At 56.3% G+C, this 65,976-nt stretch overlaps 6 protein-coding genes and 1 long non-coding RNA gene across 18 annotated transcripts; 5 read left to right on the forward strand and 2 right to left on the reverse strand.

Moving 5' to 3' along the window:
- Positions 1-16,871: 16,871 nt before the first annotated feature.
- On the reverse strand, positions 16,872-38,198 carry LOC122207137. 3 transcript variants are annotated; one of them, XR_006196670.1, is made up of 5 exons: positions 37,919-38,198; positions 35,914-35,994; positions 19,919-20,073; positions 18,383-18,943; positions 16,872-17,780 (listed from the first exon to the last, which is right to left on the reverse strand). It is a non-coding gene; the product is annotated as an uncharacterized LOC122207137 (long non-coding RNA). The 3 variants fall into 3 exon arrangements; XR_006196669.1 differs by lacking the exon at positions 16,872-17,780 and having other exon boundaries at positions 18,199-18,943; XR_006196671.1 differs by lacking the exons at positions 16,872-17,780; positions 19,919-20,073 and having other exon boundaries at positions 18,199-18,943.
- Positions 25,136-36,470, forward strand: LOC122207135 (polyunsaturated fatty acid lipoxygenase ALOX12). 3 transcript variants are annotated; one of them, XM_042916948.1, is made up of 14 exons: positions 25,136-25,401; positions 25,900-26,104; positions 27,164-27,245; positions 27,327-27,449; positions 27,548-27,651; positions 27,899-28,059; positions 28,846-28,989; positions 29,740-29,949; positions 32,161-32,247; positions 32,462-32,631; positions 33,445-33,530; positions 35,590-35,690; positions 35,811-35,981; positions 36,086-36,470. In XM_042916948.1, exons 1-14 carry the CDS (start codon positions 25,267-25,269, stop codon positions 36,263-36,265), a joined length of 1,959 nt encoding a protein of 652 aa, XP_042772882.1. In that variant the 5' UTR covers positions 25,136-25,266; the 3' UTR covers positions 36,266-36,470. The 3 variants fall into 3 exon arrangements, with proteins under 3 accessions (XP_042772882.1, XP_042772881.1, XP_042772884.1); XM_042916947.1 differs by having other exon boundaries at positions 25,138-25,401; positions 33,409-33,530; XM_042916950.1 differs by lacking the exon at positions 36,086-36,470 and having other exon boundaries at positions 25,141-25,401; positions 33,409-33,530; positions 35,590-35,721; positions 35,811-35,893.
- Positions 38,199-38,293: 95 nt separating the features above from the next.
- Positions 38,294-40,024, forward strand: RNASEK (ribonuclease K). The gene is made up of 3 exons (XM_042916951.1): positions 38,294-38,551; positions 39,213-39,289; positions 39,692-40,024. Exons 1-3 carry the CDS (start codon positions 38,309-38,311, stop codon positions 39,831-39,833), a joined length of 462 nt encoding a protein of 153 aa, XP_042772885.1. The 5' UTR covers positions 38,294-38,308; the 3' UTR covers positions 39,834-40,024.
- A 251-nt stretch (positions 40,025-40,275) lies between these two features.
- CE1H17orf49 (chromosome E1 C17orf49 homolog) lies at positions 40,276-42,894 on the forward strand. 3 transcript variants are annotated; one of them, XM_042915259.1, is made up of 6 exons: positions 40,276-40,407; positions 40,610-40,704; positions 41,145-41,246; positions 41,878-42,068; positions 42,271-42,375; positions 42,630-42,894. In XM_042915259.1, the coding sequence occupies exons 1-6, from the start codon at positions 40,387-40,389 to the stop codon at positions 42,692-42,694; spliced, it is 579 nt and encodes a 192-aa protein (XP_042771193.1). In that variant the 5' UTR covers positions 40,276-40,386; the 3' UTR covers positions 42,695-42,894. The 3 variants fall into 3 exon arrangements, with proteins under 3 accessions (XP_042771193.1, XP_042771194.1, XP_042771195.1); XM_042915260.1 differs by having other exon boundaries at positions 42,634-42,894; XM_042915261.1 differs by lacking the exon at positions 41,145-41,246.
- A 5,559-nt stretch (positions 42,895-48,453) lies between these two features.
- On the forward strand, positions 48,454-54,492 carry BCL6B (BCL6B transcription repressor). Of its 3 annotated transcripts, none has more exons than XM_042916918.1 (9): positions 48,454-48,490; positions 49,050-49,240; positions 49,443-49,664; positions 49,767-50,099; positions 50,351-50,475; positions 51,040-51,204; positions 51,293-51,423; positions 51,537-51,674; positions 52,076-54,492. In XM_042916918.1, exons 2-9 carry the CDS (start codon positions 49,062-49,064, stop codon positions 52,190-52,192), a joined length of 1,410 nt encoding a protein of 469 aa, XP_042772852.1. In that variant the 5' UTR covers positions 48,454-48,490; positions 49,050-49,061; the 3' UTR covers positions 52,193-54,492. The 3 variants fall into 3 exon arrangements, with proteins under 3 accessions (XP_042772852.1, XP_042772854.1, XP_042772853.1); XM_042916920.1 differs by lacking the exon at positions 48,454-48,490 and adding an exon at positions 48,626-48,654; XM_042916919.1 differs by lacking the exon at positions 48,454-48,490 and adding an exon at positions 48,635-48,689.
- A 2,530-nt stretch (positions 54,493-57,022) lies between these two features.
- On the forward strand, positions 57,023-60,496 carry SLC16A13 (solute carrier family 16 member 13). The gene is made up of 4 exons (XM_042915871.1): positions 57,023-57,409; positions 57,562-57,705; positions 58,320-59,057; positions 59,734-60,496. The coding sequence occupies exons 1-4, from the start codon at positions 57,211-57,213 to the stop codon at positions 59,931-59,933; spliced, it is 1,281 nt and encodes a 426-aa protein (XP_042771805.1). The 5' UTR covers positions 57,023-57,210; the 3' UTR covers positions 59,934-60,496.
- A 412-nt stretch (positions 60,497-60,908) lies between these two features.
- On the reverse strand, positions 60,909-63,309 carry SLC16A11 (solute carrier family 16 member 11). 4 transcript variants are annotated; one of them, XM_042915870.1, is made up of 5 exons: positions 63,137-63,309; positions 62,670-62,976; positions 62,222-62,365; positions 61,289-62,056; positions 60,909-61,178 (listed from the first exon to the last, which is right to left on the reverse strand). In XM_042915870.1, exons 2-5 carry the CDS (start codon positions 62,869-62,871, stop codon positions 60,940-60,942), a joined length of 1,353 nt encoding a protein of 450 aa, XP_042771804.1. In that variant the 5' UTR covers positions 62,872-62,976; positions 63,137-63,309; the 3' UTR covers positions 60,909-60,939. The 4 variants fall into 4 exon arrangements, with proteins under 4 accessions (XP_042771804.1, XP_042771801.1, XP_042771803.1 ...); XM_042915867.1 differs by having other exon boundaries at positions 61,289-62,365; XM_042915869.1 differs by having other exon boundaries at positions 61,289-62,365; positions 63,255-63,273.
- Between the last annotated feature and the right edge of the window lie 2,667 nt (positions 63,310-65,976).

Consider the following 65,976-nt stretch of genomic DNA (forward strand, 5'->3'; position numbering starts at 1 on the left):
CAGTCTTCAGGGCTCATGAGGAAGGAAACCGTGTTCTCGGAAAGTCATGAGGTGGGACTGTTCTGAGTCCCGGTAACAGAAGCCCACGGAAGGCACCTTACATTTTAAGGGAAAGCTCACTGCCAGGGCCCTGGCGTTTCTCACGGAGCCCAAGGGCAGGCTCGGAAGAGGCTGGGCCTGGGACACAGGAAGTCCCCTTCACGTCCTCAGCCTGAGCCAGCGTCTCAGCCTTCCTTCCCAATTCCTGGAAACGACTGGCCAAACGTCAGCCAGGTGCTTGTCTCTGGACCAGTCAACTGCAGCCGGGACGGGGCGTGAACCTGGCTCCTCTCCTGGCCCACCTGTGTGGATGAAGAGGCAGGGAGATGTCCAGAAACCCGGCGAGGAGGTCAAGGCGACAGATGATTCCTTTGGGTGACTCCGCCCCCAAGCCCCACAAAAATCAAACTCAGAGAAGGAAAAGTAAAAAAAGTGGGGGAATGGGCAGACTTCTTGATTTGGACACTCCCCCCGGGGTGGATGACGCCGGGTCACGCTCTGGGCGCGACAAGCATCCTATCTCTCTGTCTGGCAACCGGGCGCAGCCAGTGCCCCCAGGATTCTGTCTGGGGTCGTCTTCTCCTGGCACAGCCGTCCTTGCCGAGGCCCGTCTTTCCCCACGCCTTCCAACACCATCTGTGTGGGCAGCGGGCACCCATCTAGCAGGATGAAGGCCTGGGAGCCGCCACCTGGGAATCCCTTCTTGAGAACGGATCCAGCCCCAAGCATCCTGGATGGTTCAGATCGAAAGGCTTTGGAGATGAGGGGCGCCTGGGTCGCTCAGCCGGTTACACATCTGACCTCGGCTCGGGTCATGATCTCACGGCTCGCCGGTTCGAGCCCCGCGTCGGGCTCTGTGCGGACAACTCGGAGCCTGGAGCCCGCTTCGGATTCTGTGCCTCCCTGTCTCTCTCTGCCCCTCCCTCACTCGCACTCTGTCTCCTCTCTCGAAAATAAAAACGAACATTAAAGAAACTTAGAGTGGTAAATGGACTGCATGCAGGTTGCGGTGGGCGAAGGGGGTCCAATCGGGCGCCTGCAGCCGGCCCCGAGGCAGCTCCAACTGGGTGAGGACTGTGGGGGTGCAGAGAAGACGAAGGACTCAGGAGACCTTTAACAGATAAGATTAGCAGGGCTTCGCGAAGGCACGAGGCAAGAGTAACTTCCGGATTCTGGCTCGCACATCCGAATGTCCGATGGGCGGGATCCACGGAGTAGGACGCTGGAATATCATGAGCCCGGGTTGGACGTGGTGAGGGCGAGGTGCTTAATACTGGAGTGGATAGACAGCAGGCAGTTGCGTGCGGGCGTCCTCGGGGGAGAGGCTGGGCTGCAGGTGTACGTGTGACCTACCCTCCCCCCACCCCCAGCCTGTGCACTGCTCTTCCCCGACCGGAACTTGTGTCGCAGCCTCTTGACCGTGCGAAACTCCGGCCAAACTCCAGTGGCCTCCTCCAATCGGCTGGCCCGGCCACCGTAGGGAATGTTCCGAAATGGCACTCCCCAGGTTGAAACCTTTCACTGATTTCATGATGGAATTTCCCAGCAAGGCACACATACTGTGTTCCCCTGGCTACATCGGACTGTGGACACAACAGAGGGTCAGATAATAAATAGCCTGTCGCTGGCATAAGTGGGCAGGACTCAGTAGCACACAATCCTAAAATCTCTATTTTTTAAAAAAATTTTTGGATCTTTATTTTTGAGAGAGAGAGAGAGCAGGGGAGGAGCAGAGAGAGAGGGAGACACAGAATCCGAAGCAGGCTCTAGGCTCCGAGCTTTCAGCACAGAGCCCGACGTGGGGCTCGAACCCACGAACTGTGAGATCATGACTTGAGCTGAAGTCAATGCTTAACCGACTGAGCCACCCAGGAGCCCCTTAAAATCTCTATTTTTAATTCTCCACTGTCCTCAAACCTGTGCAAGATCTCCCTTCTGTATGTCTGAATTATATTACAATCTGCAGCTTTCTTATAAATTTTTACTGAAATTGAAGATGCATACAGAAAAGTGCACATATGTGTATACGCTCAGTGAATTTGCACAAACTGAAGAGATCTGCAGAATTAGCCTCTAAGATCTTATAGCTTCCTGTGTCACTTCGGCTGTCAGAACAATGATAATTTTAGATATTAAAAGGTCCAGTCTAAGGGCGCCTGGGTGACTTGGTCGGTTTATCATCTGACTTCAGCTCAGGTCACGATCTCATGGTTCGTGAGTTTGAGCCCCACATCAGGCTCTGTGCTGACGGCTCAGAGCCTGGAGCCTGCTTCGGAGTCTGTGTCTCCCTCTCTCTCTCTGCCCCTCCCCTGCTTGTTCTCTGTCTCTCTGTCTCTCTCTCTCTCTCTCTCTCAAAAATAAGTGAACGTAAAAAAAAATTTTTTTAAAGGTCAAGTGTAATCTGTGATCAAATGCCCATTTTTTTTTCATCCAATTCAAAGCTCTTTCCCTTCCCCCCCCCCCCAACTGAGGCCTGACTTAGACTCAGAAACATGGCAAAGGGGAAAATGCAGGGAGTGGTCTGTGTCTTTATACAGTTTCTTCCATGTCTCCCCCCGTCCCTCTCCCAGAAGCAGATGAGCCAGAGGATGACAGAGAAAAGAGCAAGGCTCGGGCAGGCACCCCTCTGCGTGCCCCCAATCCCCAGACAGCATCGCTCGAAGTGGCCCAAGAAGCTTCCACCGTGCTTCCTCCGCACCCCGTGAACAGCATGGCACAGACTCATTTCTGCTTCTCAAGCAGAGTGCAGCTGGGAAGGGAAGGAGAGGCTGGAGCCTCCGTCTGGAGACGCACCCCAGGTCTCTACAGATGATTCAATACCACCAACGCTTAGCTACACGGGGCCACCACCTCCTTTTTTGTTAAAATTTTTTTTTAACATTTATTCATTTTTGAGAGTGAGAGAGACAGAGCATGAGCAGGGGAGGGGCAGAGAGAGAAGGAGACACAGAATCGGAAGCAGGCTCCAGGCTCCGAGCCGTCAGCACAGAGCCCGACGCGGGGCTCGAACTCACAGACCGCGAGATCATGACCTGAGCCGAAGTCGGACGTTCAACCGACTGAGCCACCCAGGTGACACGGGGCCACCACCTCCTTAAAGAAATGACTGCACAGTCTCTTCCTGGTTGATCCTTCCCTTCTGTTAAATGTATATCAGAATAGAATAAAATCGATACGTGCAAAACAAACGACAGAACTAGAAAATCACCACTTTGTAATCCCTAATGAAGTTATAGCTCGAGCTGGTGGCCACGAACAGCTCGGAAAGTCACCAGGTGAGGGGCCGACGGGGCGCTCTCCGATGAAGGGATCCAGCTGAGACATGAACCCAGTGATGAATTTTAGCACCGCCAGAAGTGATTCAACCAAATACTACGTTCCTTCTGATGTGATGCGACAGGAAACCCACAGCCCTGTCTGTAAGTATTCTTATCAAAAGAGAAGAAAACAAAACTGGACCCAAATCTAATCAAACCTCTAGATCTCCTACCAGCTTACAGAAAGCAGGGGAAAGACAGAAACGTGCTAAGCCACATTGTGAGAACGCTGTCGGTCAAACCCAGCAGGTGACATAGTCTACAGAGCAAGTGACTCAATTTTCCAACAAATACACTGGCACAGAAGGTGTGACTTAAGAGGGACAGTGCTGCAGAGTTTTTGGTGGGGTGGGGGTGGGGTGAATAAATTGCTCTGTGTCCCGATTGAGGTATGAGTTACACGAATCTACACGAAGGTTAACATAGAATCGTAGGGGCGCCTGGGTGGCTCAGTCGGTTGAGCGTCTGACTCTTGATTTCGGCTCAGGTCATGATCCCAGGGACATGGGTTCGAGCCTGCTTGGGATCCTCTCTCTCCCTTACTCTCTGCCCTTCCCCTGCTCGCACTCTAAATAAATAAATAAATAAATAAATAGTTTAAAAAATGATCTAAAAAAATAGAATTGCACACCAAAAAGTGAGTTTTACCATACGATAATTTAAAAATACAAAAATTTCCAGGGACATGAGAGGTTACAAGGGTCTATGGAGACCACCTAGAGGTGAGTAGGAGAGACAGGTCAACCAAATACTATGGCGGCCCTTGCCTGGACCTGGATTCAAAGAAACCAACCTTTAAAAAGACATTTTTGAAACACTGGGAGAAATGCGGGTGCGCCCTGACTGTGAGAGAGTACGACGCGATCTCCTAGCACGACGTGAGAAACGATGGTGTGAGAATAACATGGCAGCTGTTTTCTAAAATCCTCATCAGTAAGAGAGACACAGGAAAATATTTACAGGGGAAATGATATGGTGTCTGGGATGTGCCTCAAAATACTCAGAAAAAATACCTGTGATATAGTCGATGGACAGTGGATGACAGAGTTAAGAGAGGGGTTTTGTCTCTCTGTTCGCTCCGTGCCCTCGAGATCTAGGAATCCACAGAGCGGACACTCAGTCAACATTAGGGGAACGGAGAAACGGCCCAGCAGACACGGTCACTCTTGCCACTGCCTGTCCCCCACGGTGCCACCACGCATACCTTTCCTGACACTTCTACTCTTGGCTCCTCTGATATATACGCTCTCCCACTGCTTGTGGGTCAACCCAAGTCTAAAGTCACGTTCAGATAGAAGAAAAAAGAAAACCCTCACCGTCTTCGTCGGTATCATCCCCTCCCAAAGTTCAATGAGCAGGTTCAACACGGGTCGTGCCTTTTCTTGTATGGCTTTCACTACACGGAGGAGTTCATGGTAATGTGGCCCCTGCCTTCCCTTCCAACGGCACCCCCGTGGCACCCTCCGACCGTCTTCCCCCATGAATTCTACACTCCGGCCCCACAGACCATTTTCTGTGTACCACAAGCACATCGGGTCATCAGTTCTCTGCCTTTGTACTCGGACTTCCCCCTGCCAAGGATGCTACTTTCTCCTTACACAGCCGGCGAGCTATGTTCATTCTTCAAGAGTCAACCCAAATATAAACTCCCCTCTGGAGACTTCCCTGACCCCTCTGTCTCTGTGCCTCTAGACCTCAGTCAGAATTCTTCCGCATTTTATTTTCGTGGTCACCACACAGCTGCTCCTGGTAGACGACGGGCCGTAACAACGATAGGAGCATCAGGCACTTCTCTACCACCTACGACCACTATTCACTCATTTCACATATACTGACTTTTAATCCCCACCCCCAATCATAGTGGAGGCGCTGTTATTTTTACAATTTTACAAGGGAAGAAAGTAAAGCACAAAGGAGATGATATACGTTTCCTAAAGTCCCACGTCTAGTAACGCTGGGGCAAATGCTGGTCTGGCCCAACAGTCCACGCTCTTTATTTTTAACTGTCCTGAGACTGCTCTTTTTTTTTTTTTTTTATGTTTATTTTTGAGAGAGAGAGAGTGAGCATGAGCGGGGGAAGGGGCAGAGAGAGAGGGAGACACAGAATCCGAAGCGGGCTCCAGGCCCTGAGCTGGCAGCACAGAGCCCGACCCGGGGCTCGAACCCATGGACCGCGAGATCACGACCTGAGCCGAAGCTGGTCAGACACTTAACTGACTGAGCCACCCAGGCGCCCCTGAAACTATAATACTTTTATACAAAAACACAAGACATTTTTTTAAACTTTGGTTTGGGTGAAGTTTTCATAGGACAAAAGAGTATCAGCTACCAAAGGAAAAAAAAAATTGCTAAACCAGACTTCATCAAAATTAGAAACTTGCCCTCTTCAAAAGACCCTGTTAAGACCATGAAAAGCCAAGCCACAGGCTGGGAGCAAATATTTGTAAGGCATATATCTAATAAAAGAATTGCATCCAGAACATAAAGAACTTTTACAACTCCATAATAAGGAGACAAACAACTCAATAAAACAAAATGGGCCGAAGATTTTAACAGACATATTCCCAAAGAAGATCTGCGAACGGCAAATGAGCACACGAGAAGATTTTCATCACCGTCAGTCACCAGGGGAATGCAAATTAAAACCAGAATGCCTAAAATTTAAAAGACTGTCAATACCAACTAGAGGCTGGCGGGTGGGAAAGTAAAATGGCACAACCGCTTTGGAAAACAGTTGGACGGTTTCTTGTAAAGTTAAACATACAATTACCGTATGACTCAGCAATTCTGCCCTGAGGTGTTTATCCCGAGAAATGAAAACATATGTCCACACAAAGACCTGGCGATGTATGTTAACAGAAGCAGTAAATCACGTTCAAAGCAGCATTATCCACAAAACCAAGAACTAGAAACAATCTGAGTTGCATCAACAGGTTATTAGATAAACAGATCGTGGGTATTTCTATACAATGGAACATTACTCAGCAAAAAATCAAGCGATGAACTGAAAATGAATAGATTACACTTCTCCCCGTACTTCCCACTAAGTACAGCTAAACACTGAGAACGTTACACAGAAGACAAACATAAGAAGACTGTAAAAGGTACAGGTGAGAAGACAGACTGGCTAGGGACCTTGGGACCTCAGAAATGACAGGGTGGTGAGTTCCGGGGGGTTTTGCCTCACGTATCTGGGTCGGATGCCGGAGGGGATGCCAACCTGGGAACACCAACAGGTACAAACAAACAAACAAACAAACATCCCAAGAAATTTCTCTGGTCAAAGGAAGAAGAAGGAGAAGGTGGGGGGGAAGGGGAAGGGGAAGGGGAAGAAGGATTAGGAGAAGGAGTAGGAGAAGGAGAAGGAGAAGGAGAAGGAGAAGGAGAAGGAGAAGGAGAAGGAGAAGGAGAAGGAGAAGGAGTAGGAGTAGGAGTAGGAGTAGGAGAAGGAGAAGGAGAAGGAGAAGGAGAAGGAGAAGGAGAAGGAGAAGGAGGAGAAGGAGGAGAAGGAGAAGGAGAAGGAGAAGAAAAAGTCTTGCTAGTTTGAAAGACCTTTAGACACAATTGCTCTCTGCCCGCCAAACACCATGGAAAGAACCAGAACCCCATCCACACCTGCATCAGCAAATGCTGAATGGACAGCCTGGACCGCTGCTCTTCTCTGCTATAACAAGGTTCCTCTAATGTCCCCCTGCTGGTGTGCCATCAGAAAAAAATGGGCAGAGAGCTGGGACTTTTATCGCCACTTGGTGTTGATGAGGCCACCCTTCCAAGATGTCAGGGGAGACCACATGGGGATCCTAGACCTCCATCTGCACCTGGTGATCGTAGGGTGCCACTCCCCACCCCACTCCCCAAGTCAGAAGGGGCCAACTGGATTGGCAGCGTGGATTAAAACCCATGCCACAACAGCATTACGTTGACTGAAAAACAGCCAATCTCAAAAGGTCATATATTGTATGATTCCATTTAAATGTTTTAAACGTTTATCTATTTATTTTTGAGAGAGAGAGAATGCAAGCGTGGGAGGGACGGAGAGAGACGGAGACACAGAATCTGAAGCAGGCTCCAGGCTCTGAGCTGTCCGCACAGGGCCCAACGCGGGGCTTGAACTCACGAACTATGAGATCATGACCTGAGTCTGGAACCCACCAACTGTGAGATCGTGACCTGAGCCGAAGTCGGACGCTTAACCGACTGAGCCACCCAGGTGCCCCTGTATGATTCCATTTACAGAACATTCTAGAAATGACACAGTTATAGAGATGGTGAACAGATTAGCAGTTGCCAGGGGTTAGGGATGGTGAGGGGGGAGGGAGAGGGTGAAAGCAGGGAGAGCTTTGGGGCCACGGAAGAGCCCTGTAGCTTACCTGCATTGGTGGCCACAGAAATCTCCATGTGTGGCAGGGTGGCACAGAACTACAAACACCCATCGTGCCAGGGTCGATTTTGAAACTGTCCCACAGTTAACCTTAGTGTGTAATGTGTACATGGGACCTCTTTGTCCTACCTTTGCGGTTTCGTGTGAATCCATGAATATTTCGAAATAAAAAGTCTTTTTAAAGGAATGAACTGATACCCAGAATACAGTGGACAAATCACTCAGACGTTACGCTGGGTGAATACAAGAGTATATGATATCTGATTCCACTTATGCATAACCCTGGATAACACGAATCTAATCTATGGTGACAGGAAGCAAATCAGTTGTTGCCTAGGGTCAGGGAGGGTGACTGGTATGAGGCACAAAGAAACATTTTGGGGTAATGAAAATATTCCATATATTTACGTGGCCGTAGATATAAAGGTGTATAAATCTGTCAAAACTCATGGGCACGTACTATAAATGCATTTTATCGTACACAGACTATACCTCACCAAAGCTGATTTAAAATTACAATAGGGGCACCTGGGTGGCTCAGTGGTTCAGCATCCGACTTCGGCTCGGTCATGATCTCACGGTTCGTGGGTTCAAGCCCCGCGTCGGGCTCTGTGCTGACAGTTCAGAGCCCGGAGCCTGCTTCGGATTCTATGTCCCTCTCTCTCTCTCTCTCTCTCTCTCTCTCTCTCTCTCTGCCTCTCCTCTGCTTGCGTCCTGTCTCTCAAAAATAAATAAATATTAAAAAAAACTTTTTTCAGGGGCGCCTGGGTGACTCCGTCGGCTAAGCATCCAACTTTGGCTCAGGTCACGATCTCACGGTTCGTTGGCTCAAGCCCCGAGTCAGGCTCTGTGCTGACAGCTCGGAGCCTGGACCCTGCTTCGGATTCTGTGTCTCTCTCTCTCTCTACCCCTCCCCCACTCACACTCTGTCTCTATCTCTGTCTCTCTCTCAAAAATAAACATTAAAAAATAAAATAAAATAAAATAACTTCACAATAAAACAAAAAAATCAGCAAGTCACCTAATTTCATGAAAAAGAAAAAAGATATTTAATTGTACCTTTTTGTTATAGAATATGGCATACCCGGCCATCCATAAAATGGCTGAGAAAGTCCAATCCAACTGTAATACCCCCGCGTGTACACAGAAGCCTTGCTAACATACTTTGTCTGCAGGTACCCCCCAAAGTAATGCCCATGAACTGCATACCCTCCTGCTATCCTCAAAGCCTGACACGTAGAAGCTTAAAGGTCTACAGGTGTCGATCGACAACTTCACAGACCACGTACAAGTGCATCCCACCGGCAACCAGAAGGTGACCACATTGCAAATATGAGGGCAAAACGATTCTTCAAGATGAAGGTTTCTTGATATAATCCACTCAGATTAGAAGACACTGAGATCCTGCTATTGCTTGAAATACTCTACTTGGCCAGTATACAAACGTACAGGGTCACCACCGAATACCTCCGGAGGAAACTCCCGACCTTTGGATCTTCAAACAAGTTTCAAACTACTGCTGACAGGGTCTCTGCGCGGTCTTTGTAATTTTTCTGTAAAGCGGAAACTATTTTCAAATGAAAAGTCTATGAGAATAAAAACAAAAACTCTTCCTTTGTAGATTAATCACTGAATTTTTTTTTTTTTTTTTTTTTTTTTTTTTTTTTAACGTTGGGGACACACTGTGACCTGAGCAGGAGTTGTGACGTTTCTGGAACACACATCAGTGAAACCTTAAGGAAGGTCAGTGGCTCCACCCGCCATTTTTTGATGCTAGGCATACACCCCACTGCTCGCAGATGAATGCGTTAGAGTGGATTTGTGGGAGGGGGGTTTGGAAAATTGTACTCAAAACAACACCCCCCCCCAAAAAAAAAAATATTGGTTAATTACTGCCAGTGCTCACAAAAACGCTTCCGGATGCCAGACACAATGGAAAAGCTATCAAATGTTACTATAAAGTTAACATAAACCAGTTGGTCAGTAGACAGGTGCTGTCTGGTGATGTTATTGTCTGTGAACAAATACGAACAGAACTGGAGAGGTCAGATCAAGGTGACCTACTTTAAAGTACGTCTTCTAGGAGAGCTGATGGACAGAACTGTCTTTCCACCCCTCTGAAGCTTGACGGCAGGCACCAGGACAAAAGTCAACTCCCCAGAAAACAATTCTTCAGAAAAAAAAGACGATCTCTACTTCAGACTACATATCGGGGGGGAGGGGGGGCGGGGGGAGGAAACATTAAGTAGTGAGTCAACGTGAAAATGTAAGGTCGATCGCTGGGCAAACAGTTTTCCCAGACCCAAACGCAAGTGCCCCTGAAATTACCTGACTCACCTAGAGAGGTTCTAGAAATGTGAAAAAAAAGCCAGGGGATGCCAAGTTCCTGCCCCTGAGAGCAGTACCCAGCAATTATGAGAAGAGAGCCATCTGGAAAAGGACCCCAGGAAGGCAGGAAGAAATTCACTCCACATCCACACTCAGACAGGTCCTGGGCTGTCCGGGGAGAACGCTGGGTCACCGTTTCAAGGTGCTATTTCTTGGGCCCGGACCACAGGGGCCCCCGCGCCCCAGCCTAGAGACCGTGCCACTCAGCGCCTGCCACTTGCGTTACCCAGGATCCTTTGTTCACATGTAACAGAAAGTCAATTCAAAGCGGCTTTTAAACAAGAACAGACATTTATTGGTTCCTATAATTTAAACAGCCAGAAGTAGTCTGACCTCAGATGTGGCGGGATCAAAGCGTTCAAACGATCTCATCAGGATTCAGTCTCTCTTGTCCGTGACCCGGCTCTGCTTTCCTCTATGTCGGCCTTATTCTCTGACAGGCAGGCTTTCTCCAAGTGGAGGGCGCTGAAGTCAACACGCCCATGGCCTACACGCTTGGCGGCCACTGTGGAAACACAAAGACTCTATTCTTTCTAGTTCCATCGAAGCCTCAGAAGGAAGCCTCATTGGTGCCGATTAGCCCATCCTGGGCCACGTGTCCACCTCTCGGCCAATCGCTGTCCCGGGAGACAGGACACTATCATTGACTGGTGTTCAATAGATCGGTTACCAGTAGATACGGAGCATAATCATTAAACACCCTGGGACCCACCAGCAATCCATATTCCAGTCAAAGCAACCACAGTCAGAAAACAAAACAAAAGAAAAAAACAAAAAACGAAAGACACCACACAGGCATCTCTTACAGACTGACGTTTTCAGATTTGTTCTCGAGAAAAGAGTAACAAGTACTGACACATTAAACTTAATAAGCTTCCTCGAGGAGTCTGGGATCACAATGAGTTCATACATGTAAAAAGCACTTAGATGAATGTCTGGCCCAAAGGAAGTAGTACAGAACTGTTAACTAACATCACCCTAGAGAAGGAAAAACAACACATCCTAACAGGCCAGGGTGGGGTAAAGAATCGTTTAATCTAAATATTTAAAGGAATGTAACCCAATTTTGCAACAAACTGGTGAAGCAGGATATATTGGTTAAACTACTTTTGCTTCTTCGAGTCATAGTTTGAGAATCACAAGACTGTTTCAAAATATCCTTCCAGTCCCCAATACAAGGAGATTTGGTAAGGAATAAATACCCAATGCTGATTACAAGATGGCGGACAGATAGAAACTGGAGTCTACTTTCCACACCAAATTCTAACCATAAACATGGTAGGAAATATATGACCGATGCTCCAAGATCAGAAAGTGAATGGTTCATGGGAAAGAGAGGGAGAACTTACTAAAAGACAGAAGTCCTACTAGGCTGAAAGGGAATACCAGCCTGGAACATCAGCAGGAATACAGAGAGAGGAATATACTCCTTTCTCCCAGGAGGAAACAAGAACAGTGCCCTGAGGTGTGGGAGCCACGTGGAAGCCATCCTTACGGAATATGGAGCAATCACACTCTGTGCCTCACCAGAAGCACACCCGTCCACTTCCAACTTTCAGTGGAAACAAATACAGAGTACAACCCTGACAGTGACACCAGCCCCTCTTCCCAGCTGGGCTGTGAAAACTAAGACAGGCAACAATCTAATAGATAATATCAGCTATGAAGAGGAACACACAAAGAAAGAATTAGCAGGCAGTTGAGAAGTTTCTCACCTCATAAGAGAGGCACACGTTCAAACACTGGGAGAACTTAAACCCAAGGCAATGGCATTAATAAGGTGTTAGAATAGGACTTCAAATAGGGATAAATAATATCTTCGGAGAGATAAGGGTAGGTAATCATGAAACAGGAACTGGGAGTTTCTAAGTGAAGCAATTAGAGAAGTAGGGAATAAGACAAGTGCTGTTGTTGAGATTACAACTCAGTGGCAGAACAGACACAGCTAAAGAGCGAATTGGTGAGTTGGAAGACTCAGCCAAGGAATTCTCTCAAAGTACAAAACACAGAAATATCATTTTCAAATTTTTTTTAATGTTTATTTATTTTTGAGACAGAGAGAGACAGAGCATGAACGGGGGAGGGTCAGAGAGAGGGAGACACAGAATCCGAAACAGGCTCCAGGCTCTGAGCTGTCAGCACAGAGCCCGACGCGGGGCTCGAACTCACGCACCGCGAGATCGTGACCTGAGCCGAAGTCAGCCGCTTAACCGACTGAGCCACCCAGGCGCCCCAGAAATATCATTTTTATTATAAAGTGAGGAAGAAATGTTGAGGGACATGGAGAATAAATCCAGAAGTTCTAACATCCATCCAAAAGCTCAAGAAGGAAAGACGAGGGACAAAAATGGAAGAGCGGCACTATTTAAGGAAAAAATCTTCTTTTAAGTAATGATGAAGGGCTGGAGTTCTTCCTCTGCTCTCATTCCTTTCTCCACTGAAATGTCAGTTAAGGGACTTTTTAAAAAAGCATAATGACAAAAGGAATTGGAGATTGTTGGTTCACAATCTGGCCCTGTATGCAGAGAGCAAGGAAAGCTCGAAGTAAGTGGCAGATCATTCTAGATTGGTAGGCGGCAGTTTTAATAATCAACTAACTTACAAGGCTTGTCTTGGGTGGCTGCAGAACAAGCAGATTACACCTGCCTGCCATATCTTAAAACTGTATAAAGAAGCCATAAATGGGTTCAGTCGCATGAACCATCCAGATGGTCTAAACGACACACTGTTCTCTGAAGGCTGTGTCCTTGAAAGTGGCTCCCACTGTAGGGGTGGTGGGGAGAGCATACATTCCAAGCATAGGGAAGGGCAAGGAGCCCCCAATATCCTGAGTCCAACTCTCACGTGAACTGTGATCACATCTTCTCAATGACCTCTCCCAAGAGAGATGGTGCAAGGGTAGATAAGAGATGACATCTACAGTTTGGAAGGCGAAAGCACATGGACAAGTGGTAATTAATGTAGCAGACCAGAGAAAGTTAAAAGTCAAATGCCCACAGGGTGTGGGTGGGCCAATCAACACAGATCCCCCAGAAAGTGTCAGGAACTGGAATACTGATGATGATTGCAGTTAGGGCTGCAGGTGAGACTGAGCACAGTAGAACTGGTTGAAATTTGGAATGAGAAGGAAGCAAATGGCCCCCATATTCCTTTATCAACCCATTCAGGCAATTCGCCCTCCTCTCCCCCAGGAGAAGACTAAAAGTGTATCCTCTGACTGAGCAAGGGAACTCTGGACCTGGGACATCAGGTGGACGTGTCCTAGTGAAAACAGAAAATCTAAGTGAAAGCCAACATGCCAAATGGTGCATCCCCAGTCCTCTTTCTCCAAATGCTGCCAAGAATGCCAGTGGCCAGGCTTACACACCCCAAACAGGAAATTGGAATGTTGGGTCTCTGGAGAGACCAAGCATCCCACTAGAAAATGCCTAAAGATACTGATACTGGAGGTCCCACACCAATGGCCAGGTCTCTGCTCATTCCTTTGAAAGCCCCACCAACAGGCACTATCCTTTTTTAGTGCCTCAGTCTTAAATATGAAGAGAAGGCCAAGGATCACCAGACATTTAAAAAGAGAAAGGGACTCAAAGAAAACAGGAATAGTGCAGGAGTAGAAATTTTTTTCAACCGTAATTATCATGTTCAGAAATATTAGAGATTTAGCATCCTTGAAACAAGAGCAAGGTCGGTTTTTTTAAGTTTTTATTTAAATTCCAGTTAGTTAACATACAGTGTAATATTAGTTCCAGGTGCAAACTCCATACAATACCTGGTGCTCATCACGACAAGCTCACTCCTTAATCCCCATCACCTACTTCACCCACCCCCCCACCCACCTCCTTTCTGGTAACCATCAGTTTGTTCTGTATAGTTAAGAGCCTGTTTCTTGGTTTCTCTCTCTTTTTTTCCCCTTGCTCATTTGCTTTGTTTCTTAAATTCCGCATCTAGGTGAAATCATGGTATTTGTCTCTCTCTGACTTCTTTCACTTAGCATAATACTCTCCAGCTCCATCCATGCTGTTGCAAGATTTCACTCTTTTTTTTGGCTGAATAGCATTCCTCTGTGTGTGCGTGTGTGTGTGTGTGTGTGTGTGTGTGTGTGCATATGTGTGTGTGCATGCACGTGCCTGTGTGTGTATATATATACACACACATACACACACCACATCTTTACCCATTTATCAGTTGATGAGCATTTGAGCTGTTTCCATAGTTTGACAATTGTAGATAGTGCTGCTATAAACATCAGTGTGCATGTATCCCTTGGAATTAGTATCTTTGTATTCTTTGGGTAAATACCTAGTAGTGCAATTACTGAATCCTAAGGTAGTTCTATTTTTAACTCTTTGTGGAACCTCCATACTGTTTTCCAGAGTGGCTGCACCAGTTTGCATTCCCCCCAACAGTGCAGAAGCGTTCCCCTTTCTCCACACCCTTGCCAACACCTGTTGTTTCTTGTGTTGTCGGTATTAGCCACTCTGACAGATGTGAGGTGGTATTTCATCATAGTTTTGACTTGCATTTCCTTGATGATGAGTGACGATGGGCATCTTTTCATGTGTCTGTTGGCCATCTACATGTCTTTGGGAAAATGCCTATTCATGTCTTCTGCCCATCTTTTAATTGGATTATCCACCTTTTGGTGTTGTTTTATAAGTTCTTTATCGATTTCTTTACCAGATATGCCACTTGCGAATATCTTCTCCCGTTCCATTGGTTGCCTTTTAGTCTTGTCGTTTCCTTTGCCGTGCAGCCTTTTATTTTGACGCAGTACCAATAGTTTATTTTTGCTTTTGTTTCCCTTGCCTCAGGAGACATACCTAGAAAGAAGCTGCTACAGCCAATATCAAAGAAGTTACTGCCTATGTTCTCCTCTAGGATTTTTATGGTTTCAGGTCTCACATTTAAGTCTTTAATCCATTTTTAATTTATTTTTGTGTGTGGTGTAAGGAAGCGGTCCAGTTTCATTCTTCTGCGTGTTGCTATCCAATTTTCCCAACATTGTTTGTTGAAGAGACAGTCTTTTTCCCATTGGATATTCTTTCCTGCTTTGTCAAAGACTAATTGGCCACATAGCCGTGGGTTCATTTCTGGGCTTTTTATTCTGCTCCATTGATCTGTGTGTCTATTTTTATGCCAGCACCATACTGTTTTGATTACTACAGCTTTGTAACATATCTTAAAGTCTGAAATTATGATGCCTCGAGCTTTGCTTTGCTTTTTCAAGGTTGCTTGGGCCATTCGGGGTCTTCTGTGGTTCCATACAAATTTTAGGATTGTTTGTTCTAGTTCCATGAAAAATTCTGTTGGTATTTTGACAGGGATTGCATTAAATGTATAGATTGCTTTGGGTAATATAGTCATTTCAACACTATTTATTCTTCCAATCCATGAGCACGGGATGTCTTCCCATTTCTTTGTGTCACCTTCAATTTCTTTCATCGGTGTTTATAGTTTGCAGAGTATAGGTCTTTCACCTCTTTGGCTAGGATTATTCCTAACTATCTTATTGCTTTTGGTGGAGCCAACTGTTTTTTGAAAGTAACAAAGAACAAGACAGAAAAGTTTCAATAGCAGAAGTGGTTTTTTAAATGAGGTGTTTATTTATTTTTAAATGTTTTATTTATTTTTGAGAGAGAGCGTGCCTGTGCGTGCACGAGTGGGGGGGGGGGGGGGGGGGGTGGACAGAGGATCCGAAGTGGGCTCCGCACTGAGAGCAGTGAGCCCAATGCAGGGCGCGAACTCACGAACCGTGAGATCATGACCTGAGTCGAAGTTGGGGGCTCACCCGACTGAGCCACCCAGGTGCCCTGGCAGAAATATTTTTAATTTAATAGAAAAAAAGCAGAGATGAAGTTGAGGAAACCTCAAACAGAGTAGAGAAAAAGAAGTGATATGTGGACTATTCGTTGGATGTTAAGTCACTGTATTCGGAGATTTCTTTGTTATGGAAATTAGTCTATCCTTACACTCACAAAAATAGTTTCAAAATTCTGAGGGCGGTTAATTTCCCATCCAGGATTCTAGGCCTAGGCAAATTACCAAGCAAACGTGAGTTGAATAAAGACATTTTCAAATATGCAAGATCTCAGAAAAAATGTACCTCTTAAGCACTCCTTCTCAGAAAGCCACTGGAGCAAATGTTCATGCCACACTCCTTGTGCAGTAGATGCACGATAAATAAATACGTAAGTACCTCCTCACTAACCAGTACTCCGTGTCTCCACTGATAAATCACCATGCACCCATGAATTCCATAATGCATTTTTTAAAAATTTTTTTGAGTTTCTATTTAAATTCTAGTTAACACATGGTGTAGTATTAGTTTCAGGAGTAGAATTTAGTGACTCGTCACTTACATACAACACCCAGTGCTCACCCCAAGCGCCCTCCTTAATGCCCATCCCCCATTTAGCCCATCCCCCCACCCACCACCCCTCCAGCGACCCTCCGTTTGTTCTCTATAGTTAAGAGTCTGTTTTATGATTTGACTCTCTATTTTTCCCCCGTGTGCATCTGTTTTGTTTTCTAAATTCCACAAATGAGTGAAATCATTTGGTATTTGTCTTTCTCTGACTGACTCATTTTGCTGAACATGATACACTCTAGATCCATCCATGTGTTGCAAATGGCAAGGTTCATTTTTTATGGCTGAGTAATATTCCTGTGCGTGTGTGTGTGTGTGTGTGTGTGTGCGCGTGCGTGTGTGTGCACGTGTGTACATCTTCTCTATCCATTCGTCAGTCCATGGACATTTGGGCTCTTTCCATAATTTGGCTATTGTTGATAATGCTGCTATAAACATCAGAGCACATATAACCCCTCAACTCAGCATCTTTGTACCCACAGGTAAAATACCTCACACTGCAATTGCTGGGTCGTAGGGTAGTTCTATTGTTAACTTTTTGAGGAACCTCCATACCGTTTTTCACAGTGGCTGCACCAGTCTGCACTGCCGTCGACAGTGCAGGAGGGTTCCCTTTCTCCACATCAATCAAGCCATTTATACAGGCAGGAGGCCCGCAAAGAGTTATTTGCGTGAGACCCTGCACGCCCTAAGGGCAGCCCCAGTTAAGGCAACGGAGACTGTTGCAACACTGATCACCTGCTTGTGACTTGTGTGACTTTCGGGACAGCCCTTCCCCTCTTTGAGCCTTAGTTTATAAAACAGGGGTAATAATATCTACTTGTCAGAGTCTTGTAGGGTTAACTGTGTACATCCATCTGCTTTCTCTTACTTTCATCAAACACACACACACAGACACACACACACACACACACACACACACACACACACACACACACCCCTTGATTGTAGCCAACTGTTCTCTGGGGATGGTTTGGCCACGTATGAATCTTAAGAGAGTCAATCTTTGTTTCCCTCAATTTACAGACATTTGTGGGAAAGGCAACATGCTTGAGAATTTAACCTTGGGAAATCACTTGTTCTTGTGGCTAAAGTAGCAGATGGCTTATTATTTACAAAACACCTTGAAGAGCCATCTTGGTTTCAGAAAGCTAGGAGGCAGAGCAGAGGTTGAAGAGACGATACTTGTGACAAATAAGTTGTTTACATAATAAGGAAAAATACGGCCTTTCCTCAAGTATGTCACTGCTGAGGGGAGTGTGGAGGTGGAGAGAGGAGGTGAGAGGGTCTGCAAATAAACAGAAATAAGAGAAAGTAAGAACTTTCTACAGCAAGGCCCCTGTGGGTTGGGTCTGGGGGTCCCGAGGGTCAGGTCGGCCAGAGAGAAATCTCTGGTGGAAGGAGCGATTGCAAAAAATGTTAAGAATACAGATGGCTGACGTTAAGTCTTACAACTGGTCCTGGATTTATTTTACGTTTTGGTATCTTGTTCATCCTAGATTTTTCTTTGCATTCATTTTGATTTTTTTAAAATACTGCATCAAAATATTTTCCATCTTTTTTAAAAACATGTTTAAGTTTATTTACTTATTTTGAGACGGGGGGGGGGGGGGAGCGTGCATGCACAAGTGGGGGAGGGGCAGAGAGAATCCCAAGCAGGCTCCACTCTGTCACTGCACAGCCCAACGTGGGGCTCGAACCCACAAACCAGGAGATCATGACCTGAGCCGAGATCAAGAGTGGGACGCTTGATCGACTGAGCCACCCAGGCGCCCAAAATAGTTTCTATCTCGATTACTGAGTTTTGGGGGACCCCCTGAAATGTCATGCCCAAGGGGAGTGCCTCACTTCCCTCCCCCAGCCCCTGCCCTGGCTGTCACCCTTTCAAACCTTCAGTACGAGTCTGTCTCACGGACCACCCGACAGTCAGCACAGGGCGGAACAGAGACCATCAGGCAAGACGCAGAAGCCATCTGGAAGCCGGGGTGAGTAAGAAATGTCACTAACGTAGGGTGACAAGACAAACACCGGGCCGAAGAGGAAGGTCAACGGGTGGGATGGTGAAGGGTCGTAGGCAGGGCTCCCAGAGAAGGTGTGGAGTTTGTGTGGCCCCTGGGGTGTCCTCTCCAGGATGGAGTGGGAGGCTCAAGGTGCCGCGGGGGCGGCCTTCCCCTGCAGTCCTGCCAAGATAAGCCAGGGATCCGAGGCTGGCTCTCCAAGAAACAGAGGGCGGCGGTGGGGGCTGGGGAGAGGGCCCAGGGTGCACCTCTCAGCCTCCTTCCAGAGATGCTGAGAAGCGCCCGCTGTGGCATGAGTCATCCGAGCAGTCCCGAGACGCCAGCCTCACGGGGGTAGATCCGGGAGGCCCCTCCTGACACCGTGTCTGCTTGACACGCAAGCTGACGACATGCGACGACAGGCCCGGTGTCCGCGCCTGCTCCGCCAGCGACGCTGGGGAGATAAGAACGAGGGGGGGGGGGGCCGTATCAGCCTCTGACAGAGCCTCGGGGTTCCCGTTCCGGCCGTTAACGTTCCGGAGGATTCCAACCTTCTATTTTCGTGTGGGTGCCTAGCAGCCAAGCAGGGAGCACTGCTAAGGAAATCACACCCCTGAGCCACGCTTTCCTATCACCCCCTTACGAAACCTTTAAGACACTGGTTTCTCAATTGCTTTCTGCCCCTCCTGGTTGAAATCTTAGCGCTTTAATGTATCTGTGGACCTGTGTGTGGCCCTCCGGAGGGCCACAAACCGCCGTGGTACCTGAGACGCTGCCCTGCCCGCTGTCGGTGCGCGGGATCTATGGCCGGGTGTTCCATACGCTTCCTGGACTTCACCTGCCCCCTCGGGGTCTGCCCTCATCACCTGTATCCCATTTTCCTGCACCTCCACACCTCCCTCCCACTGCGTCCCCGGGGCCCCCATCTCCAGCTACGACCCCCTCTGTCGCCTTCGCGGCCTTCTTCCTGGCGCACTGCGCTCTGACCTACACCCTGCCTCCACCTGTCGGAGGCACCGGCTCCCCGTAAGATCACAAAGAGCCCCGGGTCCCCACGGGAAAGGGCTCCGGCCAGCACTTGCCCCGCCGACGGCAGAAATAAACTGTTGCTCTCCAGCTGAAGATTTTTGATGGCCAGGAATAGCCTCTCCAGGGACAAGCTTTCAACTGTGAATTCATGTACGCGTTACGAACGCCCCCTTCCCAGCCCTGAAAAATTCCTGATTATCCCCGTCCGTGGACGATTCAGCCCGTGTGTCCCCTGGTGTATTCCACCGCCAGGCAAGTAGACGCTCGGCTTTGTTGTTTTCATCCTGTTTGTTTTATCTTATTCTTGTTTTGTGGTCTTTTATTCTTTGCACCTTTCTCTTGGACTCCGATCCACAGAAATAGAACCACCGAGGGCATGAAGACATAAGCACAAACCCACCCTTCATAGCGTCGGTCGTGTGCCCCCAAACCGGAAACAGCCGTACGCCCGTGACAGTGGAGCACCACACAGCTGTTCGAAGGAACGCGTCGGGTGAATCACCAGTGAGCCCCAGAAGTTTCCGCGAGCAACGTCTCTTAAGGGAGAAAAGCAAGCTGTGGGGAGAAGTATATAGTTTGGCAAAGAGTTTTTTCTTTCTTTTTTTAATTTTTTTTTTTTTAACATTTATTTATTTTTGAGACAGAGAGAGACAGAGCATGAACGGGGGAGGGGCAGAGAGAGAAGGAGACACAGAATCGGAAGCAGGCTCCAGGCTCCGAGCCATCAGCCCAGAGCCTGACGCGGGGCTCGAACTCACGGACTGCGAGATCGTGACCTGAGCCGAAGTCGGACGCTTAACCGACTGAGCCACCCAGGCGCCCCTGCAAAGAGTTTTTTCAACGACCAAAACCAACCGCTCCTTGAAGGGCATCGTGACTTAAGAGCACTCTGAGAGCACAGAAATTCGCACAGACTCTTTGGGCTCAGCTTGGGGACGTCTGCCAGAGACGGGGGCGCAGGAAGCGGAGGGAAGAGAGGCGGCAAAATAACCCGCAGCTTTTTCTCTCTGAATGGACGCAGCTCCCCGGGAGCAAAACTCTTCTCTGAGCTTTGAGCGTCCCCTCTCCGGCACACTTTGGAGGCCCCCCCAAGGCTCTGCCACACCCCAATACTCCCGTGGTGTGCAGACCGGCGGATGAGGAGGAAGGGGGGAGATTTGCCTAAAGGGCCCAAGACACTACCTGGAAGGAAAGGGACTGGGATTTGAATTCTTGTTTACATTGTTCAATATTAATCAAGCCCTCTGTGAAAGACTGAGAAGGTTCTAACAGAGATCCATCAACAGGAAGGAACACTGGGGGTCCCGAGAGGGAACCCCCTGTGAGGAAAGTGGCTGTTCATACGACCGGGCTCAACGCCAAGGCCTGACGGTTTAAGAGCCTAAAGCTGGGGGCGCCTGGGCGGCTCAGTCGGCGAAGCGTCCGACTCTTGACTTGGGCTCAGGTCATGATCTCATGTTTCGTGGGATCGAGCCCCGTGTCGGGCTCTGTGCTGACAGCTCAGAGCCTTCTTAGGATTCTCTCTCTCTCCCTCTCCCTCAAAATAAATAAATAAACTTAATTTTTTTTTTTTTAAATCACAAAAGTGCTTTGAAAAAAGAAAATAGTCTAAAGCTGGACGTGGCCCTGGTACAGCCCCCTCACACCAGAGTCACACGTGGGGACCCCGCCCGAGCCTGTGTGAACTAAGAGTCTGGAAGCCCAAGGGTATGTCGTGGTCGAGGCAGGGATCCCTGTATCCCGAGAAACTGACCCTCAGACCGTGTGAGACGGTGTTTCCCCGGTCACCCCACTGAACAAGGACAGAATCGAGTGACAGCGCTCAGAGGGAAGTGCTGGGCCCCTGCAGGCAGGCCGAGCAAGCCCTCAAGTGACCAATCGGAAAAACAGATGACAACATCTCTACCCTGAAGTCAGGTCCCGTGTTTAGATGGTTTAAAGTGACATAGTTTATAATGCCATGTTTGTACGTCCAAGTTGTCCTCAAGGAACAGTGACAAATTCATACAGCCCCGTGCCCAAAGTGGGCCCCAAACGCTCATAGTGCCGGGGTGAGGGGGTCATCCTCTAGACTGGCTGTGGTCGGAACCACATTAGCACGGGAGATAGGAGGGGATGCAATTATTCTTACGTTTATGTTTAGAAAAACACTATTTTTTTAAATTCACTTTTTAAAAAAAAAAAATTTTTTTTTAACGTTTATTTATTTTTGAGACAGAGAGAGACAGAGCATGAACGGGGGAGGGTCAGAGAGAGGGAGACACAGAACCTGAAACAGGCTCCAGGCTCCGAGCTGTCAGCACAGAGCCCGACGCGGGGCTCGAACTCACGGACCGCGAGATCGTGACCTGAGCCGAAGTCGGCCACTCAACCGACTGAGCCACCCAGGCGCCCCTAAATTCACTTTTTAAAAGTTTATTTATTTTGGGGGGGGGGAAGGGTAGAGAGAGAGGGAGAGAGGGAATCCCAAGCAGGCTGCCCACCGTCAGTGCAGAGCCGGACTTGGGCCTCGAACTCATGAACCGTGAGATCATGACCTGAGCCGAAGTCAGACGGACACTTAACCTTAACCGACAGAGCCACCCGGGCGCCCCTAGAAAAACACTTTAACGAGCCTTTCCAGCTCGAACACGTAAGGGCCATCCCCCTCGCCCACAGGCCCCCGGGGAGAGTGAGAGGGCTTTGATCAAGGAGTTCACGTGCCCTGTGAAGGGAGGTGGTGGCAATGTGGCAGTCGGCTGCTGGGCCCGGGGAACGGGGCCTGGGGGTCTGGAAGAGGGGGGAGCTCGGCTTCGGCGGGCCCGTGTGGCAGGTGAGGGCCTCCCTACCGCAGAGGGCCCGGCAAACTCAATCCCGCGACAGGCCTAAGAACGAAATGATCATCGTAAGGACAAGAAAAAAAAAAACAAAAAAAAAAACGAAGACGCTTAGTTCTCCCTGTTGAAGACAAGAGGCCTCTCCACTGTTCCCTGGTCTGAGAGCATCTCTGTCAGAAAACCTTTCGTTTTAAGTTCCTTCTCCATCTCCGTAAAATGCATGGAAATCCTCTTAGAAGCTAAACAAGCCTCCGGTCAGCTTTAGATCCAGGAATGTCTTTCCCAAGGACCCAGGATCCACCCTTTGAAAGGTCAACATCAAAGGAGACGGAGCCCCTCTCTTCTGGCTTCCGTGGGAGGCTGGAAGCCTGACTGGGGGGGGGGGGGGGGCCGTGCTCCAACTTGCGGAACCAGCTGCCGTCATCAAGATACAAGAAGTCTGCTTTCCTCACGACGAGGCCTGGCAGTAACACAGACCGCCACCAGTTACCAGGTGGACTTGGGATGAATGGGGCGGGACAAAGGGTGCCACCAAGCCTTTTACTTGAGGACCGGTCACTCCTAACTTGAGACCATACGTGTGTGTGTGTGGCTGTATGAAAGGGACCATTTCCTTCTGTCCGTGAGTCTCTTAGCAGATTGCCTGTGAGACGTGTCACGTTCTGGTTTAAAGCGTAGTCAATAACAAAACTGTTTGGGGGCGCCTGGGGGGCTCAGTCGGTTGAGCGTCCGACTTCGGCTCGGGTCATGATCTCGCGGTCGGTGAGTTTGAGCCCCGCGTCGGGCTCTGTGCCGACAGCCTGGAGCCTGGAGCCTGCTTTGGATTCTGTCTCTCTCTCTCTCTGCCCCTCCCCTGCTCATGCTCTGTCTCTCTGTGTCTCTCAAAAATAAATAAACATTTAACAAAAAGACTTTTTTAAATAATAAAACTGTTTCTTTCTCTGCAATCTTTGTGGAGGGGTTCTCCTGGGCTGGGAATTTGGGTTTTTAACTACATTTCCCCAACATAACCCACATGCTTAAAAAAGGAAAAAGAAAGGAAGCGGGAGGAAGGGCCTAGAGGAGTAAGACCCCTCATGGGAAACTGGGGTCTTTGGAGGGACACGGAAAACAGGGCAGGGAAGGGCAGAGGAAATGTCCAGGAGTGATGCGGACAACATTCAACTGGGAATTGTTTCCAGTCTGTAAATAACAGAATGGTAGCAGATAAAACACACTGGCATCGTCTAAGTGTTTTAAACGTATAAACTCATGTAACATACGCCCTACGTGGGCCTATTCTTAAATATTTACTTCCCCCTCTGCCACGTGACCTTGCAATGCACCAGACAGGGCAGAAGGGGCGTCACAAAGGGGCAGAGAAGCAGGTTCAAGTGTGGACTGACTTGGGAAGTAGGTACGAGACAAATTCTTTTATAGGCAAAAGCGACCTTTGAAGGGGGTGTGTGTGGAAAAGGTCAGAGCCAGCCACTACACAGGCTGGGAACACGAGCCATTTTATTTGGGTATTACAGAGCGGGGCGGTCCCCCAAACTGGAGGAACCGGGAGCCTGCGAATGGCAGACGCACGGTGCTGAGCACAGAGGACACAGGTGGAGAGGAGTCTCGAAAATACGAGGGAGGACGACACCCAGGGCAGATCAGACACTTCCGTGCGGTTTGGAGGCTGTTCTGCGGGTCTAGAAGCCCTCTCACCCCCATTAACCAACAGACCAAACCATTTTTGAGGGTCAGGCTCAAGAAAGCAGACTTACTTTGCTCGGGCCCAGGCCACCAGACATACACCCTGGGGGCCAAAGGCTTATGAGTGACCTGGACCTGCGGGAGGCGTCTTCAGATTCCTGGATGACAAAGCCCCAGTCCTGGGCTCTACAGAGTCCCTAAGCAGCACCGGCCCCACCGCCGTTCCCTAGTTTCCTGCCCCGAGAGCCAGGAGAGCCACTCAGGAAATTGCTGGGGGGAGGAGGAAAGATAAGGACAGCAGGGAAGAGGACAAAAGTGGAACTTAATGCCTAACAAAAGCCACTTACACATAAGGTTTGAGAAGAGAACAATTCTGGTTAAGGGAAGAAGGCATCAGGGTCAGTGACGACGACAAAAATTAACCCGTTACATACTGAAGGCTAAGGGACTCCGTTCACCCGGAAAGGACCAAGGTCACGGGAACTGCCCGCCTATGCCGGGTTCCCGCCCGACTCCACGCTGCACTCTGACACCTGCGTCCCTAACACCCGCACGCACTCCGAAGGGTGGACGCCAGGAGTTTGCGCCGCCCTGCCTCGGTGAGGCCTCTGTTTCTGGTGTGTCCCCGGGTCCTGCAGCCAGGACGTGTGAAAACGGCCCCGGGAAGGAGGGGGGCCAGCCTTTGACCTGTCACTTTTCCAGGTTCTAGGGAACGAACTCCTGGTCATTTCTCGCAGGGCCGGGCTCCAACGCGGTAGAAACCAGGCGCCGCGGGCCCGCCGGGGTCCTTCTACCGGAGGCCAGCGCGGCCCCCCAGCCAGCCTTCCCCAGGTGCCAGCCCAGGGGGGCCGAGACCCCCTCACCCCCTCTCCCTCCCCGCTTTCCCGAAGGCCTGGAGCCTCATCCCTGAAGCCCCCGACCCTGCGGCCCCCAGCTCCCCACCCCTCCCCCCCTGGCCGGGCGCGGCGGGCGCCTCCAGACTCTCGGCCCCGCCCACCGGGCCCCCTTTATCTTCCCGCAGCCCCGCCCCAGCCGAGCCCCCCCCCCCACCCCCCAGCCGTCTCCTCCGCGCACAGGTTCGGGCTCGCCTGGGGCGGGGACTGGGGAGCGCCCGAGAGTTGCGAGGGGGCGGGGACGCAGGCCCCTCTTTAAAGGCCCGCGACCGGCCCGGAGGCGCCCCGACAGCCGCCGGAGGCCCCGGGCGATCCCGACGCGCAGGCCCCGGAGCCCGAGCTGCGGCGGGACCGCCATGGGCCGCTACCGCATCGGCGTGGCCACCGGCGCCTGGCTCTTCTCCGGGTCGCACAACCGCGTGCAGCTGTGGCTGGTCGGGGCGCGCGGGGAGGCGCGGCTGGAGCTGCGGCTGCGGCCGGCGCGGGGCCAGGTCAGACGCCCCGAGCGGGGACCCCGACCTTGGCCGGGCCTGGGCTCGCGGCGGGAGGGCGGCGGGGACGCGGGCGGCAGGCGACGGCGAGGTCGCGCCGGCGGAGACAGGGGCCGGAGCCCGGGCCGGGCTCAAGTCCCTTCTCCCTCCGGTCCTCGCAGCCTCCCCACTGGGCTTCCCCAAGTGACCCCAGAGCCGGTGTCAATGCGGGATCGGAGGTCCCGCCAGAGGCTGCCCCGAGGGCGGGCTCGGTGACAGCTCAGGGCTGGGCCCACGTGGGCGACGCCGCTCAGTCACTGATGGCTGACCCCGCGGGCCGTGCCCCGCGCGCCCTCGTCCTCCCGGGCCCGCGCCGCGCAGGTGTCCGGAGAGGGGAACAAGGGCTGCCGTCTCTGGAGGCCCTGGGCAGCGGGGGCTCCGCAAAGGCGCCCCCGACCCCCACGAAGACGGCCTCTCCCGGGCCCCTGCTCCTAAGTGTCGCGGACTGTGGCCCCGCAGGAGGAGGAGTTCGAGCGCGACGTCCCCAAGGACCTGGGGCCCCTGCAGTTCGTGAAGCTGCGCAAACACCACTCGCTGGTGGACGACGCTTGGTTCTGCGACTGCATCACCGTGCGCGGCCCCGGAGCCTGCGAGGAGGCCACCTTCTTCCCCTGCTACCGCTGGGTGCAAGGCCAGGACGTGCTGAGCCTGCCCGAGGGCACCGGTGAGGGGTGGGGGCGGGGGCGGGGAAGCGGTATGGACACTGGGGACCTCGGGGGTCCCCAGGACGGGCTTGAAAACAGTGGGGGCTCGGCAGAGGAGGTAGGGAGAAGACAAGGATCAGGGAAAAGTTCTCAGTCCCCGAGTGACACACAGAGTAAGGCGACTGGAGGGGAAGAAGGATCTGGAGAGCCCTCTTCCAATGAGGGGAAGGGGCCTGGGGGCTGCAGCACTGGTGGAAAACAGAGTGAGTGGAAGGCAGGTCTCTGTGTGGCGGGACAAGTGAGGGCAGCGACAGTCAGGACAGCACGCGCAGCAGGGGACCGCTCGGGGAAGACCACGAACCAGGCCGAGAAAGCACGCAGACCCCTGGGAGGGACAGGGCGCACCCCGACAGCGGGCCGGAGGAGGAGGAGGCAGTTCGGATTGGTCACTGTTCCAGATGAGTCCTGAGACCAACACGGACAAGGACAGTAAGGATGGGTGCCTGAGAGGGGGCTCCGACACAGGTGAGTGCGGGCACAGAGAAGAGCTAGAACCCGTCAACACACAGACTGTGCCTCTGAGGCTAAGAAAGGTGAAGTGAGGGAGAGAAGGCCAACCCAGCAGCTCCTTGATGGCTTCTGAAGACAGCCGTAGGTGTGACAGGTGAGGGTGCAGACGTGTGAAACTGAGCAAAGCTGATACATGGTAGAAAGAGGTGCGGTCACACGAGTGATTCAGATTTTATCAGCTTAATTAAGGTGATGAATCCAACCCCCGGTATTGATGAAATAGGGTCAGGGAGGGAAAGACAGGCTCACAAACATGGGGGACAACCATGACGTTTGTGTCTCAGGGCAAGGGCTGAGCGCAGAGGTGAGGGCCCCCGGGGGGTGCAAGGTCGGCAGGTCTGGGAAGCGCTCGTCTGGGCGACTGATCACGTGAGGCGCAGGGAGAGACAGAAGCGACAAAGCAGAACGGGGCCCTCGGGCCCTGACCACCGTGGCTAAGACGAGGACAAGCAGGGGAGAGCCCAGGACCACGCAAAACCGTGTGGCCAATCACCTTCGTGTCTCCCCAGCGCGCCTGGCAGGAGACAATGCCTTGGACGTGTTCCAGAAGCATCGGGAGAAAGAGCTGAAGGAGAGACGAAGACTGTACTGGTGAGCCCTGTCCCCCCTCCCCGGGCCCCGCCCCTCTCGCTGACGGAGACACCCTCCCTGAAGTCCCCTCCTGTCTCCCAGCTGGGCCACCTGGAAGGAAGGGTTACCCCGGACGATAGCGGCAGAACGCCAGGACGATCTGCCTCCAAACTCGAGGTTCCATGAGGAAAAGAGGCTGGACTTCGAGTGGGCGCTGAAGGCAGGGTGAGGAAGCCTGGGGCTCGGAGCGGAGCAGGGCGGGGAGACCGGACGACGGCGGGAGCGCGCGAGGGGCTGGGCTCACGTCCCCACACCCGTCCTAGGGCTCTGGAGACGGTCCTCAAGCGCGTTTACACCCTCCTGAGCTCCTGGAGCCGCCTGGAGGATTTTGACCAGATCTTCTGGGGCCAGAAGAGCGACCTGGCTGGTCAGTGGTTCCCCCAGGTCTCGATACGTCCCCGATGGCCCCGCTGGGTGACCCGCCCTTCACACCCCATAGTCCCCTTGACTCCTCAGACCCTGTCGGCCGACCAGGTCACAGAGGCCTCCAGAGTGACGAGCCAGGGGCCGCAGACAGGGTGGTCACGTGCCTGAACTGCCCGGGTAGGGCCTGGAGGGGAGGGACATCCGGGAGGTGACAAATACTCCCTCCTCCACTCCCCCTGGCCCCACAGAGAGGGTTCACCGCTGCTGGCGGGACGATGAACTTTTCGGCTACCAGTTCCTCAACGGCGCCAACCCCATGGTGCTGAGACGCTCCGCCTCCCTGCCCTCCCGGCTGGTGCTGCCCTCGGGGACCGAGGCGCTGGGGGCCCAGCTGGAGAGAGAACTCCAGGTACTCGGTCTCCGTGGCCGTGTGGGCGGGGGAAGTGGTAAAGGCAAGGGACCAAAGATGGGTCAGGGGAAGGGAGGCCTGGTCGCCCACTGTGCCGGGCTGCGGGGCCCCGTGCAGAGAGCCTAAGGATGACAAAGCGTGGAGACGGGCGCCGCGAGGAGCTCCCGGCACGGAGGGGAAACGGGACGAATTCCCAGGGCCCCGGCGGGGCCGGAGACGTTAGCAGGGACGATGACGTTCCCTGGCCGACGTCATACTCCCGACACGGGCGCCGCCAGCGGGCGAGACCTGGGGAGGCTGCCTGGAGGAGAGCAGGGTCTGGAAGGGCCGCGCGGGTGTGCGCACGTGCCGGCTGGATTCGGCGGCGGCCGTGGCCGGGGGCCCTCTGTGCGGCGCTCGGACGAAAAGGAGACATTTGGACGGGAAGCGAAAGAGCGTTTGCCGAGCTGGTGGGGACCAAACACAGGGAGCAGAGCACCGAGGGGTGACGGCGAAGGGGACCGGCCAGCCTGGCAAAAGGACAGCTTCCGGTACCCGTAACGCAGACCGGGCCGGACGCGGGCCCGGCTCTGAGCCCAGATCCGCTAACCGCATGACGCTCCGTTTCTTGGCTCAGCGAACCTGACGGGGTGGGATCAGACGCTCCGGGCCTGCCAGCGGGGCTCCGGTGCCGACACAGGATGATGGCAAGAAGCTAGATCAGGGCCGTCGCCTGGCCTCTGCCCGGGCCCCCCGGGGGTGCGCCGTCAACCGTAACCTTGGGCGCGTCCCTCCTCCTCCCCGCAGAGCGGTTCCCTGTTTGAGGCTGACTTCAGCCTGCTGGACGGAATCCCGGCCAACGTGATCCGAGGAGAGAAGCAGTACCTGGCCGCCCCCCTCGTCATGCTCCAGATGCGGCCCGAGGGGAAGCTGCTGCCCGTGGTCATCCAGGTGAGGCGCCCCGGGCACCCCCTCCCCACACGGCTCTGTCCGCCCGACCTCTGCTCCCAGCTTCTTTGTCCCTCACCCCCACCTCACTCAGAGCGGCCGGTCCGCCTGTCACTCTTGGCTTGCTGGCTCACCCAACTGGAAGTTCCCGTTCTGTTCGAGAGCCATACTGGCCTCCTGGATTCTCATCCTGTACCCGGTGGTTCTCAAACTTTTGTGGGCATCACAGTCACGGGAGGGCCTGTTCAAACACAGGTGGCCGGTTCCCCCCACCAGACTTTCGGGTCCAGTAGGTCTGGGGGTAGGAACTGGGAATCTGCACTTCTAACAAGTTCCAAAGCTGCTGCTGGTTTGGGGGCCACACTCTGAGAGACCTCTCCTCTCTCTGGGGCCCCTGACTCAACACCCGTCGTCCCGCGAGTCCCTTCCTCCCACGGTTCTCGACGGTCCGGTCCGTCACCGAGTGCTGCCCACCGTCTCACACACCCAGCTTCTCCTTCCCATTGCCCGCCCTTGCTCGGGCCCAGGCTTGCTGGGTCCCCTGCTTCCGACGCCCCTGCACTCGCCCCACCATCTGGGCAGCGGCGCGCAGTGCCGGCGGGAGGCAGGGCAGGAGGGGGCCTCGGTCTTCCTCCTAGACCCTAACCTGCAGGGAGCAACGCCTTCCGTACTCGGCCGTGGCCGCCCCCGGGGCCGAGCAGAATGCCACACAGCGGGCGGAGGGTCAGTAGGTGTCTGCTTTCCTTCTTGCAGATCCAGCCCCCCAGCCCCAGCTGCCCCGCGCCCCCGCTGTTCCTGCCCTCGGATCCCCCGCTCGCCTGGCTCCTGGCCAAGATCTGGGTCCGCAATTCCGATTTCCAAGTGCACCAGCTCCAGTACCATCTGCTCAGCACTCACCTGGTGGCCGAGGTCATCGCCGTGGCCACCATGAGGTGCCTCCCAGGGCTGCACCCCGTCTTCAAGGTACGTGCCCTCCCCCCCGAGCCCCAGTTCACAACCCCAGAGAGAGGAGAGAGCCCAATGCCAAGCGGCGCCGCAGGAACACAAAAACGTTTACGCCAGTTTGTGAACGAAAGCGGGGAGACGAGGAGCAAGACCGTACAGCTTGACACCCGTGTGTCCATGACGTCAAGTCACTTAACGTTTCCTCGGGAACGCTCTGAAATTCCCAGGGAGCTGACGATGTAGCGATGAGCCTGGAGTACAGCTGGAATGTTGTTAGTAAGACAGCAGCCCCGTCCCTGCCTTTGGAGAGTCACCGTTCAGCCAGGAAGGCAAGTGACGCCCCAGAGAGCCACCCGGGAGAACAGTAACCGGGCCTGGAATTTGACGTCGCCAGAGACAGCCTACGAGCGCCACGGAACTCACGGGGAATGTTCTGCTGCCACCGAAGAGCGTGCTGAGTCGGAACAGATCCAAAGGCCGGGAGAACGCCCCAGCAGGCTACCTGTACCTGCCCGGGACCGGCACACAGAGACACGCGCTGGCAAGGTGGGGGCGTGAATGAAAAGCGAAAAGAAGTCAGAGACTTCGTGGAGGGAGGGGCCAACGGCTGCAGTGATCCCGGGTGTGAGACTGGAGACGGGCTGGAGGTCCACGCTCCCACGACACCTGGGAGCCCACAAGGTGGGGGGGACGCCCTAGAAGGTGATGAAATTTTATAAAACAGCGAGTTCAGGATCCATGGCTAGGCAGAAGGCAGCAAAGTAAGCCTCGTGCTCGCTTAAAAATGTTCTCAACGTCTTGATGGCACTTTAGGTACAGGGACGTGGCGGGGAGGGACAAAGCTGATACCAGCTTCCGAACGAGGCTGGTTGTCAGCAACGGCAAGGTCAGGAGAAGAGCCGGTCTGGAAGCAAGGACGGGGTGTCCAGTTTTAAATACGGGGCGCCAAAGTGTCGGCAGGTTGGCACGTGAGTCCCCGCCGTGGGGTTTCAGCTGGGGGCTTCCACCCCTCCCCCAAGCCTGGCCGGGCGCAGCCGCGGCCCCCGCGAGTCCGGGACAACACAGACAAGAGGGACACCAGCGTGCGCAATCGAGTCTCAGATCTTGCCGATCTCGTGATGCCCCCGCGTCGCCGTCTTCCGCTCTTCTGGAATGGGTTAGGCTTCTGTTCACGCTCGCGACCCCCCCGTCACTAGCGCAGCCCTGTCCCCGCCTCGCCCCGCTCATCACTACGCTGCCCCGAGGCACGTCAGCCCCATGGGAGAGCGAAGCTGCTAACGTCACAAAGGTTCCTCCCGCAGCCTCTGGATCTGGATGCAGGGACAGACTGGAATCCTGACCTTGGCACCTCCCAGATGCGCGCTCAGAGTCCTTGACTCCAAGCGGGGATGACGGGAGCTCCGCTGTGGGTTTGTGACGGGATAAGAGGACGTAACGCCACAGCGTGCCACAGGCTGAAAGCTACAAAGCACATTCGCTCTTGTGATTATTGTGGCTGTTATGAGGGTTGTTGGCCCTCGGGGATCTTCTCTCCCCCTGTGGACTTGGGGCTTTCTAGGACACTCAGGGATCACCGGGGTCATTCCCCGCGTGCAGCATCTACAGCGCAGATGAACCCCACACTTCAGGAAACCTGCACGTGACCTGGGCGGAAGTAACACAAAACAGTCTGAGATCAAAGAAACGCGTGTGGGGGTCAGACGGCCTTTTTCATGCCTAATAAAAAGCAGTTTCTTAAAGCTATTAAGATTAGAGGGGCCTAACCGCCAACCTGGGGCTGGGGCAGATGTGACGACGCCCCCCCCCCCCCACCAGTGTAAGCAGGCAGCTCAGTATGGCCCCTCCCACGACTCACGGAACCCCCCCCCCCCCCAAAAGGCACCTCCCCTGGACTGCAGCGCCAGATGGGGGCGTGGCTCTGCAAACGAGCAGAGAGGCTAATTTAAGCTAGGAGTATGTGCACGACACAAATATAAAAGCAGATAAAAAGGACACGTACACTCAAGGCGGGAGTAATGAAGAGCAGTGGTAACAGCCGCAGCCTGACTCCCGGGGCAGCAGAGGGCACGAGAGCGAGTGCTCAGGGACGCACAGACAGGCTTGTCCCCGCAGCACCAGGGAGGAAAGCGTCCGGGGGGGAGAGGGCCACCAGGCCTGGCGCCACACCCCAGGAGGAGAGACCCCGGCGTGGCCTCCCTAACCTCCCCCCCCGACCCCCCTCCACCCCAGCTCCTGATCCCGCACATCCGCTATACCTTGGAAATCAACACCCGGGCCAGATCCCAGCTCATCTCGGAAGGAGGAATATTTGATAAGGTAAGGAGGTGACGGGCCACAGGGTGGGGCTCATCACCCAGCATTCCGTGACCTCCCGCTACTTTCAGGATCCCAGACGGTGGGAGTGTCCTGGCCCTAAACCCACGCGCCTGTCCCTCTAAGCTCGTGTCTTTAAATGTGGAACCCCACCTCCGAGCCCCTGCACACCGTGCTCGGTCTTTTCCCTCAAGGCCTCTCTTCTCTCTTGTCGCAGGCGGTGAGCACTGGCGGAGGGGGCCACGTGCACTTGCTCCGTCGGGCCATGGCCCAGCTGACCTACCGCTCCCTCTGTCCTCCTGACGACCTGGCTGCGCGGGGCCTGCTGGGAATCCCAAGTGCCCTCTACGCCCACGATGCCCTACAGCTCTGGGAGATCATTGCCCGGTGGGTGAGAGTGGCGGCTGGGAAATGCAGGGGCTTCGGGGAGGGGGCCAGCAGGGCTCTGACCTGAGGTCAGCATGGGGCAAAACTCCCACATGAAACCTAGAAGGTCCAGGGGCGCCTGGGGGGCTCAGTCGGTTAAGCGTCCGACTTTGGAAGGTCCAGACAGGAGGCGCAGGAACTCAGTCCTGGGGAGACAGGAAGAGTCGGGAGGCAGCGGACGTGCAGGAAGGGTGGGCAGGTAAACCACGGGGTCTGGCGGAGTCAGGGATTCTGTCAGAAGAATGCCTTTTTCAGCCGTGGGTCCAGAATTCTTTTTTTTTTTTTTTCCCGTGTTTGTTTGTTTATATGTTTATTTGTTTTAACGTTTATTTGTATTTTTGAGAGAGAGAGCAAGAGCGGGGGAGGGGGAGGGGCAGAGAGACAGGGAGACACAGAATCTGAAGGAGGCTCCAGGCTCTGAGCTGTCGGCACACAGCCCGACGCGGGGCTCGAACCCATGAACCGTGAGATCATGACCCGGGCCGAAGTCGGATGCTCAACCGACTGAGCACCCAGGTCCCCCACGAGTCCAGAACTCTTAAAACTAATGGCACACGTTTCCTTCCTTTCTAAACTAGCGTTTGGAAAGAGCTAGGGAACGTCCCCCAAGACAACGCCGGTAAGACCTGTCCCCACAAACAGTGAGCGTCAGCTGGGCAGAGGCCGCAGGAAGGGAGTAGAGGTCAGAGGCTGGCGCCTTCTCCCCTCAAGGAGCTCAGCCCCTTCTCCTCTGGGCAGGTACGTGCAGGGCATCGTCCGCCTTTTCTACCACAGGGACGACGTCGTGAGAGGGGACCCTGAGCTGCAGGCCTGGTGCCGGGAGATCACCGAGGTGGGGCTGTGCCAGGCCCAGGACCGAGGTAGGACCCTCCCCAGAGACAGGAGCCCCATCTCGGTCCTGCCCCTCTGGGTTCAGGCCCCAACCCCTCACCACACCCCCCTCTCCAGCCACGCATGAAGCTTCGGAATCCCGTTCCCACCTCCTCCTACTGAAGACAATTCCAGATACCCAGGGACTGTCCTCCGCAGAGACCCTGGCCATCAATCTTTACTGCCATCCCCTATCCCAAGTCAAAGATGCCCCTAATCCGCCACAGCACGGGGGCCCGATAAGACCAGGACCACAGCCAGGGTGGGACGTGCCCGGGTCCCGCTGGGGCTCCCGTGCTCTCCTTGTGGTTATTTTCCTACATGCGATACAAACAGGGTGAGTTTTCCACTGAGGCCCGGGGTCCGGCACTCAGCTTCCCCGCCTTCTCCTCCTGCTTCTGTGCACACACTCTGGGCGTACTGCACACGCCCACGGTGCGCGGTCACATCTGGGGCACCCTCAGCACCGTCCGCGCCTTGGCACAGACCTGAACTCCATGCACTGCCCCTCGGGGTCCCAGTTCCGAGGCCAATCTGGCCTCCCTTCCCCTCGGCCGAGATCTAGCCTCCGCTGTTGGCACCCCCACCTGCTCTTTAACCTCTGGGGAAGACACAGCTTTTCTCAGCTTTTGGCGGGTCCATCCTCCCTCTCCAGCACACACGGGCCAGCAGGGACCGCTTGAAATCATCCTTCGGGCATCCTGCGTCCGGGGAGCCGCTCTGGCCAGGCCCTGGGGGTACAGTGGGCGATAAACCAATGCCTGCACTCCCCCTTCCGGGGCAAACTTGCCCTGGTCCACCTCAGTCCCAGAAGACCCTTCTTCCTCTCCCTGGCCATCTCCTCCCAACCACCATCTACATCTGGAAGATAAAAATAAACACTCATATGGCAGCTTTAATCTCCACCAACTGCCTCTCATTCTCTCTTTTCCCCTCTCCCCCCCCCACCCCACCCCAGTTCTCATGGTGCTCGTTGCCTAATTTTCCCGATAGCCTTTCTAGAGGAAATGTGCCAAAATTAAAAACAGCTTGAGAAAAGCAGTCAGGACCCGGAGTTCAAGGTCAGCCTCTGCCTTTTCCCAAAGATGGGATCCTGCCCAGCAGGTTAATCTCTCTGGTCTTTGATTTTTTTTTAATCTACAGAAGGGGAGTGATTATATATGTTCCTCTTAACAGGATAATTGGGCCTCTGAGTCCCCACCTCCGCTGTAAAACCAGTGGCCCGAGACCACCTTTGTGGAAACCCTCTCTCGGCCATGACACCACGAACACGGGACTTCTCGTAATCCTCACCTTGTAACTCAGACACTTATAATGCCCTTGTTCCAGAGTAGGAGGAAACATCCCTAAATTCTTAACCCCTTTTTGAGGCAGAAGATATTCCATCAGTCAGAGCTGTTCACCCCCAACCCTTCCGTAATAATAATTATTATTTATTGAGAATTTATAATGTATTAGGTGGCTTCAATGCATTATCTCTTTTATAAGGTAGGTGGCATCCACACTTTACAGGTGAAGAAACCGGGGTTCAGAGAGATTAAGTCATTGGTCTAAGGCACCCAAATATTATTGCTTGAACTTGAACTGAAACTCACATCTAATGCAAATATATTTGAATAAAGGAACAAATACCAATCAATGCCAAAACACAGGTGACCCTTAAATAACGCAGGGGTGAGGGCACCGACCCTCCCCCACATACCCAGCAGTTAAAAATCTGCATCTACGTTCTGACTCCCCCCAAAACTTCACTACCAAGAGCCTACCGTTGACCGGAAGCTTTACCAGTAACATAAACGGTCAATTAGCATGTATTTTGTGTGTTAGTCTATGTATCGTATGCTGTATTCTGACGGTAAAGCGAGCTAGGGAGAAGAAAACGTCAAGAAAACCGTAAGGAGCATACATTTGTAATACCGTACGGTAAATAACCCACACATAAGCGGACCCGTGCAGTTCAACCCCGAGTGGTGCAGACATCCCAAGACGTCAGCCTTCAGGTTTCTCCTCTCAGGCCGTAGCCTCCAAACCCCCTTCCTCTCTGCCCAGGTTTCCCTGCCTCCTTCCAGTCCCAGAGTCAGCTCTGTCATTTCCTTACCATGTGCGTCTTCACTTGCACTGCCCAGCACGGGGCCATCAACCAGGGCCAGGTATGACAGCCGGCAGCCCGGGTCCCCGAAGGCAAGTGTCGGACCTTGGGATTCCCGAGGGAAAGACGGGGGTTCCAAGCAGAAGTACCAGGATCCTAGGCTTGCAGTTTCTTCCCCCAGCTGGACTGGTACGCCTGGGTCCCTAACGCCCCGTGCACCATGCGGATGCCCCCACCCACGACCAAGGAAGACGTGAAAATGGCCACAGTGATGGGCTCACTACCTGACATCCGACAGGCCTGTCTTCAAATGACCATCACGTGGCACCTGGGTCGCCGCCAGCCAGACATGGTGAGACAGGACTCTGGGAAAAGTCAGAAGGGAGACATGAGAGTGAGGGTCTGCATGCTTCTGCCTTTGGACTAGAAACTGATCGACGCTTTGTTCTTTCCCAGGTACCTCTGGGGCACCACAAAGAAAAGTATTTCTCAAGCCCCAAGGCCCAGGCTGTACTAAGACAATTCCAAACAGATCTGGAAAACTTAGAAAGAGAGATCACAGCCCGGAATGCACAAGTGGACCTGCCCTACGACTACCTGAGGCCCAGCCGCATAGAGAACAGTGTTACCATCTGAGCTCTAGGGCGCCCCCGCCTGGAGGCCTTCAGATCCGCGCTAGTGCTGAGGCTTCATCTTGAATTTCCAGGAGTCCAGTCTCTGCTGCTAAAGCTCTACTCTCTCCCCGCAACTAAAGCCCCCATGTCAGTATCCCACCAGTCTGGGGGGCTGCAAACCTTTTCTGTAAAGGGCCAGCAATAAATGTCTCAGGCTTTGCAGGCCACGCGGTCTCTGTCACAACCACTTAACGGTCCCGAAGCGGCACAAAAGCAGCCACAGACGATAGGTCACTGAAATGAGGGGTCACTGGGCTCCTGTAAAACTGTACTTATGAGCCGTGAAATATGAACTTCAAAGTGTCACAAAACGGTCTTCTTCTTTTGGCTTAGTCAACCATTTAGAAATGCAAGAAAACCTGGTGTTTTGCTGGATGGACCCGCACAGACTGTGGGCTCGATTTAACCCGTAGTGGGGGGACCTGCCTGGGGCTGCTCTGCGCTAGCCTGAGGCACCGCCCCTACTCTGAGAAAACGGTTCCAGAGAACCTCTCGGAGGTGGGGCAGAGGTTTCTTGGATAAATCAACTACTTCAACTAATTCTCCTTTCCCGGGAGCTAGACTTCCTGTGCAGTGGCCAACTTAAATCCTCCTGCCTCTGTTTTTTGGCAACGTCCCCTCCACCCTGTTCCCCCTATTTGCACACCTACCCGGAAGGCCCTTGAGTAACAATGATGCTCCTGGGCAAAATAAACACCCGCGTGCCTTGATGGCTTCCCCCCCCCCCACCACCACCTCCGCCAGTCTCAAGCACGAGAGGCATGAAATTCATGTCCCAAGGCCACTTTTCCCAGCCCCTTTGGTATCCCAGGGTCTGTGTTTCCCAAGATTCAAGTTCGTTCTCACAACCTGTTTGAGAATGATATGCATTAAATAAATGGGGGCGAAAGTACCACAAAGTTGTTCTAATCAGGGACACAGTGTTTCTTTGCGTTTGGTAACGAAACATGACTTAAGGATTCCCGATGCTAAGAGCCCTTGGGGTCTCGGGATCAAAATGGCCCCTCTCGATTATGCGGTGGATCACTGCCCTCACTAGAATGGGTACAACGGGCTCAGTAGAAAATGGTGTTCTCCAAACACCCTAGCTCCCTAAACAATTCTCACAAACCTGCCTCTCGCCAGTGAAGTAGACGAGCTTTCTCCTCGGAGTGGGTGATCGATTCCCATTGTTAAAGTCTCGTGCCCTACACCTTATTCAAGGGGCCTATGATCACTTTCCGTGGTTCGCACGCAGCAGGGAAGCAAAGTGGCATCACTTTGGTGTACTGACTCCTCTCTCCAAATGCATTGAGCAAGACCACTCCCCCTACACACACAGCATGTTCACGGAGTCTGTTTTCCCGAGACTTTTCCTAACGCCCCGCATTCCTCCTGGGTTTGGGCATCCAGAACTATTCAGTATTCTGCGTTTGGTAACAAAACGTGACTTAAGGATTCCCGATGCAAAGAGCCCTTGGCAATTCTGAAGCCTCCTGGCCACGACTGCACGCTTGGCCTCGGGACGGGGCTCCTATCTCCTTTCATCGTGTCGGAATATCTATTTTTAAAGGCGGGGATGAGAAAAAAGGAGATAGAGGCGGTCTTTCTCGGTGTAAATCCCTGTGTCACTTACCATGCCCCCCATCACGGGACACCACCCGCAACTAGCGTAACTGAGGGGGAAAATTCGAGCAGCTCCAATCCTCCGCGCCTCAGAGCCCGACGCCACGGTTACTAGAAGCTCCGCCAGAGCTTCTCCTTCCCCAGGCGCCGCTGCACTGCTTCCTCGTCACGTGACGCGCAGTATTCGGTCACGTGGCGCGCTGGATCCTCCCATTCCAGCCTGGGCCGGGGGGTGACCAAGAAAGCGGAGGCGTTGCTCCGACAATAACCCGCGTCCCGGCTACATGGACCATGAGGGGTTCCTGGGGGGCCGTCTCGGCCTCACACGCCTCCCGCTCCGCCGGAGATCCGGGAGAGCCTGGAGGCGCCCAGCGAAGTCCGCCCGGCGTCCCCCGGCGCGATGGTTGGGACCGGAGGCCACGCCCCCTCGGCTGCGCTCCCGGCGGCCCGTCCTCCGCCGCGCGAGCCCCCAAGTCCGGTTCGCTTCCCCCGGGCGCATCCGGGCCTCCGTCTCGCCGCCTTTCCGCTCGGCACGCGACTAGGTGTTCCCCCGACCCCCTTCTCCATGGCGTCGCTTCTGTGCTGTGGGCCCAAGCTGGCCGCCTGCGGCATCGTCCTCAGCGCCTGGGGAGTGATCATGTTGGTGAGGGGACCGCCGGCGAGAGCCGGAGAGGGCCCGACGCGCCCCAGTGTTGGAGGGCTGGAAGGCTGGGAGAGTCCGGGCCGTAGGAAGCAGCAGGCAGGCTGAAGGGGGAGGCAGATTACCCGCTGGAGGACGAGACACTTGAGCTTGAGAAATGGGGAACTTAAAGGGGCGGGAGGGAGACGAAGCTGGGAACGGGAGCCGCGGCTGGTAAATTTGGAGACCCCTCAAGGTAGGAGGAAGACGAGCTGGGGTCTTGAGAGACGCCTGCGCTGAGTAGAGGGCAGTGGGGCAAGGGAGCGCTTGTTCCCGAAATGGGTAGCGGGGCCCTTGTTTCCCCACGACTACCCGCCCCCCTCCAGGAAGAAATACTCAGAAGGGCCGATTTCCTCCCCGTCCCGTGATAATGACGCCCCTGGACAAGAGGATAATCTGGGTTGCTCACTACTCCTGCCCTTGCACCAGCCGAGCCGTCTCCGTCACCGACTCAGCGCCCTATTCCGGGTGACGGAGTCCGAATCCGGCAACAACTACTCGAATCCTAGCTCGTTCCGGTAGTGCCCAAATCCAGATGTTGTGGCAACATTAGAAGTGGGAGGAGTTTAGACAGCGAGCAGGTTCGGTGCCTGGGTTCACCCACCAGACCATTCCCTCTTTTCAGATAATGCTCGGAATCTTTTTCAACGTCCATTCCGCTGTGCTAATAGAGGACGTCCCTTTCACCGAGAAAGATTTTGAGTAAGTCAGGTGGGAGCGGCGGGGCTGGGGGCGGGTGGGAGGCGGCTGAACCGCAGTAGAACGGTAGGCGGGGGATTACAGGTGGCGGGGTGCTTGGGGCCCCGAGGCGAGGGAGCTGAGTGCAGACGGCTAGTCTCCCTAGCGGTCGCGGAGTCGGACCTGAGTGGCCATGCTAAGCCCACCGCTTTAGGCGTGGCTTCTTAGTTATATTCCTTGACTTCTCTGCGCCGCCATCCACCTCTGCCAAGGGGATGCTATCATAGGGGTCACCCCGGAGGGTTAGGAGAAAGCCCGAATAGTACGTGTAGAAGCGCCTAGAATGGTGGCTGGCACACCGTGCCCAGTAAATGTTGGCTACTGGACGGTTTCTGACACTTCACTACCTAATCTCCTCCCCCCTAGGAAAGACCCCCAGAAAATATATGACCTTTACGAGCGAGTCAGCTACAACTGTTTCATCGCCGCGGGCCTTTATCTCCTCCTCGGGGGCTTCTCCTTCTGCCAAGTTCGACTCAATAAGCGCAAGGAGTACATGGTGCGCTAGAGCATCGTCGCGCCTCCCCTCTGCGGCCCCCTCCTCTATTTAAAGACTCTCCCAGCCCTCCCACCCGCGTCCCCACTCCGGCGCCCCCTGCGGGACCGGGTTTCCCTGCGCCGAGATTGAATCGCTCCTTCCCCGGCGGAGGGAGGCGGCCTCCCTGACCCCCCCCCCCCCAATAAAGCGAAACCGCTCCCTTCAGCCTCGTGTCTGTGCTTGGGTCGGAGTGAGGGTGGGGGGCGGGCACGGGGGCTGGAGGCCGGTGTCCACACCCGGAGTCTCGACGCACCGACGGAAGTGGAGTGAGGCCGGGCCGGAAGTGAGGCGGTGTCTTCTTCCACCGTCGGCCCTCGGCTCGCCCGGGGCCGCCCGAGCCTCGGCTGCTGGCGAGGGGGGGGGGGAGGGGGGAGCGGCCGAGCGGGAGCCAATCGGCGGCGGCGGAGGGGGCGGGACTTCCTGCGCGGGGGCCCGAGCGCCTCGGTCGCCCGGCTCCGTGGTCCCGGCCAGGCGGCGGCGGCGGCGGCGGCGGCGGCGTCTCCGTGAGGAGGCGCGCGGGACCATGACGTCAGCGTCCACGAAGGTTCGCCCTCGCTCGCGGACAGCGCTCCCTGGCGGCCACGGGAGGGCGGCCCCCCCTCCCCCGTTGGTGCCGACTCTTCCGCCCGAGGCGGGGGGCGGGCGGGAGCCGGGCCGGGGTGGGGCCAGGGGCTCGGGGCGGGCGGGCGGGCGGGCGCGGGGCGGGGGGGGTGCGCCGGCCCCCCGTGACGCTGCCCCGCCCCCAGGTCGGGGAGATCTTCTCGGCGGCGGGCGCCGCCTTCACGAAGCTCGGGGAGCTGACGATGCAGCTGCATCCCGTGGCCGACTCTTCCCCCGCGGGGTACGTGAGCGCGGGGCGCGCGGACTCCGTGGGGCCGGGACAGGTGGCAGCTCGCCGGTGTGAATAAAGACTGTCGGATGAGGGAATGACAGGTAGCAGCGCAGACTGGAGGCTCCAGACCCGGAACCCCTGCCGCGAGCCGGCGGCCGCAGAGCCGGGGGGGTCCCCTGCGCACCGCGCGCGGGGTTCTGTCCGTGAGACCCCCGCGGGTCGGATGGGTCTGCGCCGGCTGCTCACAGCCGCCGCTTCACGTGCCTGGGGGAGAGGCTTGGGGGTCCTCAGGATTCCCACGGGGCGTTAAGAGCTTTTATTTGTTTATTTTTTAAGAAAGCCCTCTTTAGGGATCCACGGAAGGGGCCCCAGCGCCTGCGGGGGAGGCTTGGGGGCTGGCTGCGCACCCCCCTTCCCACTTTCGCTGTTCCCCCTTTCCCCTCTGACAGCGCCAAGTGGACGGAGACGGAGATAGAGATGCTGAGGGCTGCTGTGAAGCGGTTTGGGGACGATCTTAATCACATCAGCTGTGTCATCAAGGAACGGACAGTGTGAGGGAGGGTGGCCGGCAGAGGAGGGGGGGGCGGGTGGGCACTGTCTTCCACCGCACCCGCGCCAGCCCGAGGTCCACCTTCCCGAGAACTCCCTTCCAGCTCGACAGCCCTCCTGCCTCGCTGCCGGCTCTGTTAGCACCTCCGCGAAGAGTTTGGTCAGAAGTTAACTGAACCGCCGGGGTAACAGGACCTCCCAAGAATTTAATCTCGGGGCGGGGGCCGCCTGAGATCCCCAACAACCGGAACTTCTCTGGTTGTTTGCGCGGCTCCTTGGAGGGGACATTGTGATTCCGAACGAGTTGATCAGGATCCGCTAATAAGTCCCCCTCCACCTGTCGGTCAGCCACCAAGGTTCACCTGGGAGCCTTCCACACCCCGGAAGAGAATTAGGACGCGGGCCTTTCCACCACTCAGCTCAGGGAGTCCACTCTTCAGATTCCATCCGCCCTAAGCGCGTGCAGAGCCTCAGGAAAACGAGAACCCTACCAAAGGGCCAGGGCCCTAACCAGATTCTTATGGAGGGGCTCCCAGTGTTCCTTCAGAATGGCCCATTACCCCTTCCCTCCCCTCCCTTCTTCCTTCAGTCTCCCCGGGACTCCCTCCCTAACCTGCTCTGTCTTCTCTTCAGGGCCCAGATAAAGGCCACCGTGAAGCGTAAGGTGTACGAAGACTCCGGCATCCCTCTTCCGGCCGAGTCACCCAAGAAAGGGCCCAAGAAGGTGCCATCTGGTGTCTTGTCGCCTCCTCCAGCCGCCCCTCCACCAAGCAGCTCGAGTGTCCCTGAGGCCGGGGCCCCCCCCGTAAAGAAACAGAAGGCCGGTGAGGGCTCTGGGGCTGAAGGTTCAGTGGGAGAATCGGGCTTGGGCCAGGGAAGGACAAATGTCCCTTCCGCTCCCCGTCAGGGTTCCCAGAGAGTGGCTGAGAGGGCAGAGGGAGGGGGAGCTCGAGGCTCTGGGAAGCTGGGGGGCAGTCAGAGAACCTAGAACCCAGTTGATGTCCCCACCCCCCCACCCCCCCCCAGATGTGACACTCAGCGCTCTGAACGACTCGGACGCCAATAGTGACCTGGTGGACATCGAAGGGCTAGGAGAAACCCCTCCGGCCAAGAAACTCAACTTCGACCAGGGTAGGCGTCCTCCTCCTCCCACACCAGCGATGGGGCTGGGGGCGGGGGGGAAGCGCTCACTCGGATGGTAGGGGAGGGTCTCCACAGGAGCCCCCTGCCCCCTCGTACAGAGGTTCTGGAAGAGAAGGTCCTCCAGTCCACGCTGCGGGGGACGGGCTCAGCAAAGAGCCGGGTGATGTGGGGGGGGGTAGGAGTCGCCTTGGAGGCATACTTGGGGCTCACCCCGTCTCGGCCCATCTTGCTTCCTGTTCCAGACAGCCTGACCCTGGATTCTGGCCTTCTCGTGACCTCTGCTGACCCTCCTCTGCTCTCTCGCTGAGCCTTCCACCTCTGACCCCTCTCACTGTTCACCCTGGACCTGTGGATCGCCTGGGACTCCGAGCGGGCCCGCAGAGCACGGCCCACGAGGCCGCTGGGGCTGCGCACTCTGCTGTTCCCGTATGAGCGTCTACCCCCAGCCCCTTTGACCTCCATCAGACGGACGTTTTTATACCGAAAACAATAAAGATTCTCCTCTCAGCTCCGTGCCTGCAGCCTAACATCACTGGAGCGCCGCGGGCGGGTGCCTCTCCCCTCAGCCCCACGGGGCTCAGCCCCTTCTGGAAGTTCTCACCACCCTGCCTAGAGCAGCACAGCCAATATTGGCAGGCTCTCTTCCCAGTGCCAATATTTCTGTGCTGCTAGAGCCAGGGGAGCTGGGCGTGGGCAACAAAGACTCCACTTTGCTCTCCGAAGGCAGAACTGAGCTCCCAGGGTCTCTGGCGGTCAGTATTCCTGAGGCTGCCCTGGGGATCTCAGAGGGGCGTATTTCCGGTGCTTTCATCCTCCCCCCCACAACACCTCACAAGAAGGCCCAGATGTTTTCCGTGTCGCTTCTCCGGGGTGGCCTCCCCGGGCCAAGCCTCAGCGGTGCCTCCCCCACCCTCGCTCTAACACCACAGTGTGGTTTGGACGTGGCCACAGTGCCGTACAAACCACAGTGTGCTGCTGGGGCGGGGGCAGGACCGGGGTGGGTTGAGAGCACGGGACGGGGCTGTGAAGACCCCGGCACCCAGAGCAGGGACATAGACAAGGCTCACAAGGCAAACGTGGCCCCAAGAGGGGTTGGGGAAAATAAGAAACGGGGGCCTATGGGGCGAGCTCGCAGTGGTGATAAGACTGGAGCCATCTTCCCTCTGCAGGAGCTCTGCTCAGGGGATCCCTAGGGTGGGGTCAGGGGCAGAGGAAGCGGGGAATGACCGTGGGGGCCAACACACTGCCTGCCGACTCGGCGAGGGCAGGGCCCCGAGGCTTCCTGTGTCCGTTCCTCCCCTCCCTGGGTCAGAACCCAAGAGAAAGCAAGGAGAGACAGAAGGCCAAGGACAGCAGGGTTGGGAGTTGGCAGTCCAGAGGTGGTGGGGCCGGAACATGGTCGGGAGAGGGGGGCCGGAAGTCGCCCTGGGCCCTGGGCCTGCCACAAGATGGAGGTCCAAGGCAGGAAATGGAGGCCAGGGGGAAAAGGGGAGCAGCAGGGCCCAGGAAGAGGGCTGCCTGGACCTGGGGGCCAGGTACTCAACCCCCAGCACTGCTCCAGCTCCCTGCCGCCCCCCAGGACCCCCGCCCTGCCCCCTGCGACCACCCCCATCAGCCCATCCAGCAGGCCCAGGAAGGCGGGCCCACCCCAGAAAGCCACGTTTAAGCTGAGACACACATGCCTGTCCCCACCCCCACCCTAGGCCTCCCCTCAGCCTCTTCCTCCTGCCCAGGACTTGATTTTTAGAAGCACCCCACAGGAAGCACAATCTAGGGGCCCAGAGGCCTTCCACAAATCAAAATAACATCCTCTGAAACCCTGAAGTCTTCCTTCGTCCCATTCCACCCTTTACCACCACCCCCCTGCCGACACACCCCCCAAAACTCTTAGCAATCAAAAAGATCTAAAATGGTGGGTGTAAGCAGTCTGCTTGGGCCCCGGGGTGTGCCAGACCCCCTGCCTTGAGACCCCTGTCTGTCCTCTACCAAATCCCGCCAGGGCCTCCTGGTCCTCACCCCACCCTCCATAGCCCCCCAAACTGAGCAGCTGTCCCCAGCTCCCAATTCTCGGCAGAGCCTTTGTGGGGGTGAAACAGAAATCAAACACCATGCTAACGGCCGGGGATGTTGGGGGGCCTTCGGGACTCAGCCTTTGGTTTCCACCTGGCGGACTGCACTCGAGGGGCACAAGAGAAAGCCTCTCCAATCGTCCCCCCACTTCCAGGACTGACAAAGCCCAACCCCACCCCAACACGCACCTCCAAACCTCCCCCCCAACCGCCACGTCTCTCCTGAAAACAGGGGACACTTTCCTCCCCACTTACCTCAGCTACTCTCCCCTGAGATCCTGGTCCCCTATTTTGAAGGGAGCAAAATTTGGGGTGCATCCCTCACATTTGGGGCGCAGGAGAAAGGAGCCGCCCCAGTCGCATCGCTGGCCTCCTTCCTCTCGGCTGGCTCAGGGAGTGGGGAGTGCCCTAGGGAGGGGGGACCCCCACAAGAGAGCTCAGAAGGGGGTTCCTCCATTCCCAGTCAGAATTGGGGACACCCCCCCAAACCCGTCCCAGCCCATCCGTCTCCAACTCGGCGGGAGAGGCAGCTGCAATGCCCCAGTCAGATTCCCCCAACACTACATTCCTCACCCCATCTAGAGGGGTCCCGGGGGCCCCAAAAAATCCCAAAAAAATCTAGGATGTTGGCAGGACGGTCCTGGACCAGCACCCCAAATTTGGGGTCCTCAGATACCCCCGTTTTTTCAGGAAAATTCCGTCTTTCACCTGCCTCCCGCCAGCCCTGCTCTGTCCCGATGCCAATTTTGGAAGTCACTCCCTCCTTCCTCCTCCCCGGCTCTCCAGGCCCCCCCGCTCGGGGGCTAGGGTCCAGGAAACCTGGCTTCCAGACCGGGGGGCACTCCTCGAAGGGCTAGGGGCCAGGAGGTCAAGCTCATAGCCCCAGTCTCAGGGAAGCAGGAAAGCCCGATCCTCCCCTCCCCTCCCCCCTGGCTGGTCTCCGCGGTGGTTTAAGGAAAGTCTGGAGGATTGGAATCTGCCATTGCTGTTGCACAGGCAGGTTTTTTTCCTTGGGTTGGGGGGGTGGGCGGTGGGAGGGAGAGAGGGGAGGAGAGCCGAAGAGAGCAGGGACCCAGGCGTGCAGAGCTGGCCTGAGTCACCCCCTCGCCCCTGCTGCCGTGGGGCACCCCTCCCCCCTCCCCACCTCACCCACATTCCCAGTGCTCTGTCTGCTTCCCGTTTGGGGCTCTTATCCTGGAAACTCTGGGTACAAGAATCACCTCCTCGTACCCCCCCCCACCACCACCACCTCTCCTTGCCAAAGTTCCAACAGCACTGCCCAAGCCCGGGATGTCCACTTTACCACGGGACACCCCATGTCCCCCCACCTTCCCGGAAAGTGAGGTGTGCTCCCTTAAGAAATTGGGGTTCCGAGTCTGAAACCACCTTTTCTCCCACAGATCTATCCAGGCCACATAGAAATAAGAGGAGACACCCTACGCACTACCTTTCCAAATCTCTCCCTTCACATCCTGGGCGTAATTGGGGGTCCACCAGAAAAAGAGATTTCTAGAATCCAGGGTGAGAGGGAGCTCTGGGCAAAGGACATCCCACATCAGCATCATGCTCCAAATTAAGTGAACCTTCAGATCAATCTCACCTTGAGACCCATCCCTCCACTTCATCAAACACACCCAAAGAGTGGCAAAAAAACACACCCCAAAATAAGGACACCCCAAAACTTTAGTCTCTCACCCTGGGCCCTCACCTTGTTTCTCCCCCTGGAAAAACTTTCATGGCTATCTATGTAAACAGTGGACTGTTCCCCTCAAAGTAAGTTTCCACAACATTCAGATATAAAGCTTTGCTTCCCCTCAGTGACCCCTGGTAGCAGAAGGCCTTCAAACTTGCTCCCAGGTCCCTATTATGTCCTGCCTCAGGCTAATAAAAAACCCTCGAAGTTAAATTTCACGCCCCCCAAATCTAACCTGAGCCTCGAAACGCATACGGCTTCCCCAAACAGACTGTACCCCAAAGTCAGCATGACTGCTCTACTGGAAATCAGATGGTCCATATGCACCGATGACTATGAATCCCCAAAACAAAACCCTCACCCACCCCCTGAAGACCATCTAGCGGTTTGTCCTCATATTCCAAGCTGACAATCTCCAAATTATGGGTGTCAGAATCCCCCCAAACGAATGTAGCTTCAGACTCAGCTCCCTCCAACTTACCATTGGCCCTCGGGGCCTGAATTCAGCCGCCAGTGCCCAAAACAGTCAAATGAACTCAATACCCGGTCATAAACGTGCACTCTCCATCAACTGACCAGATAGCGCAAAATCGACTCCAGCCTGATCCCCAAGGGAGCCCCCAGGCGACCTCCCAACTCCAAATGGAGCAGCGACCGAAGTAACCGTCACAGACAAAGGCCACACCGACCCCCACCCCATCCCTAGTGGTCCTGGATTCTCCATTTCTCAGCTGCTCTTTCCTGCACCCAAATAAAGACACCCTCAGATCTGAAGAGGAGGACCCCAGGCCCGGATAGGCAGCTCCATGGATGACGGGTAGATGTCCCTGGGCACCTGTAGACTGTCCTGAACACAAATGCAAGCCCTGCTTTGCAGCTAGCCTCAGCTCTGCCTCCCCCGCCCCCGCCGAATAAACACTGCCGCCCCCAACGTCTCCCCAAACAAAATATGAGGGTGTGACCCGTGCCTATCTCCCAGATGCGGGGACCTAAATTTAGGGTTATCGGCCCCTCCTTCCCTCTCTCCCTCCTGCTACCCTGAGACCCTCCCTCCCTGCTTTCCTTTCTCCGTCCACCGCACCCAAATTTCATATTAATGTTCACTAAAAATTCACCCCTACAGACAGATTGATAGGGTCTAGCTAATTAGAAAAGAAAACCCTGAGCACCCAGGGCTCAGACCCAGAGCCCGCGGATTTCTAACCCCGGCCTCGGAGGAAAGTCCCCGCTGTCACCTAACTCTCCCTCCCTCCGCCCAACCCCAGTCCCCTCCTAGGAGACAGAGGGACAAAATTAACCAGCGCAAAGGGGAGAACGAAGGTTTCAGCCGCTCAGACCGAGTGGATCCTGCGCCCCGGTCCGAGTGGACCCCAGCCGGGTGGAGACGGCGAGGCGAGGCTAGTGCTCGTCCGCCCCCTCGTGGAAGGAGTCAAACATTGCCGGGTTTTGCCTACTTGCCGCGCTGGACCCCGGCGTCCCGCCAGCCTCCGAGCGTAGCCGACGGGCGGGTGCCCGAGGCCCTAGTGAGCTGGGATTGGGGGAGGGCGAGCGGGCTTTGGGCGGGAGTCTGTCTCTCTGGATCCCTAAAAGGATTCAGGAGAGAGTTGGGAGCGAGAATCCGGACGCCCAGGTCTCCTGAGCGTCTCTGGGCCCCCACCCGGGGCTTTCCCCACCTCCTCGAGGGGAAGCAGCTGGCGGAGCCGTCCGGTCGCAGGACAATGGAAGGAAACGAACTAGAAATCATATCCGTCCCCTCCCTAACCCGCCCGATCAGAGCCCCCCTTCTTGTAGGCACCGCTAGAGGAGCCTGCCATTCACACGACGCCCTCCCGCTGTCTTGAGACCCCACGCGAGTCCACCATCGCCTCCCCACACCTGGTGCCTTGTCGGGCGCCCCTTTATCTCCTGGATACCTTACGTTGGAAGGGGGGAGTTTCCCTGTATTCACTCTCCGGGAACAGGCACCCCCTTGCAAAAGCCAACACACCAATTTTCGCTGCCCCAGGCCCCTCGACGACCCGGGTCACCCATGTTTCCGATCTCGAGATTCCACGACCCCCTCCCCCAATTCCACCGTCCCATCCCCGGTTCCACTTTCAGTGGCCCAAGACCCCTGACGTTACGACCACCCAGGGTTTCTGAGGTCCCGCCCTCAAGCCGGAGACCCCGCCCCGGGCTCGCCATCTGGAGAGCAAGGGAGGAAGGAAGGATACAGACCCAGGCGTTCACCCCACCTCCACCCCCGCCCCCGCCATCCCGGCCAGATAAAGGAGCCGAGTCCAGGAGGGGAGAGGGACCCCGCCCCCCTGAGAAGAGAAGCCGCAGCCCCTGCAGGACGGGGGTAAGAACGACAGACTGAGGGACCCAGACTCCGGGGTCCCCGCGAAGGGTTCTGGATGGTAGGAAGACTGAGGCCCACTACTCGGGCTGCGCTAGGGGTCGGGGACCAGATAGTAGTGGGAATTCAGTGCTTCGGAAAGGGAGCTTCGACTGGGATTTGGAGAGGTGTGGACCGCGGGCCGTCTAGGGTCTCCAGGCAGGTGGGACACCCGAGAGCCAGGCGCGCGGCGAAGCAGAGGGGAGCGGGGTGCTGGAAGGGCACGAGCAGTGGGGACCAAGGGCGCTGCGGCCGGATTCCCCACGCGGGCCATCGACGGCGCGGTCGGGAACCTCCAGCTCGCTGCAGGCACTGTGGAGTCTCGGGGGGGGGGGGGGGGGGGGGGGGGAGGGCAGCGAGCGCCGGTGAACTGAGGCCAGAAACAACTAGACGGCTCGAGCCAGGCTGCGCGAGCCGGCCTAGGGGCTCGGCTCTAGCTGCGCGTCAGCAGAAGGGGCGAAGCGCGGAGGGCAGGCGTCTGAGGTCGGCCCGGGTGCCTGAGCTCCTTGCTCTGCACCCGCAGGCCTGCGTCGCGATGGGCTCCACCGCCACCCCGGAGGGGGCGCTGGGCTACGTCCGCGAGTTCACGCGCCACTCCTCCGACGTGCTCGGCAACCTGAATGAGCTGCGCCTGCGCGGGATCCTCACTGACGTCACGCTGCTGGTTGGCGGGCAACCCCTCCGCGCCCACAAGGCGGTTCTTATCGCCTGCAGGTTGGACGGGTGACTCAGGGGATGGGGTGGGGCAAAATAGGAAAGGGGCGGAGCCATGAGGCCTTCGGAAGGGGATCCGAAGCCTAGCCTTCCGGAAGCAGGAGGCTGAGCACCCCGGGATTGGGGAGACAGTGGGGAGGACGTGGCGCGTGTCTCCCAGGGGCTCCCAGGCGCTAACATAGCCTATCTGCCCTCTGTCCAGCGGCTTCTTCTATTCAATTTTCCGAGGCCGCGCAGGAGTGGGGGTGGACGTGCTCTCCCTGCCCGGGGGCCCCGAAGCCGGAGGCTTCGCTCCCCTTCTGGACTTCATGTACACCTCACGCCTCCGCCTCTCTCCCGCCACTGCGCCCGCGGTCCTTGCGGCCGCCACCTACTTGCAGATGGAACATGTGGTCCAGGCATGCCACCGCTTCATCCAGGCCAGGTGAGGGAGCCCCAGCTCCGTGGGGGTGAGGTGGCATCCCGGGTGTCAAGGGCAGAGGCCGAGATTTGGAAATGGCACTGAGATCCATCGCACTGTTCCCAGCTATGAACCTCTGGGCATCTCTCTGCGGCCTTTGGAGGCAGAACCCCCCACGCCGCCAATGGCCCCTCCCCCGGGCAGTCCCAGGCGCTCCGAAGGACACCCGGACCCACCTACGGAGTCTCGCAGCTGCAGTCAAGGTAGCCCAGACCCCAAGGCCTGCAACTGGAAAAAATACAAGTTCATCGTGTTAAACTCTCAGGCCTCCCAAGCGGGGAGCCTGGCTGGGGAGAGGAGTTCCGGTCAACTTTGCCCCCAAGCCGGGCTCCCCAGTGGAGATGAGGCTTCCAGCAGCAGTGGCAGTGAAGAAGGACCCATTCCTGGTCCCCAGAGCAGGTACAGAAACTGGAACCTCAAGAATTGGTAGAGGCTAGCCTCAGCTAGGAGACCGAGCCACTGGGCGGGCCTGGGTGGTCAGGAGTGGAGAGGGAGGGGTGGGGCTTCGGCCGCACAAAGGGCGTGGCTCATTGGTCAGTATTGGCTCACCTCCAGGGGGCAGGCCTTTGGCTCCAAGTCCTCCGGGGTAGACCCCCCCCCCTCAGTAGAAGCTCTCCTAACCCTTTTCTCTGGGCTTGCCATCTGCCTAGGCTGTCTCCAACTGCTGTCACGGGCCAGTTCAAGTGTGGGACTCCAGTCCATACCCGCCATCTCCTCACAGCCCCGGCTCAAGAGACCCCTGGCTCACACTCTGGGCCGGCTTGTCCCCCACCAGGTACAAGAGCCCTTTCGGTTACTTCCTTCTTGGCTTTTCTCCTGGGTCTGCTCAAGGCCAAGTCTGGGCCAAAAGGAAAGGCCCTTTCCAATTACTGCAACGTAGAGTCACGTGCGGAGCTTTGAACAATCCCATCGCCCAAGTCACATCCCCGAAGATCAGAATGTCTGGAAGAGGGCACCAGGTATCAGTGCTCTTTAAAGCTTCCAGTGAGCAGCGAAGTTCTGGCCTGTTCCCCTCGGGGAGGAACGGTGGGCCCAGAGCTCGGCAGGGCCTGCCTCTCTGGCAAGCTGTCAACCATCGTGGTGCAAGAGGGGAGCAACAGGGGCCAGTAACTGAGGCCTCCCGGTACCACCGCCTCTACCGAAGAGGTTAGCAGAGTATTCTGGAGTCAGACAGACATGAAGTCAGATCTTGGCTTGTCCTCTCATTAACCATGTGACCTTGAGTAAGTCAGACGAGCCCCAGAAGCCTTTACAGTAAATTGGGAAAGAGAAAACCCACTTTACCGATGTGGTTTGAGCATTCATTGGTATTGTTGTCATGACCCACCTCCCCTCCCAGGAAGTGAATTTTTCAGCTGCCAGAACTGCGAGGCTGTGGCCGGGTGCTCGTCGGGGCTGGACCCCTTGGCTCCTGGGGATGAGGACAAACCTTACAAGTGTCAGCTGTGCCGGTCCGCCTTCCGCTACAAAGGCAACCTGGCCAGTCACCGCACGGTGCACACAGGTAGGGGAGGAGAGGGCCCTCCCCGGGGCTTCGTGCCCGCAGGTGTCCTAGGGCCCAGTCCCCGACCTCCCTTCCTCCCTGCCTCCAGGGGAGAAGCCCTACCACTGTTCCATCTGCGGGGCCCGCTTCAACCGGCCGGCCAACCTGAAAACGCACAGCCGCATCCACTCCGGAGAGAAGCCGTACAAGTGTGAGACGTGCGGCTCGCGCTTCGTGCAGGTACCCAGCCGGCTCCGAGGCCAAGCTCGGAGGCCAACTGGCCGGAGCGCGGGGCGGGGCCGCGGGGAGGGTCCCTCCGGCCGGCGCGGTCTGAGGTCGCCCTCCCCTCCCAGGTAGCGCACCTGCGCGCGCACGTGCTCATCCACACCGGGGAGAAGCCCTATCCCTGCCCCACCTGCGGCACTCGCTTCCGCCACCTACAGACCCTCAAGAGCCACGTTCGCATCCACACCGGGGAGAAGCCTTACCACGTGAGTACCCGCCCCGCCCCGCCCCGGCCTCGCCCGAAGCCTGAGCCGGGCCTCGCGTTGACCTAGGGGCGGGGCCCCGAGGGGAGCACCTGGAAGTGGGCGGAGTCCTGAGAGATCAAGGGGCGGGGCCGGGGAGGCTCAGGCACCCGAGTCAGGCCCCCGGACTGGGCGCCGTCCGTCCCCCACCCCGCGCCCCCAAGAGGAGCTTGCGGGGGGGGGGGGGGGCTGAGGGCGGGGCCCGCCTCCTCGGCCTCCGCGGAGGATCTGGGAAGACGCGAGGACCGAAGAGCTGGTCTTCCGCGGGGAGCCGGACAGTTGCCCCGCGCGCCCCGCCTAAAAGGTGCTGGTGGAAGGGGGCGGGCGCTGACCCGGCTGTCCCCCGCCCCCCCCCCCCCCCACAGTGCGACCCCTGCGGGCTGCATTTCCGGCACAAGAGTCAACTTCGGCTGCATCTGCGCCAGAAGCACGGGGCTGCCACCAACACTAAAGTGCACTACCACATTCTGGGGGGGCCCTAGCTGAGCGCCGCCCCGATCCCACTCGCCTCCTGGAAGCCGGGAAAGCTGCGCTCAGGCCCGGCCTCCCGGTCGGCCTTGGGCATGAGGAGAGGGGTGGTGTGCGAGGCCCCTCTGGTATCAGAAACAGCCACCGCCTTAAATTCTCATGGGGGGGGGGCGGGGGCGGGGGGAACAGGGATGGCAGGTCGTGGCTTGATCTGCCTGTTTTGCTGGTCAAAACCTCTTCCCCACAATCGAAATTGTCCTGGAGGAGACAGCAAGCTGGGAGCTGAGGGAGGGGAGCGACTGGAGGCCTGGATTCCCTGAGGGAACAGTCCTCCACACGCGCGGCCCCCTCTCCGTTTGGTTTGTCTGTAAATATAATTTATTGAGGCCCGTGGGTGGCACCGGGGCCTCCATTCGATTGCATTTGCCACCTCCCTCTTCCACAAGTGTGATCCAAAGTGACCTGAAGCACAGTATGCGAGGTCACAGCTCTGCTGGCAGAGATTAGCACTTGGCCGCGTCCTTAGGCTTGAGTGTTTTATGATTATTATTGTCATTAACTTTTATCTTCGGAATCGTCTCGTTTCTTCAATCTGTTGGCTTGTTGGTGTGTGTAAAATGGAGGAAAGGTTTCTGTGTGTCCTGTCTCTCCCGATTGTAGGTCTGGAACCTTAATTTTCTAGGGCAGCACTGGGCACGTGTGAGTTTGTGGCATTGGGTCAGGAACCCTCTCCGGTATTCTGGATAACGTAGGTTCTCTAGCGGGCTGGAGCTGGCTATAGACTTTTTTCTCTGTTTCCAAGACTTCGAGGAAGCTTCATGGTGAGCCTGACGGGGAAGTAGGAAGTGTTTCCTGGGGGCTGTGGATGTGGGAGCTTTGTCAGTGTTGGAGTTAGGGGGAATGATTGGAGAGGCTTTCTCTTATGGCCCTAACCTTCCCAAGAGTCTGGCCACCTGGGTTTGGCTGCACTATGTCTGTCTGGCATGAACTGGACTGTATTTGAGCCCAGAATCTTCCCACGGGGGCTTGTGCTTAGCACTGAGTTGATCCCTCCATGAGGGAGAGATCTGAAATTCCTTATCAGAGATGATGCAAGCTTTTCGGGTTCTGCCCAGCCTCTAAGAATGGTATGAGCTGCAGGGGAATTATGAAACTCTTTATCTTGACTAACAGCTGAGTCACGACCAGTCCTTTACTGTAGATGTGTCTGGATTTGAATGTCCCTGGGGATTCTGTCTACCTGAGACAAACCCCTTCTCCCTTCGGTGAGCTTTTGGGCATTTGTGGCAAGGGTTCTGATTCCAGAAACGTCTTTGCCTTGAGAAGTCACAGGTGCTTGGTAGCTTTGTTACTTTAGAGAAGCCAGGTCTGTGACCTGGCCTTCCTGCCACTGTGTTCCTGTCTGAAACCAGCGAAGGCAGCAGGACCTTCCACAGGGAGAGAAATGGGGCTGAGTTCCATTCTGGATTTGCTAGAGTTTGGGATTATGATTGGGATTGCTGTTGGGATTAGAGATTTAAAAGATTAATTGACTGATGGACCTTCCAGCTGACGGAGTATCCGGGTAGGACTGAGAGATTGGTAGGTTGGTTGAGGGGCACGGTCTCCGGTGCAGGCCAAGCAGGTAGAAAGTTGGGAATGGAGTTGCCTCTTAACTGGATGGGATGTCTGGAATGTGAGATGATACCCTGGAGCCTTGATTTACAGTCCTTCCCCTCCTTGGGAGCTCTTCGATTGCAGGGTGCGGCGTGGAGCTGGCTCAAGATAGGTCAGTACTAATCGCTTCTGCTTGAGGCCAGGTGAGAAAGCAACTTTTCTTGATCTTTCCCTCTTACTCCCCGCCACAGAGTTGAGAGCAGAAGAGAGATAGGAGAAGGAACCATGATTTTTTTTTTTTTTTTTTTAAGCCAACTGGATGGGCAGGTGGAGAGCGCCCAGGGGTGGAAATGTTAGATCCTGCAAGATCAGAATGTTGGAATAAAGAAGCCTCTCTGTGCTGCCTGCTGTGTCTAAGGTTCTTGCCTGGGAGGATCTGGGAGCAGGGTGCAGCCAGGGAAAGAAGGTTCTTCCCTGCTGGACTCCATCTTGGATTTTGTGACCATTCCACTGCCCCCATCACATCAGACCCTTAGAATGGCCCTTGTTCTCCCTTTCCCTGCCCTTGCCTTCCGGCTCATTGTGTGAGAACCAGTGACTTCATGAAGTTTCTCCGGAGCCACCTGCATCCTGCTGTTCTGAAGTCACTTCCTGGTCGAGGTGTGGGGGCAGCCTCGAGAAACCTGGAAGCCACGAATAATGCCGAGAGCGGGGGGGTGTGGGGGGAATATGCATCTGTGCTGGGGTCCTAATGCTTGGGACACCCCCTGCCTACCACCACCACCGCCACCAAGGAAAATAGATAGGACTTGGGTCCCATGAGGACCGTACAGGATGCAGGTGGCAGTGACAAGGCCATGTATGTGGTTGGAGCCCATGTGAGAGCTCCACCCCTCCCCCAGCGATGGTGCCTTGGAATGTAACCACTGCCCAGTTCGTGCTTCTTCCCCGCCCTATGCGTGGCCTGGGTGCCCAGCTCCACTCTGCCCGTAGGCAGAGGGTCACTGATTCTGTTAGGTTACCTCCCTTTTGGATTTAAATTCCTCATCTGTGAAAGAAGTCCATTAACATGGTCTGCCGTTCCTTCCAATATTTACAGTTTGTGGTTGTATTTCTCAATCTGAAAACTCATGATCTAGATTAGATTTTTTTTTTTAAGTAAAATAATGAAACAACCCAAACTAAAACCTCTCTTCCTCCTCTCACTATAGCTTATGTCCTGTTGAAAATGAGACCAGCTAATATTACTTATCCCCTGCTACCTGTCAGGTCCTAAACTAAGCATTTTATTTTAGTGCATACATAGATTTTCTAATTCAATTCCCCTGACAACCCGAAAAAGTAGGTACTAATCTTATCCCCAGTTTACAGTTAGGAAAGCCACCTGAGAGGCTCAGTGGCTTAGGCAGTGTGTGATGAAACCAAGATTGGAGCCTTGATTTGCTCCTAAAGATTATGTTCCTGCGCTATGTTATACAGCCACATCAATTTCTACGTCTTGGCATTATTTCCCACCAGCCGAAGTTTTGATTCCACTTAACAAAATCTTGGGGGGGGGGGCATGATTATTTTTATTAACCACACAAAATTATAAGGCTCAAAATGCTTTTCTTAAGAAAAATAGTTTTGGGAAAGCACAAGTGGGAAGGGGCAGAGAGAGGGGGACAGAGGATCCCTAAACAGGCTCTGTGCTAACAGGCCGACAGCAGTGAGCCCAATGTGGGGCTCAAACTCGTGAACCGCGAGATCATGACCTGAGCTCAAGTCCAAAGCTCAACCAACTGAGCCACCCAGGCGCTCCTGCTTGCTTGCTTGCTTTTCTTTCTTTTGAGAGAGACAGAAAGAGCAGGGGAGGGGGGAGAGAGAGAGAGAGAGGGGGAGAGAATCCCAAGCAGATGCGGGGCTCGAACCCACGAACTGTGAGATCATGACCTGAGCTGAAACCGAGTCCCACGCTTAACCAAGTGAGCCACCCAAGGCTCTTTTTTTTTTTTTTTTAAGTAGGCGGCACACCCAGCATGGAACCCAATGCAGGCCTCGAACTTACGACCCTGAGATCAAGATCTGAGCTGAGATCGAGAATCGGATGCCCTACCCACTGAGCCACCCAGGCAGCCTCCCCCCTCCCCACCCCCATTTGTCTGGGTATGAGCCCTTGAACCCAAGTTGCCAGGTCAGGGTCTTGGGGAGCGTGAATTATAATGAAGAAACAGGAAGCCAAGCCCTCGGTGCTGTCTTAGGTGGACCCACTGGGGACTGGATGGGTAGGAGGGGCTGACCGCTCCGGTGGTCAGAACTTGGCTCTTTAGTCAACCCCATCAGGAGATCAAATACTGCGTAGAAGTTGTTACCAGAGGGTGAAAGAAAAGGTTCCAGCCCCACCGAGGAAGGGGTGTAGGTGATGTTTGTGGGGCCCCGGGTGAGCTCACAGCCGCCCTTCCTCTTCCCAGTTATTTTTGGTCTCTGTGACCTGTGGGTTTCCTGCTGGTGAAAACAGAAGCAACAGGAACTGAGTTCCCACTGCAGAAATGAACGCCCGCAGTCCAACAGCCTGTCCTTCCCCTGGTCTCTTCCGGGGCCTTGGAGACCTCCGGGATCCAGGCATGTAGCTTCTAGCGTCCTCGGGCGCTCGGGCAGGTGTCTTCGTCTGACACTCTCATCTCAGAACCCCTGCGCCCACCGGGCGACCTGGCCTTGCAGCTAGGCCCCTCGTTGAGCAAGTGGGTGTCTTCCTCTCCCGAACCAGTTCACCCACCACCTTCCCGCACGAAACTGCCAACGGGAGGGTCTTGGTGCGGAAATCCGCACGGATAAAAGTGGGCGGGGGACGCAACGGCCTCCCCGCACACCCCGGAGTCCCCGTGGGGCCCACCCGGTAGGCCGCCTCGGGTCCCCTCTTTACGCATGCGCCCCACTCGCTGTCCGGGTCCGGGACGCGGCTCTAAGCCCCGCCCCGCCCTCCTGGCCCCACCCCCCGTGCTCCGGAGTCGCGCGTCCCCACCAGCGAGCCGTGCCCGGGGGTGCCGGCCGCGATGGCCGCGTAGCTGACACTTCCAGTGACAAGAGCGATAACCCACACGGGGGCTGGCGCGCCGCAGGGCTGGGCCCGCACCCGGGGCCGCCTCGCGGCTCCTCCGCTGAACGTCGGGCCCCCGCGCGGGCCCGTCCCGCCCCGGCCTCGACCCGCCGCGCGCTGCCCGCGGAGCCACGCCCCCGGGCGCCGCTCGCCCGCCCTCCCCACCTAGGTCGCCCCCCTAGGGGAGAGGCGCAGGCGCCTCACGCAGCCTCCCAGCCGCTTAAAAGCCCTCGTCGGTGCCTTCCTCTTCAGCAGCCTGCCCTCCGCAGGCTGGGCGGCTCGCGGGGCGGAGGTGGAGCGTCCCCGCGCCCTGCTCCCGCCCGGGCGGCGCGCACTGGCTGCGGCCGCGTCCCCTCCCCGATGGCGCGCAGGGCCGAGCCCCCCGACGGGGGCTGGGGGTGGATGGTGGTGCTGTCCGCCTTCTTCCAGTCGGCGCTGGTGTTCGGGGTGCTCCGTTCTTTCGGCGTCTTCTTCGTGGAGTTAGTGGCGGCGTTCCAAGAGCAGGCGGCGCGGGTCTCCTGGATCGCCTCCATAGGGATCGCCGTGCAGCAGTTCGGGAGTGAGTGCCGCGCCCGGGTCCGGCGTGCAGGCGACCCTCCCTCGGAAGGGATAGGGGGATGAGGGGGGCGGGGGGTGAAGGGGGCGCCAGAGAGGCAGGGCGGGGCTGGGAAGGACGCCGGAGATCTCGCAGAACCTCTTCCTCTTTCTCAGGCCCCGTGGGCAGCGCCCTGAGCACGAAGTACGGGCCCAGGCCCGTGGTGATGGCTGGGGGCATCTTGGCTGCGTCGGGGATGCTGCTCGCCTCCTTTGCTACCTCCGTGACCCACCTATACCTGAGCATTGGGCTGCTGTCAGGTGAGGCCCAGGACTAGGGCAGGAGAGGGAAAGGGCCTCCGGGCTTTCACCTGCTTCCTGCCCCTTCCCAGAGGCTCGGGGAGGCTCAGAGAAAGTTTCTGCTAGCACCTGTGCCCGCAAGGGAGGGTTGAAGAGGGATGACTAACTTGATAAAGCGCGGCGTGGGGGATATTGAGAAATTCAAAGATGACGGATCCAGCAAATGCAAGCCCGGGGCTGGAGTGTCAGAATCACCCTACACTTGTGCCAGCTTCTGTGGCTGTGAAATAGATCTCATTGTCCAATTTGCATACAGACCAAGGAAGGCTTCCGAAGCTTATGTAACTTGGCAGCTGGAGCTCACCGTAGCCAGAAGTGATATATAGCCCAAGCCCAACTGCAAAGTTCTGAGCTACTACCCGGCAAACGGTGTTTCTAAGCCTCTGCAGTCCCCTGAGGTGTATCACCCCATCTGCCAGACGGCGAGCCCAAGGCTGGGCGATTGAACAAAATGCAGGAAATCGATGCTAGGGGCTGTAACCCAAGCCTGTGCTACATCCTGGGCAGTGGTGGGATTTCTGGGTGCCCCGAGCCCCCTAAGAGTCCCCCAACCCCTATTTGTTCCTTTCTGACAGGCTCTGGCTGGGCCTTGACCTTCACTCCGACCCTGGCTTGCCTGTCCCGTTACTTCTCTCGGAGGCGATCCCTGGCCACGGGGCTGGCACTGACCGGCGTGGGTCTCTCCTCCTTTGCCTTTGCCCCACTTTTCCAGTGGCTGGTCAGCCGCTACGCCTGGCGGGGGGCACTGTTGCTGGTGTCTGCCCTCTCCCTCCACCTGGTGGCCTGCGGAGCACTCCTCCGCCCACTCTCCCTGACGGAGGACCCTGCTGTGGGCGGCCCTGGGGCCCAGCTCTCTTCCCTCCTCCGCCATGGCCCCTTCCTTCGTTACACTGTGGCCCTCACCCTGATCAACACTGGCTACTTCATCCCCTACGTGCACTTGATGGCCCATCTCCAGGACCTGGACTGGGAACCTCTGTCTGCTGCCTTCCTCCTCTCGGTGGTGGCCGTGTCTGACCTCGTGGGACGTGTGGCTTCTGGGTGGCTAGGGGACACCGCCCCAGGACCTGTGGCTCGACTCCTAATGCTTTGGACCGCCCTGACCGGGGTGTCACTGGCCCTGTTCCCCGTGGCTCGGACTCCCACGGCCCTGATGGTTCTGGCCGTGGCCTATGGCTTCACATCAGGGGCCCTGACCCCCGTGGCCTTCTCCGTGTTGCCTGAACTGGTGGGCACTGGAAGGATATACTGTGGCCTGGGACTGGTGCAGATGGTAGAGAGCATCGGGGGGCTGCTGGGGGCTCCTCTGTCAGGTAAGGGGGACTGGGCTTCCAGGGCGGTCAGGGCTGCATGTATTGCGATTCGGGGAGGGGACTATTTAAATTCCAGTGTCTGTGAATACTGCCCTCCGGGATGGCACGGAGCACGGGTCCGTCAGAGTAGCCCCGGAGTGGGTCCATGGCGCAAAGAAATCGGGGACTGTGGGAGGATTAAGGGGAGCTATGAGGAGCCCTTGGCAGGGTGTCTGCAGCTTGGGCTTTCAGAGGACCTGGCTGGACCTGGCCAGACATAGCTCACCAGCGTCTGCCCGTTCCCCTGGCCTACTGGGCCCCAGCCCAGGTGTCTGAGCCGTCGGGTCAAAGTTCTCCATGCCTCAGATGCCAAAACCTTCAGACCCTTAAATTTCTCCTAACTATTAACTCAAAGTGTAAAAGAAGGACCGCTGTTGCTTGAAAGAAAGGCATAGGTGTGCCTGGCTCGATGTGGACACCCAGGTCTCTGCTGGCTGGTTTGGAGGCCCTTTCCAAAGGCAGGAAGGGGGTGGACGTTAGCTTTAGAAACCTCGGGGTCCCAGAGTTCTGGAGCTCCTCCGGTCCTGCCTTGTGAGTCCTGATTCTTCCGAGATGATGCGTTCAGGATTCTCTTTTCCCTCCACCGGTCTTGGGAAATGGGTCACCCATGTGTGTTCTTTTTCTCTCTTGGATCTAGGCTACCTCCGAGATACGACAGGCAACTACACAGCTTCGTTTGTGGTGGCCGGGGCCTTCCTTCTCGTGGGGAGTGGGATTCTCATCACGCTGCCTCACGTCTTCTGCTTCTCGGCCTCTGCCTCCAAGCCCCAGGACCCCAAGATGGATGCAGTGGATACCCAGGTCTCTCTCACCAAGGAAGGGCTGCAGGAGGACTGAACTCTGCGAAGGGACTGTCAGACCCAGAAAGCCAGAGGGCGCAAGCTCTCAGGGCCTTCTGTCCCATCCTGGTGCCCACAGAACCGCAGTGCCCAAGAACAAGGCCTCTTGGCCCGCCTCCCCCCGGGGCAGTGTGTTGCCTGTGCCAACCTTTCTTGTCTCGTCGAGGACTCGTGGCTCTTCCTGGCTCCCACGACCTTTCCTGGAGGATCCCGGAGCTCAGTCTGCTCCCCTGCGCTGTGAATCAGCCGTGAACACCCAAAGCCAAGATCGCGTGCCTTACATGTGATTTCTACTTTGCTGCCCTTGCAGCTTTCTTCTCTGAAGACCGATGTTTGGGAGAGAGGGAAGCCCTTCTGAGATAAACCTAAAGAAGGAAACTGGATAATAACGAGAACCTCACAAAGAGCTGGGGCGCATGTGCTTGGGTTGGCTGAATGGGTCCATGGCTAGGAAGCGGGGAGGGGAAGTATCTATATGAACCCTGGACTCTGCTCTCTGGGCCACGGTTCCTCTGCCTTGTCCACTGACCTCTTTCCCAGTCTCCCCCCCCCCCCCCCCCCCCCCCCGTGACTCAGAAACGAAGACAGCAGTGAGGACACAGGGTGGGGGGAGTCTGGGAGGGGCAGCAGAAGCTTAAAGAGCTAAGGTCTGGGTCTAGCATTTCCCACAGGCCAAAGGAGCCAGAAATACAGGAAAGACTCAGCCGGGAGGGCTGGAGGGGGCTGATAGGTCCCTCATGAGCTCCCCACCCCGAACGCACGGAAGCTTAGGAACAGCTTTTCAGAGACTCCCTGTCAAAATGGCAACAGCTTGGGCAAAGACAGGTGGACCAGCTGGACGGTCGGAAAAACAGCCCAGAGTTCAGTGGGACCCCGTCCGTTTGAGTCAGCCTTCTTAAATATCTTCAGCAGAATGTTTGCAGCGCCCTAGATTGGCTAACAGCTGGAGCTTGCAGGAAACCGGATAGAAATTCTTTATTGGGGGAGTGGCCCAAACAAAATGGTCAACACGTAGTGTCCAGAGTGGATGGAGGGCCTCCCGAGGAGGAGAGCAGGGCGACCGGAAGAACCGGGAGCAGCTCCCCCCTCTCGGGAGGAGGGGTGGCCTGCGGGGAGGGGGAGGCCGGTGGGCAGGAGGGCAGCGCCCCCGGCAGCCCCATGTAGATGAAGCTGCCGGAAAGAATGAAAGAGCCGCAGGCGAGGAAGGAGGCGGTGAAGTCTCCGGTCTCGTCCCTTAGGAAGCCTGCAAGGAAGGGGAAAGGAATTTAGAGGCCTGGGACCCAGGGGTGGGGGGAGGCGGTAAGCGGGGGACAGAGGATGGTTGGGAGCGGATCTGCTCGCTCGGGCCCTTACCTGACAGGGGAGGGCCCAGAAGCCCCCCCAGACTCATCAGCATCATCACCAGCCCTGTGGCCTGTACGACACCTCCGACGCCCGCTAGCCCCGGGAGCACACCGAAAACCAGGGGGGCGTAGCTTCCGGCGCTCAGCCCGTAGGCCCCAGCCGCGGCCAGCAGGGCCCCCCGGCAGCCCTCCTGGCTCCCCGCCAAGGGCGCCAGTCCCACGGCCAGCACCCCCAGCCCGGTCAGAGCCCCGAACACCAGCAGAAGCCGCGAGAGGGGCACCCAGCCCTGGTCCGCCAGCCAGCCGCTGATCAGCCGCGCGCCCGCGTCCCCCACCGCAGCCACGGCCACCACCAGCGCTGCCCCATACCCGCCCAGGCCCTGGTCTAAAGCGTGGGGGGCCAAGTGCACGTAGGGGACGAAGTAGCCGCCCCCAACCAGGGCTGTGCCCAGAGCAAAAACTGAGAAGGCCCGGCGCGCGAAGAGACCCAGGCCGAGGGCAGCTAAGGGCCCGCGGGGTGGCGCCGGGGGGTCGCCAGGGAGCACCAGGGGTCGCAGCAGGGCGCCACAGGGGGCGAGGTGGAGGGTGATGGCGCCGAGGACGAGCAGGGCGCCCCGCCAGCCGAAGGTGTCAAGAAGGAGCTGCAGGGTGGGCGCCAGGAGCAGCGAGGAGGCCCCGTTGCCCGTGAGCGCCAGCCCCACGGCCAAGACTCGACGGCGGGAGAAGTAACGGGACAGGGTTCCCAGGGCAGGGGCGAACACCAGGGCCCAGCCGGAGCCTGCGAACGGACAGGACGGGGTGACGACGGGGACCCGGGATGCTCTGCGCCAGCAATCCCAGCCCGGATCCTCGCAGGAGGCCCCGCCCCTTTGGCCTCCAGCCCCCAGGAAGCGCCCACCTCCACCATCACCCCTTAAGGACCCGGGTGTCCCTCTCCCCTCACCAGCAAGGACGCCCAGGCCAAGGTAGAGGTGCAGCAGACTGCGGGCGAAAGCGGAGAAGACGAAGCCCAGCGAGGTGAGGACGCCCCCAACCATCACCACGGGGCGCGCCCCCCAGCGGGTGCTCAGGGCGCTGCCCACTGGGCCTGGAAGGGGGCGGAGTCAACGGAAGACACGCCTCTGGACCCCCAAACTCCATCCAGCACTCCTCTTTGGCGGCTTGCCAGGCCTAAAGCGTCTCTCTGCTCGCCCCCCCCCCCCACCCCGCCTAATAGCTCCTGTCCTTGACCTCAAGACGAGACCCTCTCTTTTCTAGAACTCATTCCCCCCGGTCCCCACCGGTCGCCCTTTCTCAAGGGCTGTCTGGTGAGCAGGTGGGGCCTCCGCCGCCGCACACACTCTCCGCCACTCCACCCCGGTCCCCGCCTCCCACCTGGGGGTCCCCCTCACTGGCTGCCTGCTGCACCGCCAGGGCCAGGGCGCTGACCCACGCAGTGTCCTGAGTGCTTCGGTCAAAGTGCTCCGCGAGGTCAGGGAGGGCGAGGCCCAGAGAGCGTAACAGCCCGTAGGAGAGCCCATTTACCGCGAAGGCTGCGGCGGCCACCACCCAGCCCCAGCCCCCGTCGGGGGGTCCGGCAGGCTTGGAGGTCATCGCCGTCTGGGGAAGGGGGGACACACAGCGTCGGCGCCTCCTCTAGGAGACCTGGGCATCCCCGAGATGCAGGTTCTGGCTGCTGGCCAGGGTGGGCACGGCCCCCTGAGCACGATATGGCGGGGCGGAGGGAGCAGGAGTCAGGCCTAGGGATAACCCCCACCCCCATCCCCACCCCCGGTCCGCGCGGGCTCCCGGGACGGGGTGACAGCCGGATCCCCCAGGCCTGGGGCTCCCCCTCCCACGCCCACCCCTCCCCCCTTACCCGGCCCCTCCGGGCGGTGAGGGAAGGGGAAAGGCGAGGACACCCCGGCCAGGTTTTCTGCCTGCTTCCTGGGCGGGCGGGGCCCCGGAGGGGAGCGAGCGCCGAGATGGAACCCCACCTGGACCGGCTCTCTCGGTAAACAGAGCTGGCCACCGGGGCCTGAGCCACCTGGGACGCGGGGGGTGGGGGTGGGGGTAAGGAGGGCGGGGGAGCTGACTGTCAGCCAATGGCCTAGCCGCTGGTGAGGCCAGACGCTGAGTCCCACGGGGATTGAATTATATACACACGCCTACACACACACACACACACACACACACACACACACACACACTTCTCTACCTCCTCACCAGGGAGGGGGGCGGGAAGAATGAACGCGGCCCCGCCTGGCTCAAGTCCACGCACCTGCCACCTGCTTCTCCTGGAGGAGACCCGTGGATTGCAATCCAGGGCAAACCCAAGGTCGGTAGGCAACACGTGGAAATAGGCGTGACCCCCAAGGCCAGGGGCGCTGAGTACTTTTGCTCTCAGGGAACATTGCTGGAGAGCCAGGCAATTCTTGGATATCAAATCACTGACCTCCACTGAGTGCCCATTTCTTGCTCAGCAGTAACGGGCCCTCAAGGACCCAGGGGGAGGAAGAAGATTCCTTTACTAGGAGACGCTGTGATGAGCCAGATGCCCTTTACCCATGTCACCTGTACACGCTCCCAGTAAACCCGTGAAGGTGTTGTGCCCAATTTACAGATGAAGCTACCGAAACTTGGAGAGGCTAGGTGCGTTGCATCAAAGCAACCCAGCTAAAAGATGGTGGAAATACTTGAATTTGGTTGGATCTGTCCAACTGCAGACGGTGAATGGAGAACAGGCCTAGGATTGTGATAGGATACCACAGTGGAGGGAAGGGCCTGGGGACAGTATGATGGCTGACTAGCCTGGAAATGGCAGAGCTTCTGCAGGGCCATGGAGTTCGTGATTCTAAGATAAGCGTCACTGGGAAGAGAAAGGATCCTTGGGATCAGACTCCCGGAAGATTCAGATTCGAATTAAAAAAAAATTTTTTTTTAACGTTTATTTATTTTTGAGACAGAGACAGAGCATGAATAGGGGAGGGTCAGAGAGAAGGAGACACAGAATCTGAAACAGGCTCCAGGCTCTGAGCCATCAGCACGGAGCCCCCACGCAGGGCTCGAACTCGCGGACCGCGAGACCATGACCTGAGCCAAAGTCGGATGCTCAACCGACTGAGCCACCCAGACGCCCCTCAAATTTTAAAAACAAAGTAAGAAATCTGAGAATTGGACCCAGGTACTGATTTCATGGGGGAACTTTATTTAAAAGTATACTTTTTACACCAGGATTAAGGTTACCGTTGCTTTACTTCAGGTATTTGAATCAAGAGATCTGTGGGGCGCCTGGGGGCTCAGTCAGCTAAGCGGAGACGTCGGCTCAGGTCATGATCTCAACAGTTCGTGAGTTGCAGCCCCGCGTCGGGCACTGTGCTGACAGCTCGGAGCCTGAAGCCTGCTTCGGATTCTGTGTCTCCGTCTCTGCCCCTTCCCTGCTCATGCTCTGTCTCTCTCTGTCTCTCAAAAGTGAATAAACGTTAAAAAAAAAAAAAAGTGAATCAAGAGATGTGTTCTTTGGTTTAATCATTGCGCAATATCATAGAAAATGTGGCAATCTCCAGTTTGGAGCAGGCGTCGCCCGAGAGCCACGTGGGGGCAGTGTTCCCTAATTGTTGAGAGAGTATCTGCAAATTGGAGGAAAACGACCACATTTCTCTACTTTGGGGATTAGGCCTGTAACAGTCGAAAGTAGACTCCCTCTCTCCCCTCTCTCCTGTGCCCTTACAGCCATCAGTGCCTCACCTGCTCCGAGGACATGCCTGGCTTTTTCTCGCTTGTGAATTTTTGCAGGTGCGATGCCCACTCCTTGAAATGTCCTGGATGGGGAGCAGGAGTCCCTGAAGGTTTACAGTCCTGCCCCGTGCACCCCAGGAAAGTGGTCTTTCCCTGTGTACCCCAGGAAAGTGGTCCTGCCCCGTGGACCCCAGGAAAGTGGTCTTTCCCTGTGCACCCTAGGAAAGTGGTCCTGCCCCGTGGACCCCAGGAAAGTGGTCTTTCCCTGTGCACCCTAGGAAAGTGGTCCTGCCCCGTGGACCCCAGGAAAGTGGTCTTACCCCGTGTACCCCAGGAAAGTGGTCCTGCCCTGTGGACCCTAGGAAAGTGGTTTTGCCCCGTGCACCCCAGGAAAGTGGTCTTTCCCTGTGCACCCTAGGAAAGTGGTCCTGCCCTGTGCACCCCAGGAAAGTGGTCTTACCCCATGTACCCCAGGAAAGTGGTCCTGCCCTGTGGACCCTAGGAAAGTGGTCTTGCCCCGTGCACCCCAGGAAAGTGGTCTTTCCCTGTGCACCCTAGGAAAGTGGTCCTGCCCCGTGCACCCCAGGAAAGTGGTCCTGCCCCATGGACCCTAGGAAAGTAGTCTTGCCCCGTGCACCCTAGGAAAGTGGTCCTGCCCTGTGCACCCCAGGAAAGTGGTCTTGCCCCGTGCACCCTAGGAAAGTGTCTTTCCCCGTGCACCCTAGGAAAGTGGTCCTGCCCCGTGCACCCCAGGAAAGTGGTCCTGCCCCGTGCACCCCAGGAAAGTGGTCCTGCCCCGTGCACCCCAGGAAAGTGGTCTTACCCCATGCACCCTAGGAAAGTGGTCTCACTGGTTTCCCTCCAGCCAGGGCTGCTGTTGTGAGAGGCACCTGAAAGGCGGAGCCGGCAGACCCCCACTTCCCAAGCCTGCTGCTGAGGACTCTGCTGCAAGCTGTACCCCCTCTGAAACAAAGCTCGCAC

Source organism: Panthera leo, chromosome E1, assembly GCF_018350215.1.
Source record: "Panthera leo isolate Ple1 chromosome E1, P.leo_Ple1_pat1.1, whole genome shotgun sequence".
NCBI classification, from domain to species: Eukaryota; Metazoa; Chordata; class Mammalia; order Carnivora; family Felidae; genus Panthera; species Panthera leo.

Excerpts from the sequence above, each read along its gene's own strand:
- LOC122207135 (XM_042916947.1), top strand. The coding sequence starts at position 25,267 with ATGGGCCGCTACCGCATCGGCGTGGCCACCGGCGCCTGGCTCTTCTCC. Across the intron at positions 28,990-29,739 it reads TGCTGCCCGTGGTCATCCAG|ATCCAGCCCCCCAGCCCCAG; the intron begins GTGAGGCGCCCC and ends TCCTTCTTGCAG. Across the intron at positions 35,982-36,085 it reads GTCGCCGCCAGCCAGACATG|GTACCTCTGGGGCACCACAA; the intron begins GTGAGACAGGAC and ends GTTCTTTCCCAG.
- SLC16A13 (XM_042915871.1), top strand. The coding sequence starts at position 57,211 with ATGGCGCGCAGGGCCGAGCCCCCCGACGGGGGCTGGGGGTGGATGGTG. Across the intron at positions 57,410-57,561 it reads CGCCGTGCAGCAGTTCGGGA|GCCCCGTGGGCAGCGCCCTG; the intron begins GTGAGTGCCGCG and ends CCTCTTTCTCAG. Across the intron at positions 57,706-58,319 it reads GAGCATTGGGCTGCTGTCAG|GCTCTGGCTGGGCCTTGACC; the intron begins GTGAGGCCCAGG and ends CCTTTCTGACAG.
- CE1H17orf49 (XM_042915259.1), top strand. The coding sequence starts at position 40,387 with ATGACGTCAGCGTCCACGAAG. Across the intron at positions 40,705-41,144 it reads GCCGACTCTTCCCCCGCGGG|CGCCAAGTGGACGGAGACGG; the intron begins GTACGTGAGCGC and ends CCCCTCTGACAG. Across the intron at positions 41,247-41,877 it reads GTCATCAAGGAACGGACAGT|GGCCCAGATAAAGGCCACCG; the intron begins GTGAGGGAGGGT and ends TCTTCTCTTCAG.
- RNASEK (XM_042916951.1), top strand. The coding sequence starts at position 38,309 with ATGGTTGGGACCGGAGGCCACGCCCCCTCGGCTGCGCTCCCGGCGGCC. Across the intron at positions 38,552-39,212 it reads CCTGGGGAGTGATCATGTTG|ATAATGCTCGGAATCTTTTT; the intron begins GTGAGGGGACCG and ends CCCTCTTTTCAG. Across the intron at positions 39,290-39,691 it reads TTCACCGAGAAAGATTTTGA|GAAAGACCCCCAGAAAATAT; the intron begins GTAAGTCAGGTG and ends CCTCCCCCCTAG.
- SLC16A11 (XM_042915867.1), bottom strand. The coding sequence starts at position 62,871 with ATGACCTCCAAGCCTGCCGGACCCCCCGACGGGGGCTGGGGCTGGGTG. Across the intron at positions 62,366-62,669 it reads GGCGGTGCAGCAGGCAGCCA|GCCCAGTGGGCAGCGCCCTG; the intron begins GTGAGGGGGACC and ends GCCCCCTTCCAG. Across the intron at positions 61,179-61,288 it reads TCTGGGCCCTCCCCTGTCAG|GCTTCCTAAGGGACGAGACC; the intron begins GTAAGGGCCCGA and ends CCTTCCTTGCAG.
- BCL6B (XM_042916918.1), top strand. The coding sequence starts at position 49,062 with ATGGGCTCCACCGCCACCCCGGAGGGGGCGCTGGGCTACGTCCGCGAG. Across the intron at positions 51,424-51,536 it reads GCGGCTCGCGCTTCGTGCAG|GTAGCGCACCTGCGCGCGCA; the intron begins GTACCCAGCCGG and ends CTCCCCTCCCAG. Across the intron at positions 51,675-52,075 it reads CCGGGGAGAAGCCTTACCAC|TGCGACCCCTGCGGGCTGCA; the intron begins GTGAGTACCCGC and ends CCCCCCCCACAG.